Raw genomic sequence first — 72,089 nt, 5'->3', positions numbered from 1 at the left:
CATATAAAACACCCACTAAATAATGGTATGTGAATATTTCCTTAATCATGGACATTTGTCTGCTTGAAAAATATATGCATGTTCACTTGTGCATGTGCCCTGTTCATACCTGCAAAATTTGATGGCCTGTTGCCATTAATCAACCCCGTATGTTACTTGATCTGTATTTCTGTTCAACAATGCATGTGATATTGATATGCCCTGCTCAATGGTGTTAATATCTGGGTGTTTGTTTGATGGGGAATACCAATGCATGCTGTTGCTGTTCAATCTGAATGAAGAAATGCCACTAACCCAAACTAACATAACTACTCACAAACTCAGAACGCTTGGGGAAGGCAGGTCCCAGCGACCCACCTCTCCCACCTCAGCTGGCGCCTGCACCTGGCACTAGTGCCTGCAGCCGGACCCTCCGTGGCCCTGTGCCAGCCTCTCTCGTAAAGCGCTTAGGATGGGCCCGTCTCTGGCAGGGCCGGGCGGGTTCGGCCCACTCACCCTCCAAGGTGTCCGTCTGTGGTGCTAAGGGAGATCCAAGACTCTGTTCTTGGGCCCTACGCCAGCTCGGGAAGTCAGGTGGCATTGCTAACGCCCCGGCCATTGCCCCCACACAGTTTCCCCAGCACAGCCCCGTCTCTGCCAAAGGAACAGTGGCAACTGCCTATGGGTGGGGATATCAGTCCACTGTTGCCATCTGTGGGCTCATGCATCTTGATATCCCAACCTCCGCTCCCCGGCCAACTTTGTGTAACCCCCACGCGTGCTCAGTGGCACCGCCTCTGTATGCGCCATGTCTGTCTTGTCTGGTAACCCACCAACCCACCTCCCCAGCTATACCCACTTCCTTCAATTGACATATTTCAACCAGAAAAAAAAAAAAAAAAAAAAGGCAATTCTGTACCCACAAAAAAATTACGCCCCATACATAGTCCATGTCGCACACATGTCTGCTTGACATTGAAACAGTTAATTACAATTGGCCTACAACAAATATTAATGCTGTCCTGACACCTCTCTCAGGGGTGAAAGGTTTCAATGTCTCACCAAAATACATGGAAATGCACAGCTGTTGCCAAAGACATGGGCATCTATGGCCTTACCTACATCCTCCTCAAAATCCCATGCTTGTTTCCTACTGTCTTACTCCTCTTTAGACCCCTTTTCACCACTTTCCCTGTCACCCTTTTCTTTTCTTTCAAAGAAATTAGCTGGTGTAAGCAAGCAGGGTTAGCGGAGCTCACCATGCGCATGTTGAGCTCACAGCAAACGAGGCAGACCCGGTTTAGTGCTTAAAAGTGCCTTTTACGGGCAACTTTGATTGACAGGTCCTGTACTCAGTTTGAAAGTTTGCAAAGAAAAATAAATTCCCACTATCAGTCCTCGAACCCAGACCTTGGTAACATTAGTCTGTATGACCTACCACTAAGCCATGCCTGCCTTACAAGACCACCGTAGTTGGAAATAAATATAACATGTAATAGTAGGAATCAGTATAAAGGCAATATAGAGATGTACTATCCACATGTCAGGCAGAGTTTTAATGGCTAAATTACTGATTCTATATTATTTGTTCAGTGTTAACAGATACAGCCCCGTTACTTGTTAGCTTGCACATAATACTGTAAGGTAACAAAGATATATGAAGGCATCGACATTCACACACACACATATATAAATATATATAAATACATATGAAATATAGTTGTAGGTGTCAGTATCCATACACACCACTCACAGGAAACAGTGAACATAAATGCAGCAACTCTGAATCTGCAACACAGCCTGGACCCTGTGTGACCTACTTACCCTTCTAACTGCTTAAAGGTACCTTCAGCACTTTGATTGACAGGTCCTGTACTCAGTTTGAAAAGTTTGCAAAGAAAATAAATTCTAATCGCCAGTCTCTTCATAACATTAGTCTGCATGACCTACCACAAAGCCATGACTACCTTACAAGAACACACTGCTAGAATAAATATAACATGTAATAGTAGGAATCAATATAAAGGCAATATAGGAGGTGTACTATCCAAAGCATGTCAGGTAGAGTTTTATTGGCCAAATTACTGGATTCCCATACTAGTTCAGTGTTAACAGAAACAGCCCTGCTACTTGTTAGCTTGTACATAAAAAAGTAAGGTAATGTACATATATGAAGGTATGTATATCTACACATACATATATATAAATATATATTAATACATATGAAATATAGTTGTAGGTGTCAGTATCCATACACACTCACTACAGGAAACAGTGAAGATAAATGCAGCAACCAGAATCTGCAACACAGCCTGGCTCCTGTGAGACCTACTAACCCCTTTAACTGCTTAAAGGTGCCTCCAGCACTTTGATTGATAGGCCCTATACTCAAGTCAAAAGCAGAATATAAGCATACTAGTAGGCCCTACCACAAGACCATTGTAACACTAGTCTGTATGACCTACCACTAAGCCATGACCCCCATACAGGAATATAGTGCTAAATAAGTGGAACATGTAATAGTAGGAATGAAGATAAAGGCAATATAGTATGTCTACTACCCGAACCATGTCAGGCAGCCTTTAAAGTCCCAATTACTGGATTCCCATACTAGTGTAGTGTTAACAGAAACAGCCCTGCTAATTGTTAGCTTGTAAAAAATTTTAGCTAATGTACATATATGAAAGTATTATTTTAAATATATATATATATATATATATATATATATATATATATATATATATAAATATAAATACATATGACATATAGTTGTAGGTGTCAGTATGCATACACACTCAAAGGGAACAGGCAAGAAAAAATGCAGCAACCTGAATCTACAACACAGCATGAAGCATGGGAGATGTACTAACCTTCACACTCACAGAACACTGTCAACAGCATACCAGCAGGGTCCAAAATCTGAAAGGGCAACCCCTATCTCACATCCCCTTTTATAGCAGTGTCCTGCAATCACAGTGTGACATGCAATCAGTACTCTCCCAGCTGCTTGCAATTCGCAAATGCTGCCTTACAATTGGTGCAGAGGCCATCACATGGACCTATGCAGATACCTACAAAAGCAATGAGTACCCACACTACACTCATGCAATACATTCATTGCACAAAACCTACAGAGAAAGAGAGAGAGAGAAAGAGAAATCAAACAAATATAAGGACAGCCGGGAAAAAAGCAGCAAAGCAGCAAGCAGAAAAGAAAAGCAGCAAAGGAGCAAGCAGCAAAAGAGCACCACTGGCACAGCAACAACTGCCACAAACACAGGTAATGCAAAGTAGCAGGTTAATCCTGTGTATACTGTGACACCCCCAAATGTATCATAGTTCACTATCTATAGGTATGTCCATGAGATAGGTTGTCTGTACATAGTCCTGAAATATAAAAATTTGCTGTACATGTTGCCCATACTTAACACTTCCATAGCTTAGAACACAAGGCCAGTTGTGCATATGATGCAGTAGTTCCCGGGGTCAGTAGAGGTTCCTCCTCTTTGGTGGGGACCACTGTGTATGTATGGCACTGTTCAGGTACATATCCTGTATTGGCCCGGGGATTAATATCAGTCTGTCATGTGGTGCTATGTCCTCCGGGGGAATTTAGAAAATCCCCTTTTCTAACAGTGATGCTAGGGGAAGGGGTGGCCTCACCTGGACATGTGAGAGGATAGGGGGGGCAGAATAAAAAACCAAATGTGTAGGAAAGGGGGGTACCTGCACCTAAACTGTCTGCAACAATGTTGCCAATATCTGCATTTGGTGAATGTGAAGCATCTTAACACTGCTGACCACAGATCCCTTTGGGTCATGTGAATCTGCCCTCTGCAGTAGCCTCCTACTATTGTTATACAATATGCCTGTATCTGTAGTCCACTGGACAGGATTAATAAGTGGTGTGCAGTTGTTCTGGGTTAGATATGTGTGCACAGTACATGCAGTATGTGGGATGTCTGTGGTAAGCATATGCAAAGGGGGCGGGTGTGTTTTGGCTTCCACTGGCCCAATGGGCTGCATGGATAGCATCACTGTCATAACTAGTGAATAACTGTGAAATTTAAAGCATACATAGCAAGGTAGTGTACTGTGCTTGTGGTTTTGTTCAGATATGTTTTCCAGGCTGAGTAATGTTTTCCACATCACAGGGTTGGATGGAAACACACATCCAGTATGTAGGGATGAACACCCAGAATGTGTCAGAGGGTCGCCTGTGCAGAAGTATCCGCCATTACCTGTGCATCCTCCACAACACACACACATGCAACATATGGCAGAAGTACTATAGCACTACACACATGTTCATAGGTTCATACTAGGCTATTTGCCCTAGGGCATTGGTAAGCCTAGTAGAATGTGTTTCTTTCCCACCCAATTACAAGTTATGCTGCTATGCCCTTGTCCGACGTTAGTATACTGTGCCTCTGTCTAACAGTGACATAGAAGTGATACCTGGGGTACAACTATGATCTCCATCCACTCATCCAGATTCCTATGGAAGAGAGTCAATGAGGGACTCTGCCTAACCAGTAGTGTGAGCTCATTACAGAGTGAAGGGAGCCTGACGGTTAGGAATATCCCCCTCCAGCATGTCCATGTATGTCAGTGCTGAGGTCCAGCTCTCCTGAGCATGTGGCTCTATGGGACTCTGATTCCCTGAGGTGAAATGTTCATTACTGCTGGTAGGACATGGCTGTATAGGGCCCGCACGGGCCCCAAAGGCAGTATGCCACTGAGTCCAGCTTTTACTTTACCTGGGCAGCATATGACATCTGTGTGAGCCATTGCATCCCCTTGATGATGTACTGTTGTCCTGTACCAGTTGCTGTAGGTGTCTAGTTAGGTTCATCCCAAAAGGTGCATTGTACGCAATTATATGCCTGATGATGGATGAGTAAAAAGGCACAATGACCTCCCCTGCCATACATGTGAATCACTCATGATTAGCTGGGCTCTATAACATGTCTGTCAATCCACGTTGGCCATGTGGTAGACAAATGACAGACCGCTACCATGTTTCTTCCCCAGGTCCCCAACTACGTCTTCTGTACTCAATGGCCTAACACCTATGTTGTACTGTGCCACCAATGTGGAGGGGGGAATCTGCATTGAATACTGATACTCCCTCCCTTGTTCAAGTTTTGACAAGAATGGTAACAGCAAAAGGTAGTATTTGGTGTGCCCTGTGAAACCTGAAACAGGTTCATGTTACTGCACAGATATCGATGTCCAGAATTTTGGTGGGGTTTTTGAGTGCTGCATCCTTGGTCTAGATTTCCGTGTTGAGTAGCATCACCTTACTTCCTCATCCTTTGTGATACAAATGGATGTGGGTTTCCCTTTTCCCGGCCTAATACAGGCACTATGTGTGTAGCAAGAGGCTCCCAAATTCCAATAGGGCAGGGGGGACAGGTGCAAGCTGTCCCTAGCAAAGCATACCACCTCAAGATGGCAGGCATTGGCACACCTGTGAATGACACCAGTATGTCAGTCAATTGTTGGAAGGGATCATGGGCCTTGATATTGTGGCATCATTCTAGGTGAGGGTAGGATGCTACTCGGTCAGGGTCAAACTGTTTTGGGGCTACGTGCACAGAGAGCTCTGTACTGTCTCATGTCATGTAGTCCGGGGAGGAATGTGTCAGGCCATTCACACCAGCATGGACATTGACTGAGTCATACCTGTCCCTGCCTTGGGGTTACCTGAGTGTTTGTGTTATGTGGCAGGTCATAGTGCCCAACAGGCTGCACCCCGTGACCCTCACCTAGTTAAGCCTGGTGAACGTGATGTTAGTGTGCCTGATGATAGAGGCACCTAGTACAGGTGTATGAGGTGTGTTGTTTACTGTTAATGGCTGTGAGTGTTCAGCACATTGGCTTTGTGTGATATGTGTTGCACATGTGTTTTGTGGTAGTGGTTGCCTGGATGTCTGCTTAGGAGGTCTCTGCTGCATAGGCAGAGCTGTGGTCCGAGCCTACAAATATGTTCATGTGGGATCATGTGTTAGGTCCGCTGTTGTGGTAGGTCTATGTAAACTGGAAGTGTAGTGAGTGATAGCCGTAGCCACCTGACAGGTTATGGGGGTATTGAGTAGAAGCCTAGCCCCCAGTTTGGTATATGGTTGCACCCCTCACATGAGTTTGAATTTGTTGTTAGGAGGAGGGGTTGTCTGTGTACATGCATCTGTTCTAACATTGTCTCGGGAGTACCACACTCACCAGCTGGACTGGCCAGGGAACTGCCTACTGACCTCTGGACTTGCTAGAATACTATTGTGAATTCTGTAATAATTTAATGATTGAAAACAAGGTCCAGTGGGGAGTGAGGGTGTACTGACATTACCTACAACTGCTGACTGATATAAAAGCCAGTGAGCAAGTGCCAGGTAACCTAAGTGCAATGTGTCAAAAAATTAAATGCAACAATGAGAAGCAGTCACTTGCTGTCATGTGTAACATGGAAATACGAAGTAAGCAATGCAGATATCAGTAGTGAGTCACAGACGTGTTGAGAAGCTGTGTACTATGTGGAAGTAGCATACCAGTGAAATAACAAGCTAACAAATAACAAGCATATAAACAAAGGTAGATCCAGGAGGCCTGGATGTGCCAGAAAAACAAGGTGTAGCAATGTCAGTAACATACAGCTCAGATATGAACGCACTATAAACCTGATAGCAGATGTCCCCAGCAATCAATGGCAGAGTACAGCCTATTGTCACAAAAAAAAGTGCAGACCACAAACCTTGTTAATGTTAAATAACTGGCCTGAAGGCCAACTGCCCATACCAGAACTTTTGTACACTGGGCCCTCAATCAGCAGTTCCCAACTTCAATGGATGAAAGATATGTGTCCTGCCACCACAGTGTTTGCCACCAACCTCCCTAATGTAAAACAACTGGTCTGAAGCCCAAGTGCTTAGTATAAAAAGACATAGAATGATAGCTACATTTTAATCAAGTTTTAACCAAGCAGTAATATGTACAATTTAATACTCCCCGTATAGATTGTGTACCATGGATTGCTGAGATACTATGCTGATAACCTGTTTGTGTACCTTTCCAGCTTTACATGGCTCCAAAAGGAACCCATCATATTCTGCTGCAGAGGATGACGTGATTCACCAGAGGGTGCGTGACTATGCCATCCTGTTCTCACGCACCACCCAGAATCAGCAGGAGAGGTCTGCACTGTGGCAAAACCCGTTAGCAGGATAAATGATTTTGGGATGCATGATAGGACATATGAGCAGGTGAGACATCACTGCAGTGATTTGATTAGAAATGTCTGCCAGCTGCTGCAGATATCCGAGGCAACAGGTTGCCACAGGTGGGGGGGGCCCCCATCTCCCTTCCAGACAGGAGGGGCTACTGCTAAGTGTTGTGGATCCAGCCCCAGAACAACAACAGCAACACTCATGCATCATGATGGAGGTTGGATCCCACAGCAGCAAGACACCGGCGGGAAGATGCCATATTCATTTATTGTTATTACTTTTACATTTGTTGACCCAGATAGTCTAGCTGGATATATGTCCATTTTCAGTAGAGGCCTGTGGGGAAAAGCTCCACAAAATAAAAAAAAGGCAGACAGACAAGTTGTTAATACAGACAGCCAACATATAGAATTGTACACCAGCCTGTTAATTAAATCAACATACATGTAAGGAACTCAAACAGTTTAGAGTCATACACAATGTACCGTTGGTTTCAAAGCAATCCTACCTAAAAAAGGTTATGCACAAGGCAAAAGCCATATACATAAATTAGGGCTCAGAAGGGTAGAGAAAAAGGAAAGGGTTATGAAAGATACAATGATATGGAAGAGGCAGGAGTCAAGAAGGGAAGTGAGGAAAAAAAGGAAGACAGTCAAGAGGAGGTGGGAGGGATGGGAGAAGTAGGTCAGAGCATAGAAGGACATCAAGGGAAAGAAACAGGGTAGAAGCTAGTTTCTATGCACAATGAGGGGTTAAAGGTAAAGAGAGGGTAGGGAGGGGTTAGCCTGGACTCCCAAAAAGAACAAAGCCAGTGGGTTTTGGAAGTACAGTTTGAGTTGTCGTTTTAAGAGAGGTAATGAGATTAGAGTTAACTCCTGGTATGTACATATGACTGTTCTGTACACTGTTACTTCATGCACGCAAAAGGGGTGCATTTGGGATTTTATCTGTCATCATGATATATATAAAATTGGGGCAGCTGATGTGTATAAGGGAACTAGTGTACTACTGTACTGTATCATGTAAAACAAATGGCCCCTTTTGCCCACTGACATTACCCCTTCACACTTCCAGGTCCCTCCCATCTAGCAAACAGGCCATACATGCTGGTGAGTCTTTTAACTTTATCTGTAAAACAATATATAAAACTAGGAAGAGTAGGGTAACTCTGTTGGAGACATGCTGGTGACTGTGTTCACAATACCGTAATACACAGTTTGTAAATTGAGTAGGGGCAGGGACTGATTTTTGTTTACTTGGGGGTGCAAGGGGAAGTGTGCCCTGTGCCTGTGTGTTAGTGTCCATGAGTGCATGGGTCCATTTCTGAATGTGTGCATTAGTATTGAAGTGCATCTCTGTCAAATATGTATTGAGACTGTAATCTGTGTTCCATGTTTTCCTCCCCTAGGTTCTGGTGCTGCTCTCGTGGCCTGCAGCAGGGGAAACCCGAATCTTGTGCCCCAGGTACTGATGATGCTGAAATGTCTGTAATGGTGCAGGAAGGTGTGTCTGGGTCCACCATTGGTCAGCCAATTGTCAGTACACAGCTTTCAACCCCCTCAATGGCACAGTCATCCCGTTTCATCCTTTGTCACCATTGTCCCTAGGTGATGGACAGTCTGCAGTGGGGATAGATCAGGGTAATGTGGTACCTGTGGTACATGCATCCCCACAAAAGGGAGCCGAGAGGGGCCTCCAATGGTACCACGCAAAAGTCACCCATGGGTTCTCGGGGGCATCCGTGGGAAATTTCCTCTGGCCGACCCTGCCCAAGGAGGTATGTCAACCTCCACTATGTTTCAACTGTCATGCAGGCACAGGCACGTATGGAAAGGTAACCCGCAGGGGCTGAGGGAGCTGAGAGCATTTTACAGCCATGACAGACGGGATGGACGTGGAATGCTATCCGTAACTTCACAGATGTCTTGACAGACGTTTTGGGGGGATAGAACAGCTGCTCCACAACCAGATGTCCATGGGCCAGGGCGATGGTGTGCATTTTCCACGGGCCGTATGCCAGCAACAGCACCCCGCTGGCAGTGGGACAACAGGCCCCCCCCCTCAAGTGCCCGCACCAGCCCCAGCAATGCTGGGTCTGTGCTGTCATCAAAACGCCCAGGAGAAACCCCGTGGCTTTTGGACAGTCCCAACAGGGAACTGTGTCCAGTCAACCACCCCCGCTTCCCATGACAGTACCCAGTCTGGGTTAGGGATATCCCGAAACACCCCCGCCAGGCACAGGTACCTGTCCGTGCCCACAGACACTGATCTGGATGACCTGACAGGTGCAGTCTGTGGCTGTCCACAAAACCCTGTACATGGCAGCCATTATGTGGGACTGTGGTTTCACACATGCAGAAACCTAACACCTAGGGCAAACACATACACACACACTGCACCAACACTCCACCCTGTACTGCTGCCCCCCACAAACACACAAAAACACATGTCAATTGGTGTTACCAGTGGCTGGCTTTTTAACCCACACCCCGTGCATATGATGACACTGTGCCACCTCCTGCATACTACAGGTGCAGGTAAAGGTAAACACGTTGATGCACAGGGTGACTACATAGATTTTGTATAAGTAGTAAATGTTGGTAACTGTTCACTGTTCCAATAATTTGTGTATATCCCAGCAGTCCTGCTGCAGTAACTGTATGAATGTCCTCAATTGTTATCTGCACCCAAAAACTTACCAAAGGGGTACCAGCTGCACACCAAACACATGCTAACATTGACTATGGCAATGCAAAATCTTGTGCTGTTTGTAGATTCAGCTAATGTATGTGTTCTGTCACACATGCATTTATAAAACCCCCTCCCCCCCACATGCACACGCCACCTGCCATTCCCATTATTTATCACCCTACTTTAGAAGGGTTTATACATGACAGGTAGACATTTGAGGAGTGCACTAGGTTGTTTACTATTGGCATCCCCTTCTCTACGTGGACTCACAGGGTGGAGGCAACCTCATCAGTTGCAAGATGTAATGTGCATCAGGTACTGTAGTACCCTGATTGCCACATCAAACATGTTTCCCATAAGAAATGCACACACAGCCACATGCCACAATCACACACTTGCCACATTCAGGCCTCAGAACTCTATCTAGGTATATTTAAAATGCGTTACAGTAGCAAAAACTATACTGAGTACTGGGTTGTCTGTTGTCATGTTGTCTGTATAGAATAAAAGAATTGTTTGATTATCCTACTGCTTTTTGGACATTACTTGAAGAAGTGTTACCCTTTTTATTGGTACCACCCCCTTTTCCCTTTTTTAGTTTTGTTTGTATAGGGTGCTATCAACATCACTGCCTGAAGGGGAAAGACCACCCTGCAGTGCATAGCCCCATGTGGCAAAAACCACATCCCACCCCCATTTATACACACACTAACCCCACCAACAGTAAAACACATACTTTCCATTTGCAAGATTCAAACCCATACCTAACTGTGATGACAGTAAAACAACACATTAGCAGAGTGTGCTATTTGCAGTACTGGAGAAATTTCTTTGCTGTACTTAGAGGGTGCTGACATCATCGTGTGTAGGAGGAGGGGTGTTCCCCCGGGGTGTTTTCCCAGTTGGGAAAAGGAGTGTTTTTGCACACAAACCCCCCTAAAACACTTTCCCCCTGCAGGATTCAAACCCCCACCTAACTATGTTATGACACTAGAGACAGAGAAATTTGCAAGCCTTTTTTTACCGGGGGATTTCTTTTCCCCCGATATACTTATAGGGTGCTGACATCATCAGAGTTTAGAAAGTGGAATGATCATCCTGTGGTGTGTTTTCCCAGTTGCCAAAAGGGATGTTTCTTTCATACACACTTACCCCCCTTTACACACACTTGCCACCTGCTGGATTCAAACCCCTACCTAACTATGTTATGACACTACAGATGGGGCATTAGCAGCGCTATTCCAAAATTTCTGGGGGGAAAATTTTCCCTTTCCCCTGATATACTTATAGGGTGCTGACATCATCAGAGTTTAGAAAGTGGAATGATCATCCTGTGGTGTGTTTTCCCAGTTGCCAAAAAAGGGGTGTTTTTTCATACACACTTACCCCCCTTCACACACACTTGCCACCTGCTGGATTCAAACCCCTACCTAACTAGGTTTTCACTAGAACGGACGGGAAACAGCCGCATTGGATTACTGGGATTTTTCCCCCGATATACTTATAGGGTGCTTACATATCAGGTTTAGAAAGGGAATGACATCCTTGGTGTGTTTTCCCAGTTGCCAAAAGGGGGTTTCTTTCCAATTAACATTCCCCCTTCCCCCCTTCCCCTGGGTGGTTAAAATTCCCCATTTATCCCAAGGGACATTGCCCAGGGGCTTTCCCTTTTGGGAATTTTTTTCCCCAAATTTTATAGGGTGCCTTAAAAAATCCTCCAAATTTAGGTTTTGGTGTTTTTCCTGTTGGGGTGTTTTCCCGTTGCCAAAAAGGGAGTTTTTCATTTCCCCTTACCCCCCCACACAATTGCCAAAATCCGGTTCAAACCCCTAAAACCCAACATGTTATGAATGAGACCACGTTGGCAGACCTTGGGTTTAGTTTCCCCCTTTTTTCCAATTACAAAGGGTTGGCCTTTACATTTACAAAGGGGGTCTAAAAAAGGGAATTAGCCCCTCCTTCGGGGTGTTTTCAAATTCTAGGGAACATTTGGAAAAAAAGTTGGAGCATGCCCATTTACCCTTTCCCCTTTTGTTGGTAAAGGGGGTCTCCTTTTTAAGGGTTGACATCCCAAAAGGGGGCCTTTTCCCTTGTTGGGGAAAGGGAGCCCCTCCACCTTTTTGGGTTGGAAAAACCTTTTAACAAATACCCCATTTTTTTGGTTTTTGGTTCCCGTGCCCCTTTGTTAAAAATGGGGGCCCAAATGGGTTTTGGGGGAAAAAACAGGGGAGTTCTGGCCTAGGGTTTTCCCGGGGTACTTTGCACACAATTTGGTCCCATTGTTTTCATTTCTTGAATAACCAAAATGGGGGGGGGTTTATGAAAAATTTCAGTACTTTCCCCTGGTGGGGGCAGTATCCTGGGCCCTTTAAAGGGTCCATAAATGATTTACCCTTTCCAAGTGTGCACAACAAAAACCCCCCGGAAAAAAGGGGCCCCCGTTTGGGGGCAACCTCTGCACAAAGGAGGTTACAGGGCCCCGGGGGGAATTACGCCCCTTCTTCTGAGTCCGCAAATCTAGGGGAAAAAATTTTAATTGGGCCCCCCTAAAAAAAGGAAAAGGGGAAAATCCCGACATTGGGGACCCCATCCCATTTTGCCGGTAAGGGAGAATGCCCCTTTTGGCTGGGTTTAAAAATCTTCAAATTGGGCACCCCAAGGCCCCCCCTTTGGGGGAAAAGGAACCCCCAAAAGCCCCCTTGGCCTTGAAACACTTTCCCCCCACAATACCCCCTTAAAGGGGAATTTTGGAAAACCCTTCCAAAAAGGGAAAATTTAAACCCAAAGTCCCCCCAAAAATGGGTTGAAACTGGCAAGGGACACCCACAGGGTTGGTTGGCTGGGAATGGGGTTTTAAACCCCCCTTTCCCCGGTGGGTTACAACCCCCTCCTTGGGGGGCCCCTTGTTTGTTTAAAATACTTCCCGGGGGGAAGGCCCAACCATGGGAGGACTTTTTGCAATGTTTTAGAGACTGCAAAAAAAGGGTGCCAAAAAGGGGGGGACCCTGAATCGGCAGGATATCCTTAGGGGAAGGGGTCCAGTTAAACCCATTTCCCTTTCCAGACCATGGCCTTAAGTTTAAAGTGAAAAATTTAAACATACCCTTTTAAAGGAAAACAAGGGGGAAACCCCCCCTACCATTGGTGGCCAAATTTTTAAGCACGGGGGGGTTTTCCCTAAAACCTTTTGGGGGCCCCTTTACAAGTCGGTTTCTTTCCCGGACTAAAATTGTAAAGGGTAAAAAACCTTTTCCCCTTCCCACCCTATTAGGATTTGGGGTTAATCCCAACAGTGGGTTTTATTTTTCCCTGTACTTTATTTTTCAGCCGGGGTGGGTTTGTGTTTTGGATTAAACTCACCCCAAATTGCAGGGTTGGGGAGGCCCCTTTAAAAGTCCCCCACCAAAGGACAAGGGCCCCCAGTGCATTGTTCCAGTTAAAACATCCTTTTTAATTTAGGGACAACCTTGCTTGGGTGGGCAGGGTGGCATGGGGAGTCCCCCGGGGTTTAAAACAGGGTCCCCCTTCAGGTTTCCCCCTGAACCCTGGGGAAGGTGGGCTTTTCATTGCGGGGTGTGTTGGCATGGGAAAAGGGATTTTGGATTTCAACCGAGAATCCTTTCGGGGAAACAATCCCCCCTTAGGGAGAGCAACCGCTGGCCTGTTTAAAAAAGGATCTTACCGGGAAAGGTCCTTCGGGGTTTTCCCCCCCATCCCAAAATGTTACGTGGGGGGCAAAGCAAAAAAGGGACTTTTTCCCAAAAGGGGGGTGATGCCAAAATCAACTCTGTGCAAAGGTTAACCTTGGGGTTTAAAAATAGCCTAAGGGAAAACCTTTCTTATTTTGAACCTTTTGAAACCCCCCGGATTTTGTTTAGATTGGGGAAAAAAACTTACCAGGCCTCAAAACCCAAAATTCCCCGTTAGTGGATTCCCCCCCCAAAAGGGTGTTTTCATTGGGAAACCCCCTTACCGGGTGTCCCTTAGGCCATTTTTAAAAAAAAATAAAAATCCGGGATGTGGGTTTGGTTCCCTTAACCCAGAAGGGGTTTTTCCCATAAAATGCTTTTTAATTTTCTTGCCTTGTCCCAAAACCCGGCATAACATTTTACCCCAAAGGGAAACCTCCCCCATCCCCCCACCACCAATTAAACCTTTTTGAAAGGGGTAAAGGTCTTATGGACCAAAACCGAAAATTATTTTTCCCCAGCCCCCGGTTCCCCCGTTGTTTTGGGGATTGCCTTTTACCTGTTCCTAAAATGTCAGTGGGCCCTGGGGTTCCCGGGCCCCATTGCATTCTCCCTTTCCCATTTAGGATTTACAAGGTCAACAGTGCATTATTCCCCTTGACAAAAGGTTTCTAAACCCCTAAAACAAAATTGCATCCTTTTGGGTTTGGCCCGCCCTGGGCCCCGGTGTTGGGGGCCCCCAAATTGGTTTTTTTTCAGGTAAACAAACATGGGGGTTCCAAAATTTGGGTACTCCCCGGTAGGTACTGGGGAAAAATTTACAGGTGCCTGGGGGTGTTGCCAAAGAGGTAAACCCAAGGGCCCATTGTTTCATTTTTTAAGGAAAAAAAAGATAAACTGCAGAACCCCCAAAGACCTCCCCTTGGGGAATGTAGATAACCTCTTCATTTAAATTTTAAAAACCATCTTCCCCCCAAAGGGTTTTTCCTGTCTGGGTTTTTTCCCCCACCTTTTCCCCTTTTCAGGATGAGGTTTCAAAGCCCCAAGGAGTACCTCCCCAAAAGGGGGAAAAGCTGGAACACCCCAAAGGGGACCTTTTCCATAAAAAATCAAGGGTTTTAACACATTAAATCCCAAAAAAGAAAGGAACCAGCTTTTTCAGTTATGCAACACCGGTTTTAACCCTCAAAAATGCCTCAGGGGTTTTGGGGGACACCCCCCAACAAAAAATTCCCCCGGCCTGGGGCAGGGTTTGGCCCCCAAAATTCCGAAGGGCAGCTTAGGGGGAATTTAAACCCCTCCCCCACCCCAAAAGAAAATAGTTTCATGTTTGAAACCCCCACTGTCTCTTGGAGCCCTTGGACAAATGCAAAGACAAGGACAGCAACCCGGGACCTCTGGTTTTTCTTCCCGGGGGCATAATGTGAAATCCAAACGGGGGACAAAATTAAACTATTTTAACTTATTCCCTAAAGGGGGGGAATTTCCAACACTTTTATGGCAACATGGCCCCCTAAAAAAGATGCCTTAAAGACCATGGCAAATAAAACACCGGTTAAAGGTTTTTCTCAAAAATATGGGGGGGCTTATACTCCCCTTTTTCCAAAAGGCACCTTTACTGCCCAACAGGCCCCGTTCCCCCTGTTTAGCTTTGGGTAAGGGCAAGTTCCTTTCCTTTTGCAACCCCCCTTTTCCCCACAAAAAACTGTAAAACCAAAACCAAAAGGGGGGCTACCTCCAAAAAGGCCCAGCAAAAAGGGAAAAGGTGAAAAACCACACTCCCGGCATCATATCCAACAAAACTAAAATAAAACAAACATATGGGGCGGGTAGGTTTCCAAAAATGGCCAAACAGAACCCAAAGTCCACAGGGCCGCAATTCAACCAGCCCCAGGTGGTGTCCCCACGCCCTTGGGCCCCTCCCAAAATTGGGATTTACTTTTCAGAAATTTAAACCCCCAAACATAGGGGTTCACAAAGTTTTCCAAAGGGGCTGGAACCCCCCACCCTAATGAAACTCAGGCCCAACCAATACAAAAATTTCCCCACAAAATGCTGGGTGGCCAGATGCCTCCCCGGGAAAAATGGGAAAAAAACTGAGGATTTTCCCCCTTTTGGGAGGAACCCGACCCACAGATCCTACCTTCAAAACCCCCCTTTAGCCCCAAAACAAACAAATGGGGCATGTAATATTTTCTTTAAACCCTTTTTGCCAAAGGGGTTAAAGGCTTATCTTGGCCCCCCTTATTTTAAGGGGGGGTTTTTACCGTCATGGGTTTATTTTATATCCTTCCCCCATTGGCCCTTTTTAAAACAAAAACAGGTTTACACCACCCCCTTGAAACAGTGGAAAAACATAAAAGGGGAACCTAAGCCCGGGTTCCCCCCCAACCCCAATTTTATGCCCCTTTTCCCGAAAAGAGGGGGAAAAGCTTTGTTAAATGGTTTAACCAAGAACTTCGGGGGACCCCCAACCTGCTTCCCGACCAAAAGGCAAACCAAAAAGGGTTTTGGGGGGTGTCCAACTCAAGGAACCCTCCCCAGGGGTTTTGGAACTGAGGATTTGGGGAAACCTCCAATCCCTGATAGGAAATGCCCGAGGGACAGAAGCCCCCTAAAATCAGGGCCTCCACACTTCCCGCAAACCCAAGGGGAAAAGTTTCCCAAACCCTCCTACTTTTCCAAAACATTGGAAAATGGGGGATAACAAACCCCAAACCCAAACAAAGGCCCCAAAAGTTATTCACCAAAGGGGCAAATGGTCCCCCCCACAAGTAGGAACAAAAAATATTCAGAACATTTGGGGACACTTTTAACCCCCAAAGGGGGAAAACCCATCATTTGGAAAAATCAGATCCATGGGGGGGGGGGGGGGGGGGGGGGGGGGGGGGGGGGGGGGGGGGGGGGTGGGGGGGGGGGGAAAAAATAAATATAAAAAAAAATAAAAAAAAAAATAAAAAAAAAAAAATAAAAAAAAATAAAAAAAAAAAAACATAAAAAAAAAAAAAAAAAATAATTACTCACCAGGGTGGGAAAATCCACCAATCCCACCCCAACCCCCCCAAAGGGTAAGGAAAAGACAAAACCCAAGTGGGGGGGAAGACCCCTTTCCTTCCCCAAATGCCCCGGAACTTTTTTTTAAAAATTTCTTAAAGGGGAACCCCGGGGTACCCCACTCAGGTATCATTGAACCCATACATCACAGCATGGGTTGCAAACTGGCTAAGTGACGGAACACACAGGGTCAAAGTTGCTGGTGCCATGTCACACTCGAGCTGTCACAAGTGGTGTCCCACGGCGCTGAGTCCTGGTCCCACTATTGGTCAGCATCTACTTTTCAGAAGTAATGAGCAAACACAGGAGGATTATGGCTGACAAAGTTTGAAGATGACTGCAAACTGGGAAGCATAGTTGGAAACCCATCTGACACAGACATCCTTTAGAAGGGTCTCATAGACACAGATAACTGGTGCCAGAGCCATGGCGTTACATTAAACACTAAACAATGCATAGCCATACCCTTCAGGAAGAACAAGGTTACCACTCGTTCCCATCTAGGTGGCAATCCTCTAAGCACAGAGGAGGTTATCAGGGACCTGGGCACCCAGGTTGACAGTAACCTTTTGTTTGACACTCACATTGCCAGGGTAGTTTGGAAGACCTTCTACATTAGCCACCTCATCATGCAGGGATTCACATCTAGATCAAGGGGGGTCATTGTTCCCCTGTACTCATCACTCATCAGACCAATGATTGCATACAATGCCCCATTCAGAATGTATCTGACCCAACACCTCCGGCAATTGGATGGGCCCACAAATTCCTCAACAGGAGGTGAAAGGGTCTCAAACATATTTCTTATGCTGCCCGACTGAAGGAATTCCAGCTGTATTCAGTCGCTTACCATCTGCTCAGAGGTGGCCTGTGCCTGACATACAAGGCTATGTCCATCCCAGAATTAATGAACATGCTTCACCTCAAGACCTCTACATTCATCAGAACTACAAGGGCAGGAGACTTAAACCTCAACACAGATATTAATAGGATGTGCTGGAGGGACAGATTCATCACCCAGAGAGTCGCTATGCTGTGGAACAACATCCTGGTACATGTGAGGCTGAGCACCTCACTGGCTTTGTTCACGTGAGATCTTGACCAATGGATGGGAGATTGCAGGTATACCCCAGGGATAACCTCAGTATCACTGCTTGACAGAGGCACAGCAAAATAATGGGCATATTATCCATCAAATTGAAGGGGTGGCAGAAGCCACAAAACTCTGGGCTAGGCTTATAAATGCCCTAGGGCAGATAGCCTAGTATGAACCTATGAACCTATGAACATAGGCCTGGGGCAGTTCCTGCTATTAGGACAGTGGTCTGCAGCAAACTATATAGTAGTAGTCAGTTTTAGCCATTGGTTTTTGACCATGGCTATTCCATGTTGCTTCTTGTTGTGGTACAAACATGGGTGTGTGGTTATCCATGCCATTTATTACTAGTCACCCTCATTTTTATCTTGTTCCATGTTTTTGCACATGTGCATCACTGTATGAGGTGTGACCAGGTAGTGTTAGGGTGCTGATGTGGGCTTTGACCCTGTTTTCTATTACAGCACTGATATCTACATTCTCTGTGTGTGTTTACACTGCATACATCTTGATGTTTATACTTCTGGCATTGGGTAGCATTACATCTAGGTTCCTATCCCTTGTGGTACCCATGAGGTGGGTTTGTGTTTTTGTGGTTTATGATTGTTGAGGGTGGATGTTAGTTGGGGTCCTCAGGTGTGCATATGGTACATGATATTACATTACTTAACACATGGCATTCATGCCTCAGGTGGTGCTGCAGGGCCGCCTCTGTCAGATGCACATACTACACTCCCTGTACATGTTTGGAAGCAGGTTGTGTCATGTTAGGCATCCCTGTTACTGTATGAGTGAGTCAGAGCGGGTATCAGTCCCAGTGTTCCTACTGACCAAGTGTATGTGCTATGCGTTGCCTCTTTGTCAAGGCCAGGGCATACTGGGCACGCCTCCTTCTGCCTACTGGGACAAGGTCAGGTTGTTCCTCCTCCGAGTCACCCCCTGCCTGTGGTGGCCTTGGCAATGGTGGGGGGATGTTTGGCCCAGCCCTGTGCTGGTCCTGCTGCAGCTGTTTCCACAGGATCATATTATGTAGCATAGCACATATCATGATCATTTGGGTACATGTAGTTGGTGTGTACTGCAAGGCTCCACCAGATGTGTCCAGACACCAGAACCGTGACTTGAGCAGCCCAAACACATGCTCTATGACATTACGTGTTTGTGCGTGTGCCTCATTATGGCGTTCCTGTTCAGGTGTGTGTGCATTTCTGATGGGTGTCATCAGCCACGGCTCAAGTGCATAACCTGCATCCCCCACTAGGTGTCCGTGTGGGAAGTCCCCATTGGCAAATGATTGGTACAGCTGCGTCAGATGCCAGATATGGGAATCGCGGTAGCTCCCAGGGCAGCCAGCACACGCATTCATTATTATGCCCTGGGCATCACACACGACCTGGCAGTTGATGGAGGGGTATCCCTTGCGGTTAATGTAGGCTCTACCTCGCTCACCGGCTGGTGCTTTGATGCGTATGTGCGTGCAGTCTATTGCACCCAGCACCTCAGGGTATCCCGCTATTTGCTGTAAGAGACGCATATTGCTGGCCACAACCTCACGGTCATTAGGGACATATATATGATCACTGACATGTGCTGACATGGCATCCAGGAACTGGTGCAGTACTCTGGAGGCTGATGCCTGTGATATCCCCATCATATCACCAATTGGTCTCTGGAAGGTACCTGTTGCTAGTATTCTTAGGCCAACACATACCTTGGTTTCCACTGGGATGGGTTCCCCTCTGTTGGTTCTGTGTGTGAGATGTGGCCTGCACAGCTCAACAATCTGCTGCAGAAGGTCTCTGTCCACTCTGTAGCGCTCTACTATCTCCAGCTCATGTAACCCATGGTAGGTGACCCTGGGCCTGTATACTCTTCTCCTTCTCCTCACTCTGGGTTGTCTGTCAGCGTCTGCATTGTCACCACCCTCAGCAATTCGCCTATGCCTGATTATAATAGCTATGGCAGCCCCTAGCATTTCTGCTCTGGTTCAGCTTTTTTCAGTTTTCAATTCTGATAGCTTAGTTTCTGGCAGTATCTCTTGTGAGAAACAGCCTGCACTGCTCTTTGCAGTATTTTAAGTGCTGGGTTAGGCTTCTAGTCTGCCTGTGTAATTGCCTGCTTCTAATTGTTTCCACCAATTAACTCCAGCAGTATCTTCTGGCAGTTTCCCTGTATTTTAGTTGTTTCCTGTTTCCTCTCTGTTTCCTGAGGAGGAGCAATGTGCACACCAGCTTAAACATGCTCACAGTCACTTAAACGCGCGCACACATCCCTACACGGTGTTACACGCGCGCACACATCCTTACACGGTGTGAGCTTGGCTGATTCATGTTAAAACGTGCGCACACTGCCTTACACACGTGCACGCCCATGCAAACCATTGTAAACGGTTTGCAACACGCTCCCACATGTTGAACCTGCCTTGCACGCGCGCATGCACGTATTTCAAGAAACTTTGAGTGTAGGGATAGCGTATACCCTAAATTTCTTGACTTTCCTAGTGTTCTGTTGGGACACACCTCCCTCCCTGATGTCTGTCTGTCATCTCTTACCTTACATTGCCCTCCAATCTGGTACATTTATTACTATCCTTCCCCCCCGTGATGCCACCTACCTCTTACTCTGTTCCTCCCCCTTCTCTAACTCTTACACTACTCAGACAGTGCTCATTACCTATGTGGCAGTGTGATTCAGTATTATAACCCTCATTTACATAGGATTGCCTAGTAATGACTAGTTACATGTCTTACACGGAGCTTCCCCCCCTTGACAACCACTAAACGGAGGCCATATTGTTTTTGGTCTGCAAGTCCCTCCATTGACATTCCATGTAATACATAAATCCCACAACTGTGGGCTTATAAGCTTCGGTTTTTAGTTTTAGGTAGCGCACTCCGTTTGCGCGGGTGTGCGCTGCAGTTAAACCCAGAAATCCCGTGAAAAAAAAGTTATATAACTTATTTTTGCAACAGTTTTTCATGCCAATGGCCACATATTTGGCCATTGGCATGCTTAATGAAACATATGCACCCTTTATTTGGAGCTGACATAGCTCCGTTTTTAATTTTGCAGAAATGTACTCAGTTGTCAGCTGAGTACATTTCTGCAGCTAACACGTCCGTTACATGGACTGGTTTCGGCTTCGTGGATCACTCAAATACCTCATTTGCATATCTTTAGGCTGCAAATGAGGTATTGAGCATTTCCACGCCCAGTCCATGTAAGAGACGTGTTAGCTGTCTCTTACACGGAGATTTGGGCTGTTCCTGAATCGGGAGGCTTACACGGAGGCTTACACTACTCTTGAACTCCGTGTAAGCCTTCCTGAATCCGGCCCAAAGTCAAACGTTTGGTATTCAGCAATTCTAATGAGGTCATACCTCATTTGCATCTTCACCATGCTCAGAGGCCTGAATCTACACTATAAAAAGGTAACCATTTTGCTAGGGAACCTGAAGGTGAGGAGACGTGCATTTGGGCAAAACAGAAGATTGCTATTCCTTTGAAGGTGATTTATCAACAGAGAAGGCATCTAATTTTGCTAAGGTATGCTTGTATTATTCAAGTACATTCTAGATTTTGTAACATGTTACAAAGCAATTTATATGGCCATTAAGCAATGTAACTTTTATCTCTATGTACTTCTTATAGTTCACTGTTGGAATAGGCATTTTTGGCAGGAATAGATGCATTATTAGTTTCAGTCACAAGTGTTATTGTTAAAATTGTATTTTGCAATCTTCTATGTTCTTGCAGAGAAATGTAAGGTACATGTCAGTGACACAGGTACTATGCTTCTGAGATGGCCCAGCACCACCTCCTGGGGAGTGTTGGGCACATTGAGAGGTGACTGGCAATCATAAATTGAATTTTCTGTTGTCAAAATGCACACATTATGATAATTGTGTGGAAAGCATATTTACTAATTTAATTATGTGGTATTCCTCAGTTTGTACAAACCTTCATTTGTAGGTTGTTATGGGGTGGGGGAGCCACCTACCATTTGCATGTTGCCAGAACAAAACTGTTTCAAATGCGTTTCTCTTGAAAATGTGTGGATATCCTGATATTTAAGTGGGAAAATTCTAGGTTAAACCTCCCTTCTCTCTATAAATGTGTCAAATCAGAGATATTTAAATGTTTTAATTGCAACTTTTGTCATTTTTTTCACTCACTGGAATGACTAGTATTATAGTTAATAATGTAAAGGTTAACATTGTTGGACAATACACTTGCAAGTCCAGATCCATAGCTTACCTAGCTTTATGCATCTCCTGCACTGCTTTTTTGGAGGAAGTATTACTAGGGAACTAGATCATAGAATATACGAACATAATTATACAGTTGTAGTAGGTGATATCAAAAATGCTGAGTAAACACTACAGCAATATTACATCCAAGGTTGCCTTTAAATTTGATGTATTAGATCAAGCAAATAATTATGACATGAGTTTTGATGCTGAGGAAAAATTTGATTGGAAAGAATACTTATGGCAAATTAACTTAGATGTTGGCTATTCATCTGGTCTTAATGACAAAGAAAACTTCAAAACATTTTGAAATGTAAGAGACTTAAGCATTAATTGATTAATTTAATAATATAATATCAGTATATTAGTGTATGTTTATTAATTAAGCATTCAGTCTGATGAAGCATTATGTACAAGACAAAAGCTCTTACTGGATGTGAATAAATTATCTTTGCCATTTTATTCCTTTGTTTTATTCTTTGCTAGCGATTTTTTGTTATGTTGGTATTATGGTACAGCTTTTGCATTCTGCTTTTTTGTCAGTTAGTGAATGATGTCAATGCAGTTGGGTGTTGCATCAGGACTTATGATCATTTGCATCAATGGGCCACTGATATGATTTCATCACCGTGAAGAAGAGTAGCTGCAGGGGACCGTGAACAGCTGGATATGGGGGAGGGCTGCTACCACTGACACCAAATGAAGAGTTTCTGTCTACTGCCAAATATCCAGACAGCTCAGTGGAAACTGTACACCAACATGTGCTTGATGTCAGTGCTAATATGGCTGGGAGGACAACTGTGTCCCAGGAGCAGCTTCCAGGTAAGCTTAGATATGCCAAGTTGTAGATTTGCTTGTATAGTGAAATATAAAATATAATACTTTATGGGGGAATTTTTTTTTTACTGTACATATTGATAACTTAATAGATGTATATAACACACTTGTTGATTACACATGGGCTATAATGGGCGTCAGCTAAGGTTCATTTAAAATAATCTTATGGGACATATAGGTAAATTGTGCAGTCACTGTCCCGCTGTGTTATCCCCATCTGTGATAGTGGAACCATTGTTAGTTTGGTATCAGATAAATTGTTTTAATATTTAGCGTTTTATTAATTTTATTCTTGTGTTTGTTGCTTATTATCAAAGGTGATCCTAATAGTGGAAGGCTAAAACTCTTACCACCTGATGTCAGAGTATTGGTAGCCTCTGATGATGATGGTAGCCAAACAGGGTACAGATGGGGGGTGCAGAGGTTGAATTTGACACTGAGGTTGACATTCAGCCATTCCCTGCATACCTGTCAGACACAGTTTTGGTAGTGTAGTTACTGCAGTTCCAGTGCAAGTTGACTCTGCCAGTAGCCAATGTGTGGGCAAGGTGGCATAGAGAAGGGTTAGTAAGGGTGCTCAGGGGAGGCCTGCTGCCCACCCTCCACCTGATCCTGGTGTGTCTTTACATGCCATTCAATATATGTTTAAGGCCATCATGAAGGCACAGGCTCATTCCACTAGGGCGGCCTCCGAGGATGTGCTTAGGGTTGTAGATGTGGCACTGGCTGATGTGCATGGCTGCTTCTGCCCTGCTGTGTGGCCAATTCAATGGATTTGATGATGGCTGATGTGCATGGCTGCTTCTTCCCTGCTGTGTGGCCAATTCAATGGATTTGATGATTGACATGATGGAATAGACAGTATCTGTGAAGGAATGTCTTCTGGGAGGGCATCCACATGGATATAGGTCAGCAATATAATCTGCTGTTATTCAACGTACCTGTGCTCAATCATGCTCCTGTAGTAGCAATACTTCCACTGCTCTGTCAGTGGTTGATATGTCCACACCCAGACATGGTAGGCCACAGGGTCATGGTCTTGGGCATACTCAAGTGGAGAACTCATCCAGCAGACATCTCTCACATTCAGATAACAACAGCACATCTGACCATGGGCATGGATGTGCCAGTGCAACTCCTGGTAGAGCCAGTACTCACAGTCGGTGGTGATGACGATGAACTATTAACTCTACCAAGCATGGCTCACACCTATTGTATCTGACATGCCAGTATATAGAGCTAGCACAGAGCTTGGTTTGTTCTTGAAGCCACTCACACATATTTCAGCTTGAGTGCCCATACAGACACACACATAACAGGTACATGGGTCATTTTTGAGGCTTGCAGCTCATTCTGTGTCATTAGCCATTTGATAATTAGCTAGATTTCTGCCTATCTGTATTACTCGCGCTCACTCACTACCTTTTGTGTCAGCCTTGGCCTACTGCTTCCCCCAACAACACCCTGTGCAAAGAATGATAACTGTGCAATATCCTTGTTCTATCTTTTAGATTCAGGGATACATAAATCATTTTTCGGATGCACAGGGTGCAGAGCTGACTGAGTGCTTAGCAGTGTATATGATGCTCTTTTGAAAATTGTACTGCTTTCTTACATGTTTTTTTGTATTGTGCTATACCTTTGACGCCTGAGGCCTATTACTTGATAAACAGCAGACATCTATTGACATATGTCAGTCTTATCATATATTGATGTCATTGCTTTAAAACTCACCCACCTTCTACTTAGGTACATTAGCAAGTAACAGTATGCAAGGATCTGCCATTCATTTGTGTTGTTAACCATTTATTTATTTAACTTTTAGAATATGCCATAAGTAAAGACATTTGCACTAGAAATTGAAATAAACTAAGGAAAAGACCAGATGCTAGCATATAGACTAAAATACAATGTCTACAAGAGACAAAAATATGATTGCCATAACAAATGACTAAAACATAGAAAAGCAAAACATTATATTATCAATAATGATATTGCATTGTGCACAGAAACAGATTGGAGACATCTAATACAGATAGTGTATATTGTTATTAATATCAGATTTTGTTATGAAGTTTAAAAAATGATTGCTCTGGAAAAGATTACAAGATTTATATACTAGCTAAGATTTTAGCTAGTTATTTATGAAAATTTAAACTTGTATGTATATAAAGTCAATGACCAATCAGGTTTGTTCAATAACAATCAGCGGATCATGCTCAGCATAATGGCTAAGTAGGCAGACTGATAACTATATGAAGTTTTTCTAATAAGTTCTATCCATACATCCCCTTTCATTATACAATGACCTACAGACCTGGTCTAACTCATTCTAATGATAATGGGTTATCAGTGACCTACAACCTATTGTTATGAGTCCAAAATTCCTGATTTTTATTATTGGTAGTAGCTGTAACATGCTGCATCTGAAGAGTGGGTAGTACATGAGTTGCAGTGGGTATTGTAACAGTCGATTGCATAGCTATACAAAATTCTTTGTTAACTAACTAGCAGTGAGGAACTAATTGAGTTTTACTGCTGGATGAAAGAGAGTAGCTTTCAACATAATAATAAGCAAGCCTGTTTTTTTTTTTTTTTAATCTGAAGTGTGGTAAAGTTGAAGACCTTGGAAGTGGGTAGATTTACATCGGCTAAAGTAACTTTGGTGAATAACAGTAGTTAAGGCCAGGTTGAGGCCTGCAGCCATAAACGTTCAAACAGAGGCATTGTTAGCTCACCTAGTACCCTGTGCAGGTCCTATGAAATAGAGCAGTACAGTACAATCCACAATCCACAGCTCCTCCAGCTCTTCAGTAATGCCAGCCAATTGGCTTCCACCATTAATGTTAGCCAATTGTGACCTCCATAACCCTCAACACAAAGCTGAAAAAAAATATCTTCAGATTACTGTAGGAACTTCATTTCTATAGTAATATTAACCAATCACACACCACCAAATCAATATCCTGTCACACCCGCTGCTAATTTTATATGCTATGAGATCACACAATGTCCAGGAAATTACATATTTCCCTACTCTAAGAATTATGTTAACTCACACACCTGTCGACCAGCTGTGTAGTCAACTAAATATTGTTGGCTCAACAGATGTCAAACAAGTAGTAATTTGATAGTATTCATTTCACCCAGATGGGAAAAAAAATAATTCCTTTTTCAATAGATAAAATCTTGGAATTATTCCTGTGATTTTTAAATGTCATTTCCAGTGCTTATCATAGATTTTGTTATAAATTTCTACTTTATCTACATATATACAAAATTAAGTCATATTGTATGAACAGAGCAGTCAATAAAGCAATTTAATAGCATCATAAGTAGTAAATATGGGAAGAGTTAAATGTTGTACTGAATGATTTCTCTGGTCTAACCTGTAACATTCTATTAAAATCTTTCTTTAAAGGATTTATGTGTATTTTACTCTGAAAAATGGAAAATCAGTGTTGCCGTTGGATGCCACATTCTTTGTTCTTCTTTTTAATCACTGCTGCAACAGCAGTTAATAGAGTTAAGTGCTGTGAAAAATGTCATTTAGTGTGCTGCAGAGGAGAACCATGATGATACCTACTTTGAGACATGGCCTGTCCTGCCTAATCATTCAAGACATCCAGTCCAAGTGAAACCCTTAATGAGCAGGACAAACAGCAGTGTGTATTAGTCAGTCACTATATCAACGGAATGGTTGTTCACTTCAGTCCTACACTAAGACATGGCCTATCCTGCCTAAAATTCAAGACATCCAGTCCAAGTGAAACCCTTAATGAGCAGGACAAACAGCAATGTGTATTAGTCAGTCACTATATCAACGGGATGGTTGTTCACTTCAGTCCTACACTGAGACATGGCCTATCCTGCCTAAAATTCAAGACATCCAGTCCAAGTGAAGCCCTTAATGAAGAGGACAAACAGCAGTGTGTATTTGTCACTATATCAACTGGTTGGTTGTGCACTTTAATGCAAGATCATTAAACAAACAACAGACACTATTACCTGTTAGAGGGAAAGTTCTTGAAAGATACTGTCACATTCAAAGAAGCACTCTTTCTTCAGAAATATATGTTGGAAATAAATCAAGGAATTGTACATCTCAAAAGTGAAGTTTCACATTTGAATTAGGATACACGGTGCAGGTGCCGCTGTTTAGGCTCAGCCAAGGAATGCTGTCTGATTAACTGACTTGTTCACAGTCACATAGTTGTCAAATGCAAATTGAGTTAATTGCTGCATCTTTTAAATTCAAGGTGAACTATCTAGCTACTCTTCAAATGCTACCGCTATTTATTTGCCCTTTTTTTGTGCTGATGAAACAGAGAACTTGCTTCATGAGCTACTTAATATTTCTAAGTGACCTTCTGTGTACAGTTTATAGTAGTGCTGTATAATGATTATTTGAGAGTTTGCTTGTAATTTCTAAATGGGATATGCATGCTTTTTTTTAATGGGAAGTGGGATTTGTTTGCATTTCTACATTTGCAGGTTCAGACTTTCTCATGGTGGTGTCATTTCTTTCCCTTTTCCTTCACTGGCTTAAAGTTCTTTCTCTTTATAGTTTGGTGTATTTTTGCACTTTCACTGGTTGTACAGGGTAAGGGTAAGTACACCTGTAGAAGAATGCATATCAACCTGAGAAGTAGCAGGGTTCCTGCCTTTAATGCCTTGCACGTGTTTCCTGGGAGGATAACTAACAGACAGCCATCTCTTTAACGCCACAACACCGTACTGTAGATTGACTTAGAATGCTGTTCACATTGCAAATCAATTCCATTAGCAGTAGCTCCCGTAAAGATATGCACAAACTTTAAGTAATATCATCTATGCATCTATATATTTGACTTAAAGAAAGTATAAATGAGAAGCCCTATGGTGCAGAATGAAAATGGCCTTACTGGTCCTCAAACACCCCATGTTTGATTAATGTCACTGGTGCTAGAGGGGTCACAGGGAGAGGATGGGAGTGAGCAATGATGTTACAGGTCACCTATCATGCAGAAAAGAGAAGCAGCCAAAAGGATCATTGCAATATGCAGTACATGGGCCTGCCTAATTCTGTTTTGCACGAGCAGTGAGCCACCAAGTTGAGAGGGTCCTTTAGTGTGGAAGTATGTATGCAACTCCCAATGGTAGCAATCACAGAATTGCCAAGGTTGCTGTGAAAGAAAAGGACTTAGGGCACACTCCTTGTAAGCAGTACAGTGTTGCACTAGTGTCCTTCATTTTCCCACTGGCAGCAGAGCTGAGTCAAGTAGAGCCTAGGGGATGTTAAGGCAGGTCCAGTAGACTTCATTAACAAGGAGACGAGAAGAGAGGAAATGAGAAGAGAGAGAGGAACTTGACAGCTGATCATCAACTGCAGGAAAGGGGGAAAAAAGTAAGGTACAAATCCATCTATTTTGATGCTCTTGTTGCATCACCTACTTTAATGGTCTGTTGCTAGACATATTCTGGGAATAAGTGTCAACAGAACTGAATGAGCTGGTGGATAAGTTAAAGAATCAGTATGAAGTATCAGACATTCAAAACCTTCCTGAATTATTTAGGACTCCATATCTGATTGGTGTAAGAAGTATATTCACCTTACTAAACGGAACAGTGAGTTTAACAGAAGGTGTCCTCTTATCAGTATACATCTATAGGAAGTCAGGCCATTATGAAAAATAGTTGCTGTGACTACGTACTTGGTAGTACAGTAGCTGATGGAGTTCAGTTGTTGTAGAGGAAAGGGTGATTTAATGAAGAATTTTGGGCTTGTGCTATAGGAAAAATCATGTTCTCCATCTCCCCTGTGTGTTGGTGCTAAGCACCTCTATTAATTCTCTAATTTTCTGATGGGATAGTCACCCCATCTTCAAGTTTGTGATCAATAAATGCCTCTTATCTCTGTTTTCTTTTTTGTGTACAACACTAGCCTTTTGTTTTGTGGTCTGTAGCAATATTACTCATTCCTTTATTTTTATTTATTTATTTTTTATTTATTTTTATTGAGGGCCATCAACCCCCCCCCTATATTCTTTATTATGGAACAAGTGCATATATCCCTTACTACAGTAATTCTATTTGTATATTCCTCTCCAAACCCATCTACCTGCCTTTGTTCCTTTTCCTGCATACCTTTTTATCCTCCAACACTTCCCGGTAAGCGGTAATTGTTCTATGTCTCAATCTTTAAGCAGAGACATAGTAAGCTTCAGCAGTAACAACTTACCTATACTCAGAATCAATAAGGAACATCTAATCAGTTGAAAGAAAAAGGTCCCCCAGCACTGATTGTTGTGTTTGCTGTACTCATAGTATAGCAGGTGTAGCTGTATGTATTGTCATCCTTTGTGTCCTAATGGGCCACCAAGATCATACCTAGCTGTATAAAAGAAAATTTCTCTATGTGGGGAAAAGCATTATAACTTTATATACAACATCATCATCGTTGTTGTTATTGTTAATATTATAATCAAAACTGTCTCCTGAAAAAATGAAAAAGTCCTCCAGAATGTTGACCTTGTAAGAAAGACAGCTGCATTAGCTATAATTAACATTTTCCATTTCTGTAAATGATGTCTGAATTGCTGCTGTTTCCCTCTGTCTAGTGATACTGTAGCTTTTATGAGACTTCATGAACTATTAGAATGCAGTGATAAGCATGCATGATTTAACATTTGAAGTCTGGATGGGCTCCAACAATACTGTTTTTATGAAATTAAGTATGTTTAATTTTTTTTACCTTCATGCATGAGTATGCTGCTGTGTCTGTGTCTTTATTTTTATGCATTTACATACACCTCAGAAAACAGAGATAAGAGGCATTTATTGATCACAAACTTGAAGATGGGGTGACTATCCCATCAGAAAATTAGAGTATTAATAGAGGTGCTTAGCACCAACACACAGGGGAGATGGAGACTGTGACAACGTCTTGCGGTAGCATTGTCGCCTCACAGCAAGACGTTGTCCCGTTCGATTCTCAGCTAGAGCATCTTATGTGTGGAGGCATACGTGAATGGCCTTCATTGAAGGTTGTGCATCAGGGCTGGTAACTCAGCACATAAAAATCCTCTACCAAAACATTAGCGACTGGAGTTCCGCTGTGGTGACCCTTAACCGGGATAAGCCGAAAGACACAACAACAACATTTTGTTGACTTACTCATCGTCAGACTTAACTTTTATTATTTTTGATGCCCCTCTTAATTGTTACAACACTTCTGGATTGTACTTTATGAGAACGGATCTTAGTTATCTTACCATTTTCTGTTTGTGAATTTATTTGTCCCTTGACCCTTTTTCCTTTTTTCTGCTTCCGAATCATTTCCGTGTAGCTGATTATATGCTACAGGCATCTGTGTTGGTAATTCTCTTCTTGGGTAAATTCTCACTGTAGGAATCTTTGTGCCTCTGAGTTGCTGGTAAATCTCCATGTTTTCAATCTGTCCATTACTACCAGAATAGTGGGGTGCCTGACTAATGATGTACAAGAAAGAAATAATTAAATTCTATATCAAACAAAAGCATTTCAGTAACTGCTATATTTAGAATGCATTGAAAACTATTCAGTTGTACTGTTTACACATACATCATACAAATAAAAAAATCATATTGGAATTCACTTCAGTATTTGGAAGGAAAAGAATAGAAATAAACTAAATTAAATAATATAATACAGAGACTGGATATTTTCATTATGTTGATGTCTGGGTCCCTTCTGTAAATTAAGTTTTATAAAAGGTAGGTCATTGTATAGGGTAAGTAAAGTGAAAGAAGAATGTAGTAGTGGGACTGTATCAGTGATAAAACATGTTATGAATATATATATATATATACTATACATTGTTTATGCAATGAGGTGATACTTTAAATAGGAGTGGTTGCTGATGTTTTAATGGTCATGGATATGCAATTATATATGTAGGTGTTAGTGGAGATTTGGAGAATGTGAGTACGAAGAGATTAAAGTGAGCCATGCCTCTGACTCTCAAGAGGGACAATAAGTCTGTTCATGCATGACATAGGATTCAACAGCATAGTTACAGTGGGGTGAGGGGAGTAACCACCCTGATAACAAAGTGTTAGGGTTTGTGATTGTCGTATGGCAACCAGTCTTCAGGGTACTGCTATCATTCAGAAAATTCAGAAATGAATGACAATATTGCATTTCCAGGCAGAAATGAAGCACTTCAGAACTCTGTGTGGCATAAAAGGTAGCAGCCGCTTGCCAGGAATGTAACAAGTAATTTGCTACAGCTTACAAGTTCAAGTTATGAAGATCTTTTTTGTTGTTGTTGTTGTTGCTCAGTAGACAATTGGTTTATTTATTTATTTGTGTGTTTGTTTATTTATCTGTTTATTTTTTGCTCCACAACTTAAAGTTGATAGGAGGTGCAAGATCAGGGGATACCACCATCTGCCAAAACAGCCATCTCTGACATCTGACAGGATTCCCTGAGCAGTGCTGCTGAGGTCATCATGTATGTTCCAATTTGTACTATTAAAGTAAAGTAAACAAAAAGCTCAGCTAACATAAAACTCTCCCACGGACTATTTTATGAGTGTAACACTGTAGTTATGAAGTGCTATACCACATGTACAGAATACATTTAAAACAATATGCTACACTAAGGGGAAGGTATTTGTAAGGATGACAGCAAGTAGCACTGACAAATGCTCATATAGAGTAATAGTATTCTAGAGGCATAAATCTCATTCCTGAGCAAAAATATAATGAAAAAAAGGGATACAAACAGTTTCTAGAAATGTGTTATCAGACGTGTCATACCTAAAAGATAACAGTGGAACAATTCTACTGTTTGACTGAAGTGAGTTATGTTTTTATGATCCCTCACTGCAGTTAAATTATACAGACAAGGACTATGGCCTTGTGATCATGATGTTGCCATCAAATTATATATGATGAACGCATTATTCTACCTGCTAGCACCAATTATTTTCCAAGAGGCTATTGGCCTAAGAGAATATGACAGATTTGTATTTATGCCTCAAGTAAAAGCTAACACCTGCCACATCCAAATATGTTTTACATTATATAGTTGCATATCAGCTACAAAATGACTGGCTTGCAAAGATTTCACTGCCTTAGATTGAACCCAGTACCTTGCAGTTCAACATTACCAACAGTAGTTGAAACTTGATCAGAAATATTTTGTAAGCACATGCACAATATTTTCTAAGAGGCATTAATGATATCTCTCAGTACCAGCACTTTCTTCTTTGTCCTTAGGGTGACACTGCCACAGTCTAGGTTACTCCATCACACCAAAAAAAAATGCAATTATTGTCTGTATTTTAAGACACCCATTAAACACTGATACAGTGGAACTAGCTTGAGCACTAACTCTTTGAAAGGTATTAGCCCACAGAGTTATTGCACCATTCCAATGCTTAAACCAAATCATCAGAAAAAGGCATTTTAAACTAACAAAACTCTTTTAAGTAAATAAACTAAACACTGCACTTTGTAAAACCACATTTGTTAATAGCTATGAACTTGCACAATGGCAATACAAAATAAATGGTATGAGCACACAGGTTACTCACAATAGAACTCTAACAGCTTAGCTGAACATGTCTACCAGTAGCTAATACACATGATTTTCTATCTACTTCTAATTTAAAAGTCAATGCAATCATTGTATATATTCACTGGTCATAGATTCTAGCATGTGCTTTGTTCAGAAATGCAGTTTCCTTGCACAATCCAGAAGTGTCAGTAACTGATCACAAGCACTCTTTCAGTCCTTAAGAGTCCAAGGCAGGTCTATACTTTTGGAATATGAATCTGATGTTGTTTTTCTTTCCTGTAATTAGAGTGTTTTAAAAGGGGAAGAGTGTCTGGACATTGCAGTTGTGTACACATTTAAAAAGCTGAGTTAACTTTAGTTTCTAAAATTTTTTGGTGTATCATCTCAAGGCATGACAGACTCAGTGCAATGTTGTTATTTATATTCTATACATATTATGCCTTGAAAATGCTACAGAATTTACAACTACTCAAGTTTTCATGAAAAGTATCTATACTTTTTCTTCAGCTTATTACAGCTTTTTTAACAAAGAAGATGACTATGACTCATTGCTGTCAATGTTTAACCCAAAAATAGGATCAAAGTTTTAACTGCTGGTATTATTGGCCAAGAATGTCTCAATATAATTTGAAAGTGCCCGACACCCAACCTTCAGTGAAGGCATACCCATTTACACATATCTTTCGGAGGCCACTTGACCACAGGGAGGACATGCAGACTCCACACAGAAGGCGCTCTAGCCAAGAATCAAACAGGAGAACCTCTTGTTGTGAGACAATGATGCTACCGCTGCACCACCGCAGATTCTAAAGTACTGTCACATACGTTTGAAATTTAATATCTCCTGATCATGCTTCATTATTTTTCTTGCAGCTAACTAAAGTAGCTGACTGATAAATTTCAGTAGGTATATTTTTATCTATTTATTTATTTATTTATTGACATTTGTTAACTGGGTTAGTCCAACTTGGCTTGGGGCACATTTTCAGTGGAGACCCGAGGAGAAAAGCTCCATTATTAGACAGTTTTAGAAAAATCATGATTCAAAAGAATGCCTTAAGTACATACATATATGAGATAAAAATAGACAATAATTCTAAAACAGATAATATTACATAGCAAGAATAAGAACATAATAAAATGCAAGCATCAGGCTGTATATACATTATTATTTACATAGTAATTAAAAAGTCACTAGAGAATATTATTATATCCATTGTTTAAAGCATTTAGCACTTGCTGTCTTACATGTAGATGTGGGAGTGAGATGAGAGAGAAATTAAACTGTTTTTTCAGGGAGACCAAAAATTCTAAAGTTTTTTCTCCTCTCTCTGTTTTCAACATCATCTACTTTATTTATCAGCCAGGTATTTTGTTGCAGAATGGTCTCACAGTGAAATTTATCTTCCTTAAGTCTTTTATCTATATCATTTAAAGAAGTCTCAATGTTCAGGATTTTGGATTGTTGCTGCTGAAGAATTTCCTTTAAAACATCAGTTTGTTGTTGACAGTTCATCTTTAAGGTTTCAAGGTTGTCAGTAAATCTGTCCATTCTTAAAGATAATTCCCAGAGAGTGGTAGATATAGACTGAATTTATTTCCTTAGTGTGGAATCAGCGTGTGAATATTTTGAGTTGCTCATCTCTGCCCAGTAGTATAATCATTAATTTTTACAGGAAATTTTTTAACAAGAAGCTCAAATGTTGAAAATCTAGTAGATTATATTTTCTCAAATGGATTGTATAACTTTTAAGGAGCTGATAATAAAATTTTAATTAATAAATTCCCTGTTTCCTAGTAACTGACATGGAGCTCAAGAAAAAAGCTGTTACCAGTTTGCCATCTAGGCTATGCAATCAAAATTCTTGCCATACTGCTCAATCTCTAAGAACGAGAAATCTGGCAACACAAAAAATAATGGGGGAGGGGCACAAAGGCCAATTATTGAGAACTCATCTTAAATTGGCCTCAACCAACTATTGGAATGATGTTTTATTCTCATACGCAATGGTAAGGGGAAAGAGTAGTGAATAGATGTTTAGTTAGATGGGTAGTTTTGGAACTCTTTGAACATTTATTGAATCTGAAGCTAAATGGAAATAATTCTGTCTTATTATTTATACATAATAAGTTCATATTAATAGTCTCTAATATACTCATCAGCACCTGAAATGTGTTATGAGAGATTGATTGCTATTTTAGTATTAAAATATTGAACAGCATACTAGGAGATTGAGTTTCTTCCTTTATTTCATTCCCAAATTTTCTCTAAATATACTGCTTATCTTTATTATTAATAGCTTTAATGCAGGAATACAAATCAACATATATGTGTTATGGATATGTTGACATATCTGAGTGTTTATACGTATAAGGACACATATGAATATGTACATATCTATATATATGTGTACATATAACAGACAGAAAATGTGATGATGAGAATAATGTTTATATGTTGACATTGTAAATATTGTAATTAATTAGATCACTAAGTCTGTTCTTGGTAAGACTGAAGATCAAATAGGTAGTAAACAGGACTCACTATGCAGGGCTCAGACATTTAATTTAATGCTTTAGAAACTTAATGACAAACGCTAAAAAGGAATTTGAAGATAAACAGAAAGAGGAAATAAATAAAGAGGGAAGAAGTAAATATATATATATATATATATATATATATACATATATATATATATATATATATATATATATATATATATATATATATAAATTCTAGTCAGTAGTGAAGCTTACTGCAATAGAAGACATGATTTTTAAACTTTATAGAAATATAGATACCTCTATGGGCCAGATTCAGGAAGCCTCCATGTAAGAGTTATAACTCTTACACGGAGGCTGCAGTTAAACGGTGTGATGTCAGCATGTCATGCATATGCATGAGGTGCATGAGGCATGCTGAATCACACTGTAACTCTTACACGGACCGTGTAAGACAGTAGGGGGCGTGTCCTTTGGCTAAGCACTGCAAGCGGACACGCCCCCGGAAGTCTATAATGGCTGAAAGTAAACAGCCAGGAGAAAGGCCATGGAAATGTGAATAAACACACTACACAACACATGCCCCACAGACCAGCAATGTAAAGAGTGAACAGATGTTATAAAATGAAAATAAAAACTGTTTTATTTTTTTTAAACCCTGTAAATGTTTGCTACTGTGTGTGCTCGTGTGGGCGGGTGTGCTACTAGCGCAACTGCAGTTAGCAATCAGTGGAAAAGGATATAAGAACTAAATATGCAAAGTAAGCCAAGAAGTAATAGTATAGCGGTAGAGTTGTCGGCTTGAGAGCAGGCAGGCAAGGTTCGAGCCCACACAACAACCTATTTTTTTTTTTTTGTAAATAAGCACTAAAAAGGCCCCTGACAGTATTGTACAAATGTAAAAGTATTTCCTTTTGTAAAATGGAATGAAATGGAGCATATATTTCCAAGTAATACAATAATAAAAATTGTTAGAAATGTACTGATAGCTAAACTGCAGTGAGACAGAGTGCCCGTAGCTAAGTAGTGTTTCACAAACTGCAAATTGCTTGCTCATAGCTCAGCACTGGTTTAACAGGCTCAAACTGTGTGCAACTAGCTGTGCTTAGTTTAATATGTGTGTTACTAGCCAAATAAGGTGTAACCCAGCGCACACCGTTTGTGCGACCTGCCCAGAAGCTAATCGGCGGTGCGCATGCGTGAGCTCAGCAAAGCGCAGACCTGGTTTTAAGTGCTTAAAAGTGATTTTGGCATGTTTGATTGACAGGTCCTGAAGTCATTTCTAGACAGTCATAAAAATTAAAATTCAGTGGTCAGATTCGAACCCAGGATACCATGCACTAGAGTCAAGGTACTAAACCACTAAGCCATGACAGCTGTACTTAGAAATGCAGAAATAGCATATATATAGGATGTAATCCAAAATGGAGCATGATAAAGCAGTTTCTGTGAAGTAGATACAATTCTAAACCGGCCAATCATAGAAATGTGCGGGAAAATCGGCATTTATAAGCCCCATAGGCGGGAATACACAGCAAAAAGGATTGTAGAATAGACCTGCAGGCAGAATGAGTGGAGTAGTGGAGGGACGTTGCTTTCGAGCACAGCAGTGGGGTGTTGAGGAGTCCAGATACATGGTCTGGCTCCTAGTTCACCATCATGAGGCCCAACTCATGCAGGGCCAGGTTTCATGGGGAGCGTACAGGGCAGAGGCATGGGACCAGTTGGCTCATGATCTTACTAGTGCTACTGGGATTCCACGCACTGGTGAGCAGGTCCGTCACCACCATGTGGACATGAAGCGACGTAAGCAAGACCAGTTGACCCAATGGATCCAGGAGGCCCGGGATATGCCCAACGCCCCACTACTGAGTAAGTTACATTTTACTTATGTATGTAAGGAATTCAACTAGCTGATACCATGGAGATGTGTATCCCAATATTACTTGTTTTGTATTACAGCTGCAGGTGTCCGCTCTATGAATCGACAGGCACATGACCGCAGGCTGGTGCGGCTGCGCCACCATGCAGGTTAGTAACCCCACCTAGTATTTGTAAATAAATATTATAGTGTAGCATGTAGCAGAACACTGCAGTGTATTGCTTAAAAGTAATAGAATGTGCAAGCAACAAGTAAAAGTCTGCAGGTATGGCTGCAACAAGTTCATCAGTATGCAAGTGAAACTGGAAATATAAGTGATAGAAATAAATAGTGCTGTAATACAGATGTCCCACCATTAATTAAATGTAGTATAACCTGCAGTAGTCTCAAGAGTACAGCTTCAGAATCTGAGGTAATCACATGTGAGATATATCCCCTGTTGAAATGCTGAATCATGACAGATGTGAGGCTGCTGGAAAGTGTTGGAATCACCACAGGTCTAATATGTGAACAAAGCCTAGAAGTACCAACCTGAACTGTGAAATTGCAGGATGTGTGAGAGTGACAGAAAGGGTCATGTATCAATGAATAAAGTAGTAATAACTCCTGAATATATAAGCTTCAGTGTGGTTCTACAGAACTAAATGCATGTGGGAATTAAAACTTAACATCCCAAACTGATTTCAGTGTGTCTGACTCTTGAATGCTCAGGCCAAAATCTGTATATGGTGATCACAGTCAGCAATTTGCAGATAGAATGAATGATTGTCTGACATACTAAACATCCATAGTTGTCCCCTGCCCTGTCATCAAAGTGTAGCAGGATGATGTATCTGATCAAATTCAAAATAACTAGGATAGTGATGTATCTGTAACAGGTCTAGCATGACAGTCAAGTAAAAATCATGTGGAAACTATCACCCACAAGTTAATTGTGTTTCTATTACAAATGTATATCAATGTATAATTTATGAATGTGTCATCATTTTCTTTCTCCACCCCACCCTATAATTGCAAATTAAAAAACTCACTAAATATTGGTATGTGAACATTTCATTAACCATGGACATTTGTCCTGTTTCAAAAATATATGCATGTCTGTTGTTGCATGTGCCCTGGTCATACCTGCAAACCTGCAAACCTGATGGCCTGTTGCCATTAATCAACCCTGCATGTTGTTTGATTGTGTATTTCCTTTCAAATAATGCATGTGATATTGATATGCCCGTTGTTCAATGGTGTTAATATCTAGGTGTTTGTTTAATGGGAATACCAATGCATGCTGTTACAACTAATTTGAATGGAATAATATGCCACTAACCCAAACTAACATAACATACTCACAAACCTAGAACGCTTGGGAAGGCAGGTCCCAGCGGACCCACCTCTCCCACCTCAGCTGGCGTGTGCACCTGGCACTAGAGCCCAAGCCGGACCCTCCTCCGTTGGCCCTGTGCCACCTTCGGGTGGAAGCGCTGCAGGGGATGGGGCCCGTCCCCCCTCTGCAAGCGTGGCCGGAGGAGCACGTCCACTCACCCTCCAAGGTGTCCGGTCTGTGGTACGAAGGGAGATCCAAGACTCTGTTCTTGGGCCCCTATGCCAGCTTGAGGCCCGGGTGGCACAGCTTACGGGCATGCCTGTTGTCCCGCCTGCACAGCCCCCAGCACAGCCCCGTCCTGGGCTGTGAAGGAACAGTGGCAACTGCCTATGGGTTGGGATATCAGTTCCACTGTTGCCATCTGTGGGCTCATGTGCCCTGGATATCCCAACCTCCGTCCCCGTCAATTGTGTAACCCCCCCACATGTGTCATACACTGCCCCTGTATGCGTCTTGTCTGTCTTGTCTGTTAACCTACCCAACCTACCTCCCCAGCTATACCGACTACCTCACCTGACATACCACTCTCACCTGATAAAAAAAAAAAAAAAGGGCACTCTGTACCCACAAAAAAAGTACGCCCCATACATAGCTGTCCATGTTGCACACATGTCCGCTTGACATTGAAACTGTTAATTACAATTGGCTGTACAACAGGTATTAATGTTGTCCTGACACCTCTCTCAGGGGTGGAAGGTTCCAAATGTCACACCAAATTGCATACAAATGCACAGCTGTTGCTGAGAAAGAGATGGGCAGCTATGAGCCTCACCTACATCCTTCCTGCAAATTCCAAGCTTGTTTCCCTACTGTCTTACCCTCTTTGTGACCCCTTTTTCACCACTTTCCTGTCACCCCTTTTTCTTTTCTTTCAAAGAAAATAGCGGTGCGCTTGTGTCTTGTGAGCTAAACGCCAGTCTTTGCGTGAGCTCAGCAAACAAGCGCAGACCTGGTTTTAAGTGCTTAAAAGTGCCTTTGGCACTTTTGATTGACAGGTCCTGTACTCATTTCGAAAGAAAAATAAACAACCACTGTCAGTCTAGAACCCAGGACCTTCGTAACACTAGTCTGTATAACCTACCACTAAGCCATGACTCTCATACAAGAACATAGTGCTAAAAAATATATAACATGTAATAGTAGGAATCAATATAAAGGCAATATAGGATGTGTACTACCCAAAGCATGTCAGGTAGATTTTTAATGCCTGAATTACTGGATTCCCATACTAGTTTAGTGTTCACGGAAACAGCCCTGCTAATTGTTAGCTTGTACATAATAATGTAAGGTAATGTACATATATGAAAGTATTATATGTACACACACACACACATATATATATATATATATATATATATATATATATATATATATATATATATATATATATATATATATATATTAATACATATGAAATATAGTGGTAGGTGTCAGTATTCACACAGACTCACTACAGGAAACAGTGAAAATAAATGCAGCAACCACAATCTATAACACAACCTGACTCCTGTGAGACTTAATAACCCTTTTAACTGTGTAAAGGTGCCTTCAGCACTTTGATTGACAGGTCCTATACTCAGTTTGAAAGAAAAATAAATTCCTACTGTCAGTCTCAAGCCCAGGACCCTGGTAGCACTAGTCTGTATGACCTACCACTAAGCCATGACTCTCATGCAAACGCATAGTGCTAAAATAAATATAACATGTAATAGTAGGAATCAATATAAAGGCAATATAGGATGTGTACTACCCAAAGCATGTCAGGTAGATTTTTAATGCCTGAATTACTGGATTCCCATACTAGTTTAGTGTTCACAGAAACAGCCCTGCTAATTGTCAGCTTGTACATAATAATGTAAGGTAATGTACATATATGAAGGTATGTATATGATGTATATGTACACATATATATATATATATATATATATATATAGTGGTAGGTGTCAGTATTCATACACACTCACTACAGGAAACAGTGAAGATAAATGCAGCAACCAGAATCTGCAACACAGCCTGACTCCTGTGAGACCTACTAACCCTTTTAACTGCTTAAAGGTGCCTCCAGCACATTGATTGATAGGCCCTGTACTCAATTTGAAAGCAAAATATAAGCATACTAGTAGGCCCTACCACAAGACCATTGTAACACTAGTCTGTATGACCTACCAGTAAGCCATGACTCTCATACAGGAATATAGTGCTAAAATAAGTAGAACATGTAACAGTAGAAATGAAGATAAAGGCAATATAGGATGTGTACTACCCAAAGCATGTCAGACAGACTTTTACTGTCCCAATTACTGGATTCCCATACTAGTTTAGTGTTAACAGAAACAGCCCTGCTAATTGTTAGCTTGTACCCAATAATGTCAGCAAATGTACATATATGAAAGTATGTATATGTACACACATATATATATATATATATATATATATATATATATATATATATATATATATATATATATATACCAATACATATGAAATATAGTTGTAGGTGTCAGTATGCATACACACTCACTACAGGGAACAGGCAAGAGAAATGCAGCAACCTGAATTTACAACACAGCATGAAGCATGAGAGACGTACTAACCTTCACACTCACAGAAAACTGTCGACAGCATACCAGCATGGTCCACGCCCTTACAATCTGTAAGGGCAACACCTATCTCACATACCCTTTTATAGCACTGTCCTGAAATCACAGTGAGACATGCAATCAGTACACAACTGGCTGCATGCAATTAGCAAATGCTGCCTTACAATTGGTGCAGAGGCCATCACATGGACCTATGCAGATACCTACAAAAGCATGCAGTACTCACACTCCACACATGCAATACATTCATTGCACAAAACCGACAGAGAAAGAGAGAGAGAGAGACAGAGATAGAACAAAAAAAGAAATAAAGACAGCCAGCAACAAAACCAGCAGCAGCAGCAAACAACAAGTAGCACCACTGACACAGCAACAGCTGACACAAACACAGCTAATGCAAAGTAGTAGGTTAATACTGTGTTTACTGTGAAATCTCCAAATGTATCATAGTTCACTATCTATAGGTATGTCCATGAGATAGGTTGTGTGTACATAGTCCTGATATATATACATATGTAATATTGCTGTACATGTCGTCCATACTTAAAACTTCCATAGCTTAGAACACAAGGCCAGTTATGCATATGATGCAGTAGTTCCAGTAGAGGTTCCTCCTCTGTGGTGTGGGACCACTGTGTATGTATGGCACTGTTCAGGTACATATCCTGTAGTATGGCCAGGGTTTAATATCATTCTGTAATGTGGTGCTATGTCCTTAGGGGTGAACGTATCACACATCCAGGGATACCATTTTGTAACAGTGATGCTGTGTGTTCTGCAATGTTGAGGGTGGCCCTCACCTGGACATGTGAGATGATAGGGAGGTTACAGTCATCTGTGATAACTAATTCCACTTGTGTAGGAGAATGGGGGGGATACCTGCACCTAAACTGTCTGCAACAATGTTGCCAATATCTGTGCATTTGGTTAATGTGAAGCATCTTACCACTGCTGACCACAGATGCCTTGCCTTCATGTGAATCTGCCCTGTGCTGCAGTAGCCTCCTGCTATTGTTATACAATGTGCCTGTATCTGTAGTCCACTGGACAGGATAAATAAGTGGTGTGCATACGGTCTGGGTTAGATATGTGTGTGCACACTACATGCACTATGTGGGATGTCTGTGGTAAGCTTTTGCAAAAGGGCAGGCAGTGTGTGTTGTGGCTTCCACTGGCCCAGTGGGCTGCATGGATAGCATCACAGTCCTAACTAGTGAATAACTGTGTAATTACATGCATACATAGCAAGATAGTGTACTGTGCTTGTGGTGTTGTTGGGATATGTATATCCAGGCTGAGTAATGTGTGTCCACATCACAGGGTTGGATGGCAACACACATACAGTATGTAGGGATGAACACCCAGAGTGTTTCAGATGTGTTGCCTGTGCAGAAATATTTGGCCATTACCTGTGCATCCGCCACAACACACACACATGCAACATATGGCAGAAGTACTATAGCAGTACACATAGGTTCATAGGTTCATACTAGGCTATTTGCCCTAGGGCATTGATAAGCCTAGTAGAATGTGTTTGTCTTTTGCCACACAATTAAAATTTATGCTGCTATGCCCTTTTCCAAGGTTAGTATACTGTGCCTCTGTCTAACAGTGACATAGAAGTGATACCCGGGGTACAACTATGATCTCCATCCACTCATCCAGATTCCTATGGAAGAGAGTCAATGAGGGACTCTGCCTCTTCTGTAGTGTGAGTTCATTACAGAGTGAAGGTAGCCTCTGGGTTAGGAATATGTCCCTCCAGCATGTCCTATTTATGTCAGTGCTAAGGTTCAGGTCTCTTGAGCGTGTGGCTGTATGGGAGTTTGATTTCCTGAGGTGCAGCATGTCCATTACTTCTGGGTTGGACATGGCTGTATATGGCAGGCACAGATTGCCTCTGAACAGGCAGTATGCCACTGAGTCCAGCTGGCTTTTCTTTAACTGGGCAGCATATGGCATCTGTTTGAGCCCTTTGATCCTCTTGATGAGGTACTGTTGGGGGTTTTCCAGTTGCTGTAGGTGTCTGGTTAGGTACATCCCAAAAGGGGCATTGTACTCAATTATAGGCCTGATTATGGATGAGTAAAGAGGCACAATGACCTCCCCTGCATACATGTGAATCCCTTCATGATTAGCTGGGCTATATAACATGTCTTTCAATCCACTTTGGCCACGTGGTTGACAAATGACAGATTGCTATCAAGTTTGTTCCCCAGGTCCCCAATTACGTCTTCTGTACTCAATGGCTTAACACCTATGTGGTACTTTGCCACCAATGTGGAGGTGTGGGAATCTTCGATGAATATTGATACTCCCCCTCCTTTTGTTGTTTGGTCCAAGTGTCGGGGCCGACAAGAATGGTAACAGGTATAACTTGGTAGTGCTGGTGTGCTCCTGGGAAACCTGAAACAGGTTTCTGTTACTGCACAGATATCGATGTCCATAATGCTACGTAGAGTTTTGAGTGCGTGTATCCTAAGGTCTAGACTTCCGGTGTTGAGTAGCATTGCTCTTAGTTCCTCATCCTTTGTGATACATATGGATGTGGGTTTGCCTTATGAGCCTTGCCTAATAAAGGCACTATGGGTGTAGCAAGAGCCTCTGCCAAAATCCAAAAGCCCAGGGATGACAGGTGCAAGCTGTCCCTAGCAAAGCATCGTGGCTTGTACAGCATATCACCCCAAAATGACAGGCATTGGCTCACCTGTGAATGACACCAGTACTGCAGTCAATTGTTGAAAGTGATCATCTTGCCTTGATATTGTGGCATCATTCTTGATGAGGGTAAGATGCTACTCAAGGTCAGGGTCATACTGTCTTGGGCTACATGCTCAGAGAGCTCCTTTCTGTCTCATGTCATGTAGTCCAGGGAGGTATGTGTCAGGTCATTCACACCAGCATGGACAATGTGTGAGTCATACTTGCCTTGGAGTTACTTGAGTGTTTGTGTTATGTGGCGGGTCGTAGTGCCCGACAGGCTGCACACTGTGATCCTCTCCTCGTTAAGCCTGGTGAACGTGATGTCAGTGTGCCTGATGATAGAGGCATCTATTATAAGTGTATGAGGTGTGTTGTTTACTGTTAAGGGCTGTGAGTGTTCAGCACATTGGCTTTGTGAGATATGTGTTGCACGTGTTTGTTTTTGTGGTAGTGGTTGCTTGGTTGTCTGCTTTGGAGGTCTCTGCTGCTTAGGCAGATCTTTATTCTGAGCCTCCGAGTATGTTTTTGTGTGATTATGTGTTTGCTTTGCTGTCGTGGTAGGTCTATGTGAGACTGGAATTGTAGTGAGTGTGGTTTCCTTCTCCACCTGACTGGTTATGGCAGTATTGAGTAGAGAGAGCCTATCCTCCAGTTTGGTATATGGTTGCATCACTCACATGTGTTTGAATTTGTTGTTAGGAGGAGGGGGTTGTCTGTGTACATGCAGCTGTTATAACATTGCCTCTGGATTACCACACTCACCAGCTGGACTGGAGAGGAGATTGACAACTGACCTTTGGACATGCTAGAATACTGTTGTGAATTCCTTAATAATTGAAAACAAGGTCCAGTGGGGAGTGAGGGTGTACTGATATCACTTACTACTGCTGATTGATATAATAGCTTCAGTGAGCAAGTGCCAGGTAACATAAGTGCAATGTGTTACAATTAAGTAAATGCAAAAACGACAAGCAGTCAGTTGCTGTCAAGTGTAACAAAGAAATATGTACAGTAAGCAATGCAGATATCAGTAGTGATTCACAGAAGTGCTGAGAAGCTGTGTATTATGTGGAAGTAGAGTACCAGTGATATAACAAGCTAACAAATAACAAGCATATACACAAAGCTAGATTCAGGAGGCTTGGATGTAGTGTATGCTACAGCAAACAAGGTGTACCAATGTCAGTAAGATACAGTTCAAATATGCAGGCACTATAAACCTGAAACCAGAAGTTCCCAGCTATGAATGGCAGAGTACATCCTATTCTCACACAAGAGTGCAGACCACAAACCTTGTTAATGTTAAATAACTGGCCTGAAGGCCAACTGCTTATACCAGAACTAATACAGTTGGACACTGGGCTCTCAATCAGCAGTTTCCAACTTAGAAGGATGAAAGCTATGTGTCCTGCCACCACAGTGCTTGCCACAAACCTCCCTAATGTAAAACAACTGGTCTGAAGGCCAAGTGCTTAATCCAACAGACTTAGAATGATAGCTACACTTTAATCAAGTTACAACCAAGCAGTAATAAGTACAATTTAATACTCCCTGTATAGAATGTGTACCATATATTGCTGACATACTCTGCTGATAACCTGTTTGTGTTCCTTTCCAGGGGAATATGGCTCCGAAAAGGAACCCTGCCTACTCTGCTGCAGAGGACGAAGTCATGCACCATAGCCTGGTGCATGACTATGACATCCTGTTTTCACGCACCACCCAGAATCAGCAGGAGAGGTCTGCACTGTGGCAAAACCTTGTCAGCAGGATAAATGATGTTGGCATGCATGATAGGACATATGAGCAGGTGAGACATCACTGCAGTGATTTGATTAGAAATGTCCACTAGCGTGCTGCAGATATCCGCAGGCAACAGGTTGCCACAGGTGGGGGGGTAGCCATACATCCCCCCCTCACCAGACAGGAGGGGCTACTGCTAAGTGTTGTGGATCAGCCCCTGAACAACAACAGCATCAGACTTGCATCATGATGGAGGTTGGATCTACACAGCAGCAAGACACCGAGCGTGCAGGTAAGATGCCATATTTATTTATATTTTGTTATTTATTTCACATTTGTTGACCGGACTAGTCTAGCTGGATATATGTCCATTTTCAGTAGAGGCCCGGGGAGAAAAGCTCCACACATAACATAATAAAGGCAGACAGACAAGTTGTTAATAAAGACATACAAAATAATAGAAATATAAATCAACTTGTTAATAAAATCAACATACATTTAAGGAACTCAAACAGTTTAAACTCATACACAATGTTCTGTCGGTTTCAAAGCAATTTTACCTAAAACATAAAGGTTATGCAATAAGGCAAAAGCCATATAGGTAACAGTTAAAGCTCAGAAGGGTAGAGAAGTAGAAGGAGTATGAAAGATAAAATAATAGGGAAGAGGCAGGAGTCAAGAAGAGAAGAGAGGAAAAGAAGGAAGACAGTCAAGAGGAGGTGGGAGAGATGGGAGAAGTAGGTCAGAGCATAGAAGGACAGCAAGGGAAAAGACACAGGGTAGAAGCTAGTTTTAACGCACAATGATGGGTTAAAGGTAAAGAGAGGGTGGGGAGAGGAAAGTTAGCCTGGAGTACTACAAGAACAAAGCCAGTGGTTTTGGAAGTACAGTTTGATTTGTTGTTTGAAGAGAGGTAAGGGTGAGATTAGAGTTAACTCCTTGTATGTACATATGACTGTTCTGTACACTGTTGCTTCATGCATGCATAAGGTGTGCACGTGGTATGTATCTGTCAGCATGATATGTAATTGTGCATGTGTGATACTGACATTATGAGCAGCTGATGTGTATAAGGGAACTAGTGTACTACTGTACTGTATCATATGCAAAACAAATGGCACACTTGTGCCCACTGACATTACTGTCTTCATATTTCCAGGTCCCTCCCATCTAGCAACGAGGCAGGCCATACATGCTGGTGAGTGTGTTTAACATTACCTGAAAAACAATCTATAATACTAGTAAGAGTAGTGTAACTCAGTACTGATGTGTGTGTGTACTGTGGGGTGTGCAAGTGTGCCTGTGCCCATGTGTGCATGTGTGTGTGTGTCCATGAGTGCATGTGTCCATTTCTGAATGTGTGCATTAGTATTGAAGTGCATCACTGTCAAATATGTGTTGAGACTGTAATCTGTCTTCCCTGTTTTCCTCCCGTAGGTTCTGGTGCTGCTCTGGTGACCAACAGGGAACTGTGTCCAGTCAACACACCCCCGCTTCCGATGACAGTACCCAGTCTGGGTTAGTACCAGATATGGTCCGTAGCACCCCTGCCAGGCACAGGTACCGTGTCTGTGCCCACAGACACTGATCTGGATGACCTGACAGGTGCAGTTTGTGGCTGTCCACAAAACCCTGTACATGGCAGCCATTATGTGGGACTGTGTGCGTGCTTACACACATGCAGAAATGTAACACCTAGGGCAAATACATACACACACACACACACACACACACACACACACACACACACACACACACACACTGCACCAACACTGGTCCACCCTGTACTGCTGCCCCTCACAAACACACATACACACACATGTCAATTGGCGGTACCAGTGGCTGGCTTGGGCATACCTAACCCACACCCTGTGCATATGATGACACTGTGCCATCTCCTGCATACTACAACATCAGTGCAGGAAAACGTAAACACGTTGCTGATGCACAGGGTGACTACATAGATGTGTATAAGTAGTAACATGTTGGTAACTGTTCACTGTTCCACTATGATTGTGTGTATATCCCAGCATTCCTGCTGCAGTAACTGTATGAATGTCCTGAATTGTTATCTGCACCCATACTACTTACCAAAGTGTACCAGCTGCACACCATCACATGCTACCATTGACTATGGGAATGTGCATCATGTGCTGTTATGTAGATTCAGCTATATGTATCTGTTCTGTCACACATGCATTTACACACACCCTGCTACCCCCACACATGCACATGCTCACCTTCCATTCCCATTATATATTACCCTGCATGAGTAGCTGTCGATACATGACAGGTACACATTTGAAAAGTGCACTATGTGGATTACTACCGATTTCCTCCTCTCTACCTGTACTCACAGGGTGCAGGCAACCTCATTAGTTTAAAAGTGTAATGTGCATCAGGTACTGTGGTACCCTGATTGCCACATCAAACATGTTTTCCATATGGAAATGCACACACAGAAACATCCCACATCCACACACTTACAACATTCAGGCTTAAAAACACTATCTAGGTATATTCTGGTGCATGTGCGTGTTACAGTAGCATGTAGCACTATACTGAGTACTGGCAGTTGTCTGTTGTCATGTTGTTTGTATAGGGTAAAAGGATTGTTCGTTTATCATACTTCGTTTTGTGGACATTACTTGAAGAAGTGTTACCTTACATGCGTTATTGGTACCAACACCTTTGTATAGGGTGCTGTCAACATCACTGTTTGTTAAGGGAAATGTGCACCCTGCAGTGCATAGCCCCATTTGGCAAAAGCCACATCCCACCCGCAGCATTGTGCACACACACTAACCCCACCCACACTAAAACACATACTTTCCATTTGCAAGATTCAAACCCCTACCTAACTGTGCTATGACACTAGAAACAGACACATTAGCAGACTGTGCTATTTGCATTAGAGAGAAAAATCTTTTCTAATGCTGTACTTAGAGGGTGCTGACATCATCTGTGTTTAGGAAGAGGGATGTGCACCCTGTAGTGTGTTCTCCCAGTTGGCAAAAGGCACTTTTCCCTTAGCATTATACATGCACACAAACCCCACTCATATTAACTCACATACATTCCCTTTGCAGGATTCAAACCCCTACCTAACTATGTTATGACATTGGAAAAAGACACATTAGCAGAGCGCGCTATACGAATTACTGAAGAACTTAAATTCAGGTAATATAGTTATAGAGTGCTGACATCATCAGTGTTTCAAAAGGGGAATCTGCATCCTGTAGTGTACTGTCACAGTTGCTAATAGGGGCATTTCCCACACACACATCGATGTGTTTGAGGTTTGCATATGTGGGGGATCCAGTACTTCAGTGTGATTAGTATATGGTTCGATTGCAACAATGAGGGATATACTTCGTGTTGAGCATTTTGTACTCATGTTTGTGATGATCAGGTCTAGTATATTTGCCCCTCTTGTGGGAATGTTGACTACCTGTTCTATAGCTAAAGAGTTTCTGAACTATGGGAACCCTAGAGCTTGGGTATTGTGGCTTGAGTAATGTTCACAGTCTATGTTTGGGTAGTTGACGTCATCCAGTGTGATGGTGTTTGCAGAGAAATCTATACTCTCCTGTGTCATCATGAAGGCTGTGTGGGATTCCTGAGTTTGAGAGGGTGCTGTAAGAGCTCCTCTGTGTCTCTTTCCATGTGGTCCAGGGAGGTACGTCTCAGGTTGCTCACCAGCATGGACAATGACTGACTCATACTTGTACTTGCTGTGGAGTGACCTGAGTGCTTGTGTTATGTGGCACATTCTATCACCCGACAGGTAGCTAAATGTGACCCTCACCTTGCTCAGTCTGGAGGGCGGGACGTCAGTCAACAGCTCATGTCAAGCATGTTCACACTCCTCATAAATGATGTGGAAACCTTCAAAGCCCCCAGGCCTGTTGAAAATATGGACCAGACTGCAGATACCTGTATAAAGGCATTCTATGGACACATTCAGGAATGCATGGATCATGCAATCCCAAACGAAAGCAAGACCCAATCCTCCAAAGGCAGACGTCCTGTGTGCTGGACACCAGCCATAAACAAACTATACAATAGAAGGATGAAGCTACTACATGATACAACAAACTCCCAAAATGTGAAGGCATCACTGATGAGTATTAGAAGACAGCACTCATAAGATTGTCTAAGGCCATCTTTGAGAGAAGATTCCACAAGACACTGAGGATAATCACAAGGCTTTCTGTAGTTATGTTAGGAACCTGGGTGGTAATACCCAGATATGCTCAGAGGTAGTCCAAGATATCACACGAAATACCAAACACACAGACATTGCCATCATCCTAGTGGACAGGTTCACTGCTACCTTCTCCCCCCCTCCACACCAAAAGGGCAAATATTTCTCCCAGCAGAGTGCTGCCCCCCCTGACATCTCAGATGCTCAGGTAAGAGCTGCCCTCTCCAAAGCAATAAACACTGCATCAATGGGACCAGACAGTGTCCCAGGCTGTGTCCTACATGAACCCCAAGAAGAGCTACACCCAGACATACCACTACTGTTCAATCCCAGCCTTACTACACGATATGTGGCCAAAGAGTGTCGTACAGCAACAGTGGTCCCTCTACATTCAAGTGGTGCCTTAACGGATCCTGGACACTATTCGCCCCATACGTCTGAATAGCTTGGTCTGCAAAGCTATGGCAAGGATCATCATGAACCTCATAAATATAGATATTGGGGACCTACAGACATGTCACCATACACAGTTTGGCTTTGTTAATGGCAGATCCTGCCTCTCAAACCTGTTTGATTTCTTTGAAACAGTCACCAAGGCCACTGTCAAGGGTAAGGTGGTCTACACAGCCTACCTGGACCTTGCATAAGCCTTTGATACAATACCCCACTTGTGCATTCTAGGGAAGCTCACCAGTGTACATATTAACCCCTATGTCACTACAGATATTGCACAGTGGCTCAAGGGCAGAACACAAATGGTTAGAATTGCTGGAGCCATGTCAGCCTCAAAACCAGTTACAAGTGGTGTCCCACAAGGCTCAGCCCTGGGATCTGTCATGTTCAGTATATATGTATCAGAGGTACAGGCCAACATGGAAATACTGTGGCTGAGCAAGTTGCAGATGACTGCAAACCGGACGCCATAATCAACTCTCCAGCTAACACACGCATCCTCCAAAAGGGCCTCTTGGAAACACACGACTTGTGCTACAGCCATGGCCTCAAGCTGAATGCCAAAAAGTGTATAGTCATCCCCTTTGTCAAAAACAAAGTGACCACAAAGTACCACATATGTGTTAATCCATTAAGTGCAGATGAAGGAATTATGGACCTTGGGGTACACAGGTTGATAGCATTCTCTCATTTGGCAACAACATGGCCAAAGTGGTTAAGAAAACATTTTATATGGGCCACATCATCATGAAGGGATTCACATGTAGATCAGGGGAGGACATTGTGCCTCTTTACTCATCCCTCATCATGCCCATAATTGACTACAATGCCCCTGTCGGCATGCACCTTACCAGACACCTGCAGCAACTGGAAAGACCACATACGTACCTCAACAAGAGGATCAAAGGGCTCAAACAGATGCCACATACTGACTGGTTAAAGAAACAGCAGCTCTACTCAGTGGCATACTGCCTCTTCATAGGCAATCTGTGCCTGACATATAAAGCCATGTCAAACCCTGGCTTAATGGCCATGCTGCAACTCAGAATATCCAGATCCCATCAGGCTACACACTGGAAAGACTTGAACCTCAGGAGTGATATACATAGGACATGCTAGAGGGACACATTCATAACTCAGAGGCCCCCTTCATTCTGGAATATTATCCCAATAGAGGATAGGCACAGTCACTCAGTGACTATCTTCCAGAGGGATATTAATGACTGGATGTGACATTGTAGGTTTACCCTGGGTATCACTTATGTGTCACTGTTAGACAGAGGCACAGTATACTAACCTTGGAAAAGGGCATAGCAAGATAGATTTACAATGCATGGTGAAAGCCACACACATTCTGGCTAGGTGTTTAAATGCCCTAGGGCAGATATCCTTGTATGAACCTATGGACCTATGTATCTTGTTCACCATTGGCCCTATGTTAATCACCAATGCAATCTCAATACTATGGTAGCATGTGCAAAGGTCAGTTGTCAGTCACCTCTATGGTACAGTTGTGGAATATGTGAGTCATGTAGTAATGTCACAGCTGCCACATGTACACAGTCAACCCTATCCCCTACCCATGGATGTACAACACATGTATGAGATGGAAACACATGGCCAAACTGTGGACTAAGCACTCTGAACCCAGTACTGGCATAACCTGTCAGGTGGCATGAAATACTACAGTGACTGCAATACCAGTCTGATGTGGACCTACACTGACAGCAATACAAGCACAGAAACACACTGGGCCATTCGTGGAGCCTAAGGATAACATCCTGCCTGAGTGGCAGACAATTCTGCAGCTGGCACACAGGCATACGTTAGGCCTGAACACAGCACGGATAACACATAGCACACAAATCCTGTGTGCCAAACAAGCACAGTCTGTACTACAACACTACTGCTGTGGTTGTGTTAGGTACTTTTATTGTCCAGTACAGTGAGGTCATGCTCACCAGGCTGGACAAGGTAAAGGTCACAGTGATATGCTCATGGGGCACTATGGTCCACCACATAACACAAGCATACAGGTCAGTCAGATGCATGGACACATATGACTCAGTCATTGTCCATGCCACTACAGCTGATGTGTGATGTCCCTCACTGGGATACATGATAGGGAACATGGAAGGGCTCACTGAGCAAGTGACACAGGCTGGTAGAACCCTGACCTTGGTTGGCATCAGACCCTCACCAGGAATGCTGACATATTACTGAATGCTAATGAATTACTGTAGCTACAACACCCTAGCTGAACGGTTCTTAGCATGCGGTCACTGCATTGCTATGGAACAACGTCTTACCACTCCCACAACAGGTGAAAACATGCAGCACCTTTTCATCAACAACATGTAGACTATATGCCCCAGACCAGGTGTGTATCCCTCACTACTAGGTTGATAGCATCTACATCTCACACTGTATATACACATCCCACATGCAGCACCTGCACAGAAGACCACAGTCATAATGTTACCCTGTGCAAATACCATGTATTCACATGTGGCAGGCATCACACATGGTAACTATTGAAGGTCACAGGTACATATGTGTATTTGGCACACACATACATCATGTGTGCATTGCCATAACTGGTTTAATCGATGTCATGCATTATTGTGAGAAACAACCCGCACACATGGGCATTCTTTGTGGGCAAAACACACGTGACATGTCTGGAATCAAAAGCCATAAATAATTGTGATATTGTTTAGAAAGGGGTATGTGCATCCTGTAGTGTGTTTTCCCAGTTGCCAAAAGGGATGTTTTTGTCATACACACTTACCCTCCTTCACACACACTTGCTGGATTCAAACCCCTACCTAACTGTATTATGACACCAGAGACAGACACATTAGCAGAGCGTGCTATTCGCATTACTGGTAGATTTTTTTCCCCTGATATACTTATAGGGTGCTGACATCATCGGTGTTTAGAAAGGGGAATGGGCATCCTGTGGTGTGTTTTCACAGTTGCCAAAAGGGATGTTCTTTTCATGCATACTTGCTGGATTCCAACCCCTACCTAACTAGGTTATGACACCAGAGATGGACGCATTAGCGGAATGCATTAGTCGCATTACTGGGAGATTTCGTTTCTCATGATATACTTATAGGGTGCTGACATCATCAGTGTTTAGAAAGGAGAATGAGCATTCTGTGGTGTGTTTTCACAGTTGCCAAAAGGGATGTTCTTTTTATACACACTTACCCCCCTTTACACACACTTGCTGGATTCAAACCCTTACCTAACTATGTTATGACACTAAAGACAGATGCATTAGCAGAGTGTGCTATTCACATTACTGAGAGGTTTCGTTTCTCCTGATATACTTATAGGGTGCTGACATCATCAGTGTTTAGAAAGGGGAATGGGCATCCTGTGGTGTGTTTTCACAGTTGCCAAAAGGGATGTTTCTTTCATACACACTTGCTGGATTCAAACCCCTACCTAACTATGTTATGACACTAGAAATGGACGCATTAGCGAAGCGCGCTATTCACATTACTGGGAGATTTTGTTTCTCCTGATTTACTTATAGGGTGCTGACATCATCAGTGTTTAGAAAGGGGAATGAGCATCCTGTGGTGTGTTTTCACAGTTGCCAAAAGGGATGCTCCTTTCATACACACTTACCCCTCTTCACACACATTTGCTGGATTCAAGCCCCGACCTAACTATGTTACAACACTAGAGATGGATGCATTAGCAGAGTGCGCTATTCGGATTGCTGGGGGAATCCTTTTCCCCTGATATACTTATAGGGTGCTGACATCATCAGTGTTTAGAAAGGGGAATGAGCATCCTGTGGTGTGTTTTCACAGTTGCAAAAAGGGATGTTCCTTTTATACACACTTACCCCACTTCACATGCACTTGTCACATTCAAACCCCTAACTAACTATGTTATGACACTAGAGACGGACGTATTAGCAGAGTGCGCTATTCAGATTACTGGGAGATTTTTTTTCTCCTGATATACTTATAGGGTGCTGACATCATCAGTGTTTAGAAATGGGAATGAGCATCCTCTGGTGTGTTTTCACAGTTGCTAAGTGGAACATTTGGACTAAGTGTGTGAGCATGCCCAGTTCAGCCTTCCCATGGCATGTTGTGTGAAAGATGTCTCATTTATCAAAGTGTGTGAGCATGCCCAGTGTGAGCTTTCCATATGTTGAACTCTGCAGCCCATCACATTTGTGGATGAGTGTGGCCTTCAGCAAATATCTCCAGTTTATGGTTGTGTGTTCTGTGCCATGTTGTGTAGTTACTGTCCAAATGCTTTTTGTGTGAACACAACAGGGATTATACTGTGCCTGCAGGTTTTGCATGGGATACTTTGCATACAATTGTCAACATCCGTTCATACTTACCTAACACTGTAGTACTGTATAGTGTAGTGGTTCAGTACTTTCACTGTGGTGGACAGTATCCTGGGCTTTAGTCCTATCACTGCTTTACATTTCCATAGTGTGCCCAACAGCCTGGTTAGGGTCCAGTTGTGCACATCTGTACAAAGGCCGTGCCTCTACGGACCCCGGTAATTACCACCCCATAAGCTTAACAAGTCTAGTCTGCAAAGCTATGGAGAGGATCATAATGGAGCTCATAAACAAAGATATAGGGGACATGCAGACATTGGACCCGTCCCAGTTTGGCTTGGTCAAGGGCAGATCATGCCTTTTGAACTTGGTCGACTTCTTCAAAACAGTCACTAAGGCCATTGATGAGGGAAGGGCAGTCCATACAGCCTACCTTGACCTTGCAAAGGCTTTCGACACAATACCCCACTCGGGTATTGTAGAAAAACGTACCAACCTAAATGTAAACCCATATGTCACAAGATGGGTTGCAAACTGGCTTAAGGACAGGACCCACAGGGTTAGAGTTGCTGGCGCTATGTCAGACTCCAAGCCGGTCACAAGTGGTGTCCACAGGGCTCAGTCCTTGGCCCCCTATTGTTCGTCATCTACTTCTCAGAAGTACAGGCCAACATGGGAGGACTTTGGCTGACAAAGTTTGCAGATGACTGCAAACTGGGCCATAGTGGACAGTGCATCAGACACGGATATCCTTCAGAAGGGACTCACAGAAACTGATAGCTGGTGCCAGAGCCATGGCCTGACGTTAAATGCCAAAACATGTATAGTCATACCCTTCGGGAAAAGCAAGGTAACCCCAAGCTACCATATAGGTGGCAATCCTCTAAGCACAGAGGAGGTTATCATGGACCTGGGGACCCAGGTTGACAGTGGCCTTTCTTCTGACACTCACGTTGCTAACATGGCTAGAAAGACCTTCTACATTGCCCACCTGATCATGAAGGGATTCACATCCAGATCTAGTGAGGTCATTGTTCCCCTGTACTCTTCACTTATCAGACCAATGATCAAGTACAATGCCCCATTCTGGATGTATCTCACCCGACATCTGCAGCAATTGGAGAGACCCCAAAAGTCCCCCACCAAAAGGATAAAGGGACTCCAATATCTGTCATATGCTGCCAGATTGAAGACACTCCAGCTCTATTCAGTCACATACTGTCTGCTCAGAGGTGACCTGTGCCTGACATGCAAGGCCATGTCCAACCAGGAAGTAATGGACATGCTCCACCTCAAAACCACCAAATCCACCAGAACCACTAGGGCAAGTGACTTAAACCTTAGCAGGGATATAAGTAGGACATATTGGATAGATTTATCACTCAGAGACTCCCTATGCTGTGGAATACAATCCCGATCCATGTGAGGCAGAGCACCTCACTGGCTCTGTTCAAGGGGAATCTTGACCTGTGGATGGGAGATCATAGGTTTACCCCGGGGATCGTCTCTGTGTCACTGCTGGACAGAGGCACAACAAACTAATGGGCACAGTATTGTTTCCATATAAGGGGTGGCGTATGCCACAAAACTCTGGGCTAGACTTATAACTGCCTTAGGGCAGATAGCCTAGTATAAACCTATGAACCTATGACCCTATCTGACCATGTTGCATTATGTTCAGATATGAACTACTTACAACAGCCTCATCCAACATCAGTAGTGTATTCCACAACATAGGTGTACATTGGCAAACACTACCGATGTGCTCTATGCCATTTCTAATGCTAGTCAGAGAGTGTGTTTGTCCTTCAACACATTGTAAGTGTAGTTTGCCATGACATATGTCTTGTTTAGTATACTGTGCCTCTGTCTACCTGTGACATAACATTGATACCCAGGGTAAACCTACCATCTCCCATCCACTCATTAAGATTCCTGTTGAGGAGAATCAACGAGTGACTCTATGGATAACCTGTACTGGTAGTTTACTCATGCGTGTGGGTGGCTTCTGTGTTATTGATAATGCAGTACAGCTTGTCCTATGTATGTCAGTGCTGGGGTTCAGGTCCCTCATGTGCATAGCTCACTGCCATTCAGATTGTACAAGGTGCAGCATGTTCATTGATTCCAGCTTGGACATGGCTTTCTACATCAGGCACAGCTTGCGTCTGGGTACCCAGCATGGCAGTGTGTGGAGTTGTACTCTGTTTAATCAGGCAACACATTACATGTGTTCAAGCTCTTTGATACTCCTGGTGAGGTACTGTTGTGGACTTTACAGTTGATGGAGGTGTCTGCTGAGGTACACCCCACAGGGGCTGTTGTGGACATTTGTAACGCTGATGAAGGATAACTGCAGAACTACAATGACCTCCCCTTATCTAGATGTCATAACCTTCATGATTAGGTTGGTATATGGATTGTTTCTGTTAACACTACAGCCACATGTTTGTCCAATGCAGGATATCTATCACCTTGTGTACCCAGGTCTGTCATTACATGTTAAGTATGTAATGGGTTAACGCCTATGTGGTAATTGGTGGTCACTTACTGTATATCCACAGAGGTTGACTATACAGTTTTCTCCATTTAACATGCTGACATGGCTATGGCACCGGTTGTCTGTTTCTATGTGGCCCTTTTGTGGGATGCTTGTGTCAGCTGGAGTGTCAGATATGTTAGGCGGTTTGTAGTCCTCTGCAAACATGTTCAGGCACAGTCCTTACATGTTGGCCTGTACCTATGGGGCATATATACCAGACGGGGAAGGTCCCAGGACCAAACTTTGTGGGATACCTGTTATATGTGGTTTGTAGTCTGACATGGCTGCATTATGTCTGACCATGTCAGTTCTGTCATTGGTCTGGTTTGCAACCCCTCTAGTGACATTGGGGTGTATATATAAGCTGGTGAGCATATCTATATTGAACACGTAGGGTATTGTATGCAAGGCTTTGCAAGGTCCAGCTACACTGTGTGGACCACATTGCCCTCATCAGTGACCTCAATCACTGTTTCAACTGAGTCACACATGTTTAGGGGCGGGGTCTGCACTTCATAAACCCACACTGGGTAGGGTCGGGTGTCAATAGATCCCCATTATCGTTATGTCTGCGGTACATGCTGATCCTTTCCATAGCTGTGCAGACCAAGCTGCTCAGGATTCTGTGGTGGTTGTTTTTAGTATCCATTCAGGCGACACCTTCATTGAGAACAACCACTGTTGCTGTACACTGCTCTTTGGGTACATATCCTGTGGTAAGGCTGACATAATGTCAGGGAGGCAGCAGTCTGCTGGGAAAGATATTTGGCATTATGAGGGGGGGGGTTGCACTGCACCTGTCAGGATGTATGTTGGCAATACGGGTGTGTGTTTGGTATGTTATTTGTAATATTTGTGTGATCCAGAGCATATCCAGGAATTCACAACACGCTTACTACCATCAGTTGCAGCAGCCTTGGGGTTATCCTTAGTGTCCTGTACAATTTGTGTCATAATAGGTTCATAGGTTCATACAAGGCTATCCACCCTAGGGCATTTGTAAGCCTAGCCACAGTGCGTGGCTTTGCCACCCCTTGCTATGTGAATATTATGGCCATTTATAATTTACTTAGCTGTGCCTCTGTCTGGACATGACACAGTAAAGACCCCCAGTGTACATCTACAATTATCCATCCATTTTGCTAACTTCCTGTTGAAGAGTGTCAGTGAGGGGCTCTGCCTAACATGTAGTGGTATTCTGTTCCAGGGTGTGGAGAGACTCAGGGTTAGGTATCTGTCCCTCCAGCACATCCTACTTGATTATGTGTTAAGGTTGACATCTCTGACTCACACAGCTCTGATGGCTTTGAGTTTTCTGGGGTGGAGCATGTCCATTACTTCTGTGTTGGACATGGACTTGTACAACAGACATACAATGCCTCTGTGTAGGCAGTATGTGACTGCATTCAGCTGTGGTGTCTACAGCCAGGCAGCATATGAGATATATTTGAGACCCTTTCTGACTCTTGCTGAGGTACCTTTGAGGTCTTTCTAACTGCTGCAGGTGCCAGGTAATGTACATCCCAAATGAGGCATTGTATTACAATATGGTCTGATAGGGGAACAGTACAGGGGCACAATGACCTTTGTTGACGTAGATGTGAATCCTTTCATGATACAGTGTCCAATATAGACAGTCTTCCTAGACAAATTGGCGATGTGACTGTCACATAACAGGTGACTGTCCACTTGTGTCACTAGGTCCCTGATTACTCCTTCCACACATAATGGTTTACCACCTATGTGGTAATTTGTGTGTACCTTGTTTTGTATTTGGTGGTGCATTCATACTGTCCACTGTCTTCAGGACAGTGGGGTGGGGTTTCTGTGTGTGAGAGTGTGGTCTGTAGCATGCTACAGACTGTACAGCAGTCTTGCCTACAGTTAGTTGCACATGGGTGGACTGCAATGACATAAGCATTGTCAGTTAACTGGACGTATGGCTGTCTGTGCTGAATATGGATACTCACCCTCCTTTTATGTTTTGTTACAGGTTTTGTGGCCATAACACATGATATGTGGTATTACCTGGTAGTGCTGGTGTGCTGTCACGAGGCTTGCAGCAGGTTTCTATCACTGGACAGACATCAATGTTCTCCATACTGGGGAGGGCCTCAGGAGCATGCATATTGAGGTTTACACATCTGGTATTGATCAGCATTACCCTTCTGTTTCTTTCCAGTTTTGTTTTCTATGGTGGTGGGTTGGTCTTTTCGGCCTTGCCTACAGAAGGATCTCTGTAGGTTGCAAAAGCCTTAGGCAATATCCAGACGCTCATGGGTAACAGGTGCAAGCCATCCCTGGGACAGCAGCATGTCTCACTATGGAGTCACCTATTACAACTGTATCAGGCATGTTGTTTCTCCTTCTGTCCTGTGACTGTTTGGCACACCAGCTTTGTGTACTATGTGTTACATGTGCTATGTCTGGAGGTTATTTTATTGGGTGTCTGCTTTGGAGGCTTGTGTTGGTGTTGTGTGTTTGTAATTAGGGCCTCTGGGAATGTTTTTGTGTTTATGTGTTTGGTTTACAGTCGTTGTAGGTCTATGTGGGACTGGGTTTGTGGTGTATGTGGTTACCTTGTCCTCCTGACTAGTTTTGACAGTACTGATTTGGGGGTGCTCAGGCTCTGGTTTGGCTACCTGGTTGCATCTATCACATACATTTGTATTTATTGGGGTGAGTTGTTGTTGTGTGTGTACTTGGGACAGGTGTCACATTGCCACTGGATGCACAGATTCTACTTGTTTTGCCTGGACTTAGTGGATTGTATGTGTGGACACATTTTATTGCCATACTACTGATCACTGATTACTTCATTTTTCATGTTTGATCTATCATGTGGTAGCTTTCTCATTCTCTTCAATGGTTTAGTAATTGCTGGAGTCCAGCATGACAGATGCCTGGGTGTATGGCATTGTGTCTTGTTGTTTGTGATTGCAGACTCCAAGCACTCTTGGCTGTGTTCATGGTATGCCTGTATAACATGTTCTGCAGTGTGTCCCATATTCTGGACCTGCACAGGGCTTTTCATGGATTCCACATTGGTTTGTAGGGGTGCAAGCTATGCTTTATACATGTGTTTCACTGTGGTATTCTGGCCAGGGACTGGGGTCGGGATGTGTAACTACAGTGTGATTACTCTATGGTCTGGTCTTACCAGTGAGGGATACACTTCTCATCTTGACATCCAGTACACATATTTCTGATTATCACATCCAGTATGCTTACCCCTCTTGTGGAAGTGTTACATTTTGCATGTCCATTTTGTTTGATGGATTCTGGGAAATTGTCTACACTTGTGTCAGTGCTAGTATAATACAAAGAGTATAGTGACAAACACCTCAAAAGCTGACTTCACACTTCTTCAGACTGAGATGGTATCCGTTAAGACCACTGGGCCAGTGGAAACCACAACACACAATGGTGACTCCTTCACAGACGCTTTCTACGGACATCTCCGAGATAGCATGGACCATGCAATCACAAATAAAAACAAGACCCTCTCCACCAAGGGAAAGTGGCCTATCTGGTGGACCCCAGCCATAAACAAACTGTATAACAGATGAAGGATACTAATGCAAGACAGAGCTACATCTCCTAAAGGGAAGGCAGCTGTGATCAGCACTAGTAAAAAGCTACATTCTCTCATAAAGACATCCAAGGTCAACTTTGTGACATAAATCACCAAAGACAATAAAGATAACCACACTGCCTTCTTCAGTTATGTCAGAAACCTGGGTGGAACCCTCAGATATGCTCTGAGTTGGTACACAACAACATATATTTCAGTGACCTGACAGATATTGGCAACATTCTGGCAGACAGGTTCAGTGCAATTTTCCCCCTCCCTCACCCCCAAAAGAAGATAGTTATCACAGCTGAATGTAACCTGACTGTCATCTCAGATGTCCATGTGAGAGCCGCAATCAGCAAAGACAAGAACACAGCATCAATGGGACCTGATGATATCCCCAGTTGCATGCTATGTGAACTCCAGAAGGAGCTAAACCCGTATATACAAATGCTATTTAACCTTAGCCTTGCTACAGGATATGTACCAGAACACTGGCGTACAGCAACAGTGGTCCCACTCCACAAAGGAGATGCCTCCACAGACCCTGGGAACTACCACCACACAAGCTTAACCAGCCTTGTCTGCAAAGCTATGGAAAGAGTCATTATGGAGCTCTTAAACAAAGACATTAGTGACCTACAGACCCTTGCTCCCACCCAGTTCAGCTTTGTACAGGGCAGATCCTGCCTTTTGCACCTAGTTGACTATTTTGAAACTGTCAGTAGGGCCATTGATGAGGGCTACGTGGTCCACACAGCCTACCTGCACTTGGCTAAGGCCTTTGACACAATACCCCACTCAGGCATCATAGACAAGCTCAACAGCTGAAATATAACATCATATGTCACAGGATAGTTTGCAAAATGGCTAAGAAACAGAACCCATAAAGCCAAAATTGCAGGTGCCTTGTCAGATTCAAAGCCAGTCACAAGTGGTGTCCCACAAGGATCTGTCCTGGGACCCCTATTATTTGGCATTTACTTTTCAGATATGAAAGCAAACATAGGAGGGTTGTGGCTGACAAAGTTTGCAGATGACTGCAACCTAGGCACCATAGTGAATACATCAGCCGGCACACACATCCTACAGAATGCCATCACAAAGACAGATAGCTGGTACCAGAATCATGGCCTGAAACTGAATGCAACTGATGTGTAGTCATCCCCTTTGGGAGGAACAAAGTACCCACAAATCAATACATAGACAGCAACCCACTGAGCACAGAAAACAAATCAGACACCTGGGGACACGTAGATAGTGACATCTCGTTTGACACCCATGTTGCCAAAGTGGTTATAGAGACTTTCTATCTTGCCCACCTTATCATGAAGGGTTTTCCATCCAGATCAAAGGAGGTCATTGTACCACTATACTTCTCCCTTATCAGGCCCATGATTGAATACAAAGCCCCATTTGGTATGTACCTCACCCAGCACTTGCAACAGCTGGAGAGACCCCAAAAGTACCTTACCAAGAAGATCAGGGGTCTACAACACATGTCATATGCTTCCAGACTAAAGGAAATCCAGCTTTATTCAGTGGCATACCGCATACTTACAGGTGACCTATGCCTGACATACAAGACCATGTCCAATCAGGATTTGGAGGACATGCTCCACTGCAAGCAATCCAAATCCACCAGAACCATGGGAGCTGAAGATTTGAACCTTAACACATACATGTATAGGACATGCTGGAGGGACAGAGTCATAACTCAGAGGCTTCTCACACTTTAGCAGAGTATCCCAGTTCATGTTAGACAGAGTCCCTCACTGACTCTCTTCAAGAGAAATCTGGACAACTGGATGTGAGATTGTAGGTTTACCCCAGGGGTCCTCCCTGTGTCACTACTAAACAGAGGCACAGTCAAGTTATTCAATTACGTAAGGGGGTCATAATGTGTCACTACTAAGTGAGGGGCACAATATTCGGAATCTATTCTGTACACTTATTACCACTATAAGGGGTGGCAATAGCCACATCACTATGGCTAGGCTTATAAATGCACTAAGGCAGATAGCCTAGTAGTAAACTATGAAACTATGAAACTATGGAGTATGTGTAGGTATTGTCAGTCAAGCAATATAATGTGGTTTGGTGGGCTTAATATCTTCCTGTATTCCAACAGTTTTTTGTCTATTCCTTCTAGCATGTCAAGGGATCAGTTACTAGTGTCCTCTCCTGCTCAGCTGGTGAACCTGGGAATATTGAGGCAATGTTACAATTGCCCCATGTACACAGACAACCCTCTCCTTCTCCCACAAAACACATATACATGCAAGAGATGCAACTATATAGCCAAACTGGAGGCTGAGCTCTCTCAACATAGGACTGGCAAGACCAGAGAGGAGGAGAAGGTAACCACACACACCACAAACCCAGTCTCACATAGCACTATCACAACTTCAAATCATACATATAAACACACAAAGACATACGCGGAGGCTCTGATCAGAAATCTACCATAACTGCAGAGGCCACCAAAGCAGACACCCAAACAACTGCCTCCACAGGGCACAGCACATGCAACACATAGACCACAGAGTCAGTGTGCCAAACATTCACAGCCCTTAAGGCCAAACACAATGCCAGACACACTCGTCATAGGTGACTCCATAGTCAGACACACTGACGTCCCGCTCACCAGATTGAGTAAGGGGAAGGTCACAGTAAGCTGCCTATTGGGCGCTGGAATCCACCACATAATGCAAGCACTCAGGTCACTCAACTGCAAGTACAAGTATAACTCAGTCATTGTCCATGCTGGTGTGAACGACCTGAGATGTACCTCCGTGGACTACATGAAAAGAGACATAGAGGAGCTCTCTGATTATGTAGCCCAGGCAGGTATGACCCAGACCTTGAGCAGTATCCTACCTTCACCAAGAATGATGCCACAATACAGAGACAAGATGATCAGCTGTAATAATTGGCTTAAACTATGGTGTCATTCAAAGGGGATCCAATGTCTGTCGGCCTGGGATGACATGCTGGACAAGCCACGCTGATTCACAAGGGACGGCTTGCACCTGTCACCCCTGGGCTTCCAGATTTTGGCTAAGGCTCTTGCCACCCCCATTGTGCCTTTTTTAGGCAATGCTCAGATTCTAAAACTACCACCCTAGAACACAAAAAAGGAAATAAACTAAGGGTAACGCTGCTCAATGCCAGAAGTCTCAACCTCAAGATGCACGCACTTGAAGCCCTTCTCAGTATGGAGAACATCGATGTCTGTGCTGTGACTGAAACCTGGTTATAGGCTCCTGACAGCACCCCGGCACTATCAGGTGTTACCTCATATCATGCGTTCCGGCCCCAAAATCCGGACAACACCAAGAAAGGAGGGTGGGTGTCCATATTCATCAAGGACACCCTCACCTCAAGGTTGGTGGCAACACACGATGCATCGGAGACCATCCAGGTGCAATTAACCGTAGGCAAGACTGCTCTGCAGTTTGTGGCATGTTACAGGCCACCCTCTCAAACTCAGGAACCTCACACAGCTTTCCTGAAAACACTGGAGGGGATAAATGTATCTCCAAACACCATCATACTGGGTGATTTCAACTATCCAAATACAGACTGGGATCACTACTCATGCCCCAACACTCTAGCCCAAAGGTTCCTAGAGTTCATAAACTCAAATGCCATGGAACAACTAGTCACCATCCCCACAAGAGGAGACAACATACTAGATCACATCATCATGAACATGGGGTCACAATGTTCAACACCAGAAGTATACCCATCATTGGTGAGATCAGATCATAAACTAATCTCACTGGAAGTCCACATCCCGCCCCCACCCCAGATAAAAAGACCACAGTGAAGAACTTCTCAAAAGCCGATTTCACACTTCTAAAGACTGGTGTGGTCTCTTTCAAGGCCCCCAAGCCAGCGGAAACCATTACCCAAGCCGCTGAATCACTTACAAATGCCTTCTACCAGCACCTCCAGGACTGCATGGATCAGGCAATCCCAAACAAAACAAAGACTCTTTGTACCAAAGGCAAGCGTCCAGTCTGGTGGACCCCGGCCATAAACAAGCTGTACAACAGAAGGAAGGAGCTACTACAAGATATAGCAAATTCCATAGAAGGGAAGACACCTCTGCTCATTATAAGTAAAAAACTGAGATCTCCCATAAAATCATCCAAGGCATATTTTGAGAGAAAACTCGCTAAGGACTCAAAAGACAATCATAAGGCCTTTTTTAGCTATGTTAAAAACCTGGGAGGAGATTCCCAGATATGCTCAGAATTAGTTCAAAATGATGTAAAAATCATTGAACCTACAGACATTGCCAACATACTGGCTGACAGGTTCAGTGCAGATTCCCCCCCCTAAAGGGAGAGATATCTATACCAGAGGATTGTAGCCCCCCAAACATCTCAAATGCTCAGGTAAGAACTGCTCTATCCAAGGTGAGAAACACAGCATCCATGGGACCAGATGGTGTCCCCGGTTGTGTGCTCCACGAACTCAATGAGGAATTAAACCCGCAGTTAGGGCAGCTGTTTAATCTTAGCCTCACCTCAGGATACGTACCCAAGGAGTGGCGTACGGCAATGGTGGTCCCACTTCACAAAGGAGGTGCCTCCACCAACCCCAGAAACTACCGTCCCATCAGCTTGACAAGCCTGGTCTGCAAAGCTATGGAGAGGATCATAATGGAACTCATAATTGAAGACTTGCAGACTTTGGCTCCAACCCAGTTTGGCTTTGTCAAGGGCAGATCATGCCTTTTAAACTTGGTTGACTTTTTCGAAACAGTCACCAAGGCCATTGATGAGGGCAAGGCAGTCCACACAGCCTACCTTGACCTGGCAAAGGCTTTCGATACAATACCCCACTCAGGTATCATTGACAAACTTATCAGCTTAAATGTAAACCCATATGTCACAAGATGGGTTGCAAACTGGCTAAGTGACAGAACCCACAGGGTCAGAGTTGCTGGTGCCATGTCACACTCCAAGCCTGTCACAAGTGGTGTCCCACAGGGCTCAGTCCTGGGCCCACTTTTGTTTGGAATCTACTTTTTAGAAGTGCAAGCAAACACAGGAGGATTATGGCTGACAAAGTTTGCAGATGACTGCTAACTGGGAACCATAGTTGAAAACCCATCTGACACAGACATCCTTCAGAAGGGTCTCATAGAAATGGATAACTGGTGCCAGAGCCATGGCCTAAAGTTAAACGCTAAACAATGCATAGTCATACCCTTTGGGAAAAACAAGGTTACCCCTAGTTCCCATATAGGTGGCAATCCTCTAAGCATAGAAGAAGTTATCAGGGATCTGGCACCCAGGTTGACAGTAACCTTTCGTTTGACACTCACGTTGCCAAAGTAGTTAGGAAGACCTTCTACATTGCCCACCTGATCATGCAAGGATTCACATCTAGATCAAGGGAGGTCATTGTTCCCCTGTACTCATCACTCATCAGACCAATGATTGAGTACAATGCCCCATTCGGAATGTATCTGACCCGACACCTGCAGCAATTGGAAAGGCCCCAAACATTCCTCACCAGAAGGATAAAGGGTCTCAAAGATATATCTTATGCTGCCCGACTGAAGGAACTCCAGCTCTATTCAGTCGCACTGCCTGCTCAGAGGTGGCCTGTGTCCGCATACAAGGCCATGTCCAACCCGGAATTAATGAACATGCTTCACCTCAAAACCTCTAAATCCATCATAACTACAAGGGCAAGAGACTTAAACCTCAACACGGCTATTAATAGGGCATGCTGGAGGGACAGATTCATCACCCAGAGACTCCCTATGCTGTGGAACAACATCCTGGTACATGTGAGGCTGAGCACTTCGCTGGCTTTGTTCAAGAGGAATCTTGACCAATGGATGGGAGATCGCAGGTATACCCCAGGGATAACCTCAGTGTCACTGCTTGACAGAGGCACAGCAAAATAATGGGCATATTATCCTTCAAACTGAAGGGGTGGCGGAAGCCACAAAACTCTGGGCTAGGCTTATAAATGCCCTAGGGCAGATAGCCTAGTATGAACCTATGAACCTATGAACATAAGGCCTGGTGTAGTTCCTGCTATTAGGACAGTGGTCTGCAGCAAGCTATATAGTAGTAGGCAGTTTTAGCAATTGGTATTTGACCATGGCTAATCCATGTTGCTTCTTGTTGTGGTACCAACATGGGGGTGTGGTTATCCATGACATTTATTGCTAGTCACCCTCGTTTTGTAGCTTGTTCCATGTTTTTGCACATGTACATCACTGTATGAGGTGTGACCTGGTAGTGTTAGGGTGCTGATGTGGGCTTTGACCCAGTTTTCTATTACAGCACTGATATCTACATTCTCTATACTGTGTGCGTTTACACTGCACACATCTTGATGTTTATACTTCTGGCATTGGGTAGCATTACATCTAGGTTCCTATCCCTTGTGGTACCTATGAAGGTGGGTTTGTGTTTTTGTGGTTTATGATTGGTGAGGGTGGATGTTAGTCAGGGTCCTCAGGTGTGCATATGGTACATGGTGTTACATTACTTAACACATGGCATTCATGCCTCAGGTGGTGCTGCAGGGCTGCCTCTCTCGGATGCACATACTACACTCCCTGTACATGTTTGGAAGCAGGTTGTGTCATGTTAGGCATCCCTGTTACTATATGAGTGAGTCAGAGTGGGTATCAGTCCCAGTGTTCCTACTGAACAAGTGTATGTGCTATGTGTTGCCTCTTTGCCAAGGCCAGGGCATACTGGGCACGCCTCCTTCTGCCTACTGGGGCAAGGTCAGGTTGTTCCTCCTCCGAGTCACCCTCTGCCTGTGGTGGCCTTGGCAATGGTGGGGGTATGTTTGGCCCAGCCCTATGCTGGTCCTGCTGCAGCTGTTTCCGCAAGATCATATTATGTAGCATAGCACATATCATGATCATTTGGGTACATGTAGTTGGTGTGTACTGCAAGGCTCCACCAGATGTGTCCAGACACCGGATCCATGACTTGAGCAGCCCAAACACACGCTCTATGACATTACGTGTTTGTGCGTGTGCCTCATTATGGCGTTCCTGTTCAGGTGTGTGTGCATTTCTGATGGGTGTCATCAGCCATGGCTCAAGAGCATAACCTGCATCCCCCACTAGGTGTTCGTGTGGGAAGTCCCCACTGGCAAATAATTGGTACAGCTGCATCAGATGCCAGATGTGGGAATCGTGGTAGCTCCCAGGGCAGCCAGCACACACATTCATTATTATGCCCTGGGCATCACACACGACCTGGCAGTTGATGGAGGGGAATCCCTTGCGGTTAATGTAGGCTCTACCCCGCTCACCGGCTGGTGCTTTGATGCGTATGTGCGTGCAGTCTATTGCACCCAGTACCTCAGGGTATCCCGCTATTTGCTGGAAGAGACGCATATTGCTGGCCAATACCTCACGGGCATTGGGGAAATATACATGATCACCGACATGTGTTGACATGGCATCCAGGAACTGGTGCAGTACCCTGGAGGCTGATGCCTGTGATATCCCCATCATATCACCAGTTGATCTCTGGAAGGTACCTGTTGCTAGTATTCTTAGGCCAACACATACCTTGGTTTCCACTGGGATGGGTTCCCCTCTGTTGGTTCTGTGTGTGAGGCATGGCCTGCACAGCTCAACAATTTGCTGCAGAAGGTCTCTGTCCACTCTGTAGCGCTCTACTATCTCCAGCTCATGTAACCCATGGTAGGTGATCCTGGGCCTGTATACTCTTCTCCTTCTCCACACTCTGAGTTGTCTGTCAGCATCTGCATTGTCACCACCCTCAGCAATTCGTCTATGCCTGATTATGACAGCTATGGCAGCCCCTAGCATTTCTGCTTTGAGTTCAGCTTTTTTCAGTTTTCAATTCTGATAGCTTACTTTCTTGCAGTATCTCTTGTGAGAAACACCCTGCACTACTGTTTGCAGTGTTTTAAGTGCTGGGTTGGGCTTCTAGTCTGCCTGTGTAATTGCCTGCTTCCAATTGTTTCCACCAATTAACTCCAGCAGTATCCTCTGGCAGCTTCCCTGTATTGTGGTTGTTTCCTTTTTCCTCTCTGTTTCCTCAGGGGGAGCAATGTGCACACCAGCTTAAGCACGCTCACAGTTACTTAAACGCGCGCACACATCCTTACACGGTGTTAAACGCGCGCACACATCCTTACACAGTGTGAACTTAGCTGATTCATGTTAAAACGCGCGCACACAGCCTTACACACATACACGCCCGCGCAAACCGTTGTAAACGGTTTGCAACACGCTCTCACATGTTGAACCTGCCTTACACGCACGCACACATGCGCATGCATGTATATCAAGAAAGTTTGAGTGTAGGGATAGTGTGCACCCTCTATTTCTTGACTTTCCTAGTGTTCTGTTGGGACACACCTCTCTCCCTGATGTCTGTCTGTCATCTGTCACCTTACATTGCCCTCCAATCTGATACATTTATTTCTATCATTCCCCCCCGTGATGTCACCTACTCTTACTCTGTTCCTCCCCCTTCTGTAACTCTTACACTACTCAGAAAGTGCTCATTACCTATGTGGCAGTGTGATTCAGTATTGTAACCCTCATTTACATAGGATTGCCTAGTAATGCTTAGTTACATGTCTTACACGGAGCTTCCCCCCTTGACAACCACTACACGGAGGTCATATTGTTTTTGGTCTGCTAGTCCCTCCATTGTCATTCCATGTAATACATAAATCCCACAATTGTGGGCTTATAAGCTTCGGTTTTCAGTTTTAGGCAGCGCACCCCATTTGCGCGGGTGTGCTCTGCAGTTAAACATCAAAATCCCACGTAAAAAAAAAGTTATTTAAAATACTTTTGCAACACTTTTTATTGCCAATGGCCACATATTTGGCCATTGGCATGCTAAATGAAACATATGCACCCTTTATTTGGAGCTGACATAGCTCCGTTGTCAATTTTGCAGAAATGTACTCAGTTGTCAGCTGAGTACATTTCTGCAGCTAACACGTCCGTTACACGGACTGGTTTAGGCTTCTTGGATCGCTCAAATACCTCATTTACATATCTTTGAGCTGCAAATGAGGTATTGAGCATTTCCACGCCCAGTCCGTGTAAGAGACGTGTTAGCTGTCTCTTACACGGAGGTTTGGGCTGCTCCTGGATCGGGAGGCTTACACGGACGCTTACACTACTCTTAAACTCCATGTAAGCCTTCCTGAATCCTGCCCTATGTCTAACTAGAGATATAACTAAGCATAAATTATTAGATAGTAATTTGATATTTATTAATTAACGTTTGAGCCTTTCCATGGTTATCTGAACTTTTTGAGTTAGATAAGAATTATCTGAACAGTTTCTCTTCTATAACCATCACCATTTGTAATATACAATCTAATTCCATATTTCTTGTTCATGATTATGCTATTGGGCTATTGTTGCCAACTAGTAACAGTAGTGAAATATGGAAAATTGCCATATAAGAGAAGTACTAATTGCATAATACCTTATAGCAAGGGAAATATTTTAGAGATTATTTATATATAATATATATATTTTTCCTATAAATATGTAAGTGCTGATTTGCTAATTTATTAATTCATTCTGGTTAATACTATTATCTTTTACTCATTTAACTGACTAGAAACTTTAAGTAGTCAGATACTCTTTGATTCCTTTAATAGTTAATCCTATTTATACATGATCATTACTAAAATATTAATTCTCTGATATTATAATTATTCATATGGAAATGAAGTTGTATATAATTTAATCAAATGAAAGTTTGTTAGTGAATTTTTGTTGCACTGCTTAAATCATACTGTATATTACATTAATATTTGTTGTTCTCTTATACCAATGAATGTATAGATTTTCATATAACACATACTCTGGAGCCTCAAGTTGGGTACATTTTTTTCAAATTTTGGAAGTGATGGTTAATCTGGCTGGATGTTTTTTATTCAGTCAGATTAGGAATGTTCTACATTCCATGTCAGTTAATGGGTTTTCTGATTATCAAATGTTTAGCTTTAAATGTTTTTTTTTTCTTTTTTTAGGCCTCAGACTGTTATTAAATTGTTTTTTATACTGGGAATCAGCACCCCGTCATCAAAATATAATCTTTCCAAGAAGGGTTACACAGAATTTAAATTTTATGACTGCTTGCTATCACATTGTATTAGCACTCCAAACCTTTAAACAAATAAAAAGATGGACTTGAATTTTCTTTCTTTAAATGTTAATGGTTTAAATAATCCAGGGAAAAGATTTAACCTACTAAAATACTTGAAATTAAATAAAACACAAGTAATATTTCTGCAAGAAACCCATTTCAAAATAAATGATAACTTTAGCTGGAACCCGAATGGATATCTAAGATTATCCAACTCCTCATACACTAAAAAAAAGAGGTGTTCTAACATTATGGAAGAAAAGTGTTGTTCTTCCTCAAATTTTATATAATTATGAAGCTAAGGAAGGACTTCTGACAATTACAGTAATAAAGTTTGGAAATAGAATTTGGACATTTGTCAATGCTTATTGGTTTCTGGGAATTGGGGTAACAACAATAAAAAACACCTAGAACTCATCACTAATAATTTTAAGGGTAGCCTGATTTTAGGGGATGATTTCAATTGCTTATTAAATGACTCAGAAACTACTAACAAGAGACCTTTTTGTATTACTCCTGTAGGGAAAAATCTCAAAAAATGGGCAGATAACATATTGTTATATGATTTATTTTATCTCAGAAAGGATAACTCGTTAGAATTTTCCCATTGCGATTTTAGATATAAGACTCAAACCAGAAATGATAAAATTTTTATATCCCAAGACCTAAAAACAAAAATATCACACTTTAAAATAACCCTGTGCCCTATATCTGATCACAATGCACTTATTTTTAATCTTCAAATAGATTTTAAAAAACTATCCTTTATTAAAAGAATACCAGCTTATAGTACTAAATTGAAGCAGTTCAAGTTTTGGCTTGATACAGAAATAAAATTCTTCTTAGATACAAATCTAACCAGTGAAGTAAATGTAGTAATTATTTGGGACTCATTGAAAGCTTATCTATATGGCAAAGTTATTGCATGGTTCAATAATAAAATGAAGGAATGGGAGTCTGACTTATCTAATATACAAAAACAAATCATATTAATTAATAAAGATAACACTAGAATCACTTCACATAAGAAGAAGGAAACTGAATCCCTAAATAAAAAATACAACAACATTTTAACTCATAAAACAAATTTAGCCCTTGAGAAATTAAAACTGAACTATTTCTCTGTATCTCCAAGATATATCCTTAATTTAGCATTGAGGGTGAAGAGAAACTCCATTGAAAATAATATTGTAAATGTGCTCCATGAAGGGAGGAATAATAAAAAAGTTTCTGATATTAATGATATATTAGATGCATTTAAATATTACTTTTCTGAACAACACAAAAACAAAAACCCTCAACACGAATTTACAGATTACTATCTAGACTTTCCAGAATTTAAAAATCTACCAGAGAGTTTGATCAATGATATTCAGCAATAAATCTCTTTAAAGGAAATAAATGAAAAAATTAAAGGAAGCAAAAACAATAAATCACCAGGCATAGATGGTATTATTAATGAAAAATTTAGCATTTTCTGCTATTTCATTTTTACATAAAGCCCTGGATTAATCTTATTCACAAGGTATAATTCCACCCTCATGGAAATACTCATTAATTACCCCCATACAAAAAGAAAATAAAGATTCTCAAATTTGTAAATTATATAGGCCAATTTCTCTGATTAATAATGATTACAAACTACTAATGTCTATCTTAGTCAA

The sequence above is a fragment of the Protopterus annectens genome, chromosome 6.part1 (genome assembly GCF_019279795.1).
Source record: "Protopterus annectens isolate FY-2018-M chromosome 6.part1, PAN1.0, whole genome shotgun sequence".
Lineage (NCBI taxonomy): Eukaryota > Metazoa > Chordata > Ceratodontiformes > Protopteridae > Protopterus > Protopterus annectens.
This window is presented reverse-complemented; position numbering follows the sequence as displayed.